This window comes from Athene noctua, chromosome Z (assembly GCF_965140245.1).
Source record: "Athene noctua chromosome Z, bAthNoc1.hap1.1, whole genome shotgun sequence".
Taxonomy (NCBI): Eukaryota; Metazoa; Chordata; class Aves; order Strigiformes; family Strigidae; genus Athene; species Athene noctua.
This window is the reverse complement of record NC_134077.1, coordinates 39043828-39101102: the sequence shown is the minus strand read 5'-3', so window position 1 is coordinate 39101102 and position 57275 is coordinate 39043828. Positions and strand designations below refer to the sequence as shown.

Sequence of the window (57275 nt, the reverse complement as noted above, 5' to 3'; positions counted from 1 at the left end):
GTGCACCCAGGTCCTTGGGCAAAACTAATCCCACGCATGGGTTTACATTTACCCAATGTAGGAGTAACCCAGATGGTCTTCCCCAACATATTCCTAATGTGCACTATGGGGGCTTTTCGCTCGGGGTTGGGCTTGCGCCATTTGCTTGTCGGGTCATGTTGCTGGGGGGGGGGGTGGTCGCCACGGTTGGTAAGCCACTGCTGTATTTTACCTGTTTCTTTTTGAACTCACTATTGTTACTGTTGTTCTCTTGTTAACATTCAGTAAATTCTTTCTTTTCATTCAACCTACAAATTCTCTTCCTTTTGTCCCTCCCCAATTTTACCAGAGGGGTAAGGGAGAGGTGAATGGCCAGCTATGTGGCATCTGGCTGCCGGCTGAGTTCAAACCTTCACAGTTCTCTATATAAATATATTAGCAAGTAATATTTGTTAAGAGAAAGCACATGTGCTTTGATCCAATATTGTAGGAAGCCATATAAACAAGCTTGGGCATACAAAAGAAATAATTATCATACACTGATTAATAACAAAAAACAGTTCAAAGGAAGATGGCAGAAGAGATCTATCAAAGACTTTTAGTAGCCATTTCAATGCAATGGACTATTCAGTTGGCATAATGTAGGGATTTAACACCTTTTTCTGTCATCTAACACAGGTGGAAGCATACTATTACTTCAATTTTCCTGCATTTTTTCTTTATCAGTTTATAGCAATTATATTGTTGATAGACCCATAAGTGACTTGTTAAAGATAAAAACTGCAAAAGCTTTTCCAAAAAGTTCTGGAAGAACTGGTGGAAGAAAAGAAGGGTACTTTCTAGTCATTGTTTATATTCTTTTATTTTTCTTTTTAAACAAGCATTTTAATTTTGCTTGGTTTTGTGGAGAGGACAAATTTGATTGAATATTTTTAAATACTGATTTATTTTCTGCCTCACTTAGCCCTTAAAAACAACCATCTTCTGCTCTGAAATATAAAAAACAGTATGATAACAAAGCAGTCCAGAGTGTATTATTGTAGAAAACAGATGCGGAATAAAAAAAATCAAACATCTATAAATAAATCAATAAACCCCAGCATACTCTAGACCACATGCTGTATTATCTCCATCACCTTTCTAACTATTCTTTTCTAAAAGTTACAGTCCTGTGGTCTAATCAAATACAGTTCCATTAAGAATAGCAAAGACTCAGTATTCCGTCTCTGAAGTCCCCTGCATAGTAGCTATCTGGAGGTTTGGCTGGGTCTTCAAAGCATGTGCATTTGTTTCTGATCCCTCTTTTTTCCTTCAATGAACAAGCTGAATTTTGATACAGTATGACAACCCTGCAAATCATCTGTACTTTGGAGACAAGTTCTATTTGCCATTCACACTGTAGAAAAATCTTAGAAAGATCTGAGTGTGTGTGAGTGGCATCAAATACCATTCTTTGAGGAGGAGGAGGATGCTCTAAATACAGAGAACTTCCATATATAAAAGAGGTAGAAGCTAGTGTTGGAAAGACCTTAGAAGAAGCTTAAAATCTTTGCACTGATACAAAAACAGTTTTAATGTGTACTTGCTAAAAAAAGAACAAAGACATCAGATGGATGGAAAACAGTTTGTTGCCACATGACGTAATGTATGAATGTAGTATGCAGAAATAGACTTCTAGTCCAGACTTCTAAGAATTATAAATTGTCATGTGATCTGCTACTAAGGGAAGAATCAGCTTTTTGAACATGACTAGAAATCTTTTTTTGTCTTCCAAGCTATACTGAAATCAATGTATATTTTTCTGTCATAAAGCTGCTGGAAAAGACAAACTTTTATGTGGAAATTACAATGTCTAGTGGTGCATGCTCTTTCAGAAAGAGCCTAATTTAGTGATAATTGCTCTGATCTAAACAGGATTATGTGGTTGAGAGGTTCTAGTGAGAAATTACTTGGTTTTAATCAAGTGAAAAATGAGAAGTACAGGAAAGGAAATTCTCATCTTTTACATGGGTATCTCAGGATTAGCTTAAAAGGGAGGTATATTAAACTATTTTTGCCTGGATACATCTTTTATTCAATGTGTTTGTTGAGAAATACACTTCTTGTTTAACATTCTTCATCTATATAACCTGATGTCCAAGTACCATCAAACCCATTTGCTGATTCACCACACTTACATATCTCTGTTCTGTTCAGTAAAAGGGACAGAAGTCACCAACAGGGAATAACAAGGTAATTGTGTGATGCACATTTTGTACCAGACCAAGAATTCTCCTAACGTAATAGCAATTATCTTTGCTTCCAACAAAGCCTATTTGGTCAGAGTTCACATCTCACTAAATGCCCTGTTTTAATACATCTTTTGAGTAGGAATAACTACTCCTTTCATAAAGTTATTTATTGTATACTAATATAAGTACTAAAACTCTTGTGAATCTTTTAAAATCTGAGTACAAGTCCATTTGGACCTCCTGTCTTATTTGTCTTCCTATTCTTGATAACTTTTTTATTACTCTCGGGTGAGGGCTGAGAATATATTTAGACTTAAAATATTGTATCTGAAGTCTCCATAACTTATTACAAAAGACTATTCTGGGAAATATTTTGAACCATTTGTGAAACTTAACTAAGAGTCTGTAGTAGTTTTTAAATAGTACTTGCACAGTAAATGTAGAATTACAAGCTACTGAGGTTTGCAAAGGAGAAAATGAAACCAAAAGAATTCAAAAGACTGAATTGACATTGTATTTGAAGTAGAATGGAGAAAAAAAAAAAAAAAAAAAAAAAGTAAAAGCTTGGAAATTCCTGCGTTTTCTATGTTATCGTATTAGATATGAACATGTGAACATTGACTCAAACTGTGCAATTCTAGGCCCCAAAATTTAAGGATATTCAGGTGGTTGAATGCTTCCGGGGGAGGCCAACAAAGCTGGCGGAAAGACTGGAAGGCTTGTATGTCCTGTGAAGAGCAGCAAAGGACTGCACTTGTCTAGTCTGGAGAAAAGGAGGCTGAGGGATGACCTCATTACTCTCTACAGCTTCCGGGGGGGGCGTGTCCTGGTTTCGACCAGGATGGAGTTAATTTTCATTGGAGTATTTCATACCATGTGATGCCATGCCCAGGGGCAGGGAGCTCTTGGCCTCTCTCGGTGTTTAGTTGGGGGTTTGCAGCACGCTGACTGTTGGTCAGGTCGTGTGTTGCTGTGGGGAGCGGTCGCCGCACTCGGTAAGCCACTGTTGCATTTTACCCGTTTTCTTTTCGAACTCACTATTGCTACTGTTGTTCTCTTGTTATATTAAGTAAATTCTTTTTTATTCAACCCACGAATTCTCTTCTTTTGTCCCTCCCCTATCTGACCAGAGCGGAGAGGGGCAGGTGAACGCCTGGCCATGTCGGGTCTGGCTGACGGTTCTGTTCAAACCTCCACAGGGGAGAAGTGGAGAGGGAGGTGTTGATCTCTTCTCCCTGGGATACAGTGACAGGACACATGGGAATGGTTCAAAGCTGTGCTAGAGGAGGTTCAGACTTGACATTAGGAAGCATTTCTTTACCAAGAGGGTGGTCAGACACTGGAACAGGCTTCCTAAAGAGGTGGTCAATGCCCCAAGCCAGTCAGTGTTTAAGGGGCATTTGGACAACGCCGTTAACATACTTTAAATTTTGGTCAGCCCTGAATTGGTCAGGCAGTTGCATGAGATGGTCATTGTAGGTCCTTTCCAACAGAAATATTTCATTCTGTCCTATCCTATTCCATTCTGTTCTAAATCATTATTAATTCCCACACACAATAATTCAGGCTGGAAAGGGCCTCAGGTCTCTAGTCCAACCTCTTGCTCAAATCAAGGTTATCTGTGAGGTCAGACCAGGTCACCTAGGACTTCATCCAGTTTGGTCTTGAGAACCTTGAAGGATGGAAACTGTACAACCTCTGTGAGCAATCTGGGCTGGTCATGAACATGTCTTCATGGCTTCTCTTGCTTATTTAATAGATTTACATATTGATATTGATAAACTTACTTAGGATCATTTAACAGCTTTAGAGCAATGTTAGCAAGTTCTTTCTGTTGCCTTCGCCTTCTCCTTTACATCTGTACATTAAATGCAACATTTGTCCAAGACTGATCCAAAACTTCACTTCCCTTTCCCAGTAACTTTTACAGTTTAGGACAGAGTGCATCTTTTCGTGTTGGTTGGTTCTGTTTGTTGCTTCAGCACGGTCTGAATCAGAGTTGGTACTAACTGAACATCTGCAAAACACACAAAGCTCTAAAACTACCACCTTTTTCACATTCTTTCTTGTGTCTACTATCTCCATCTGGACACAAATTCACCCTTGCTTAAGTAGCTGTAATTCCTCCTGAAATCAGCTTGATTAGGCAGAAAGTGAATTTGTCCCAAAAAGTAAACCAGGGGATACTTTTTGCACTTACTAAATTTTTTTAGTTTGGTATATAAAAAATAAAGGTGGGATTTTATTAAATGGTGTACTTAAGACCTTTTGTTTAGGTTTTAAGTAAATTTCACTATAGTTTCTTTTAAGTTAGCCAAATAGCCTTTTAAGAGATGTTAAAAAATGACCAAGCTTTTGGGTTTGGATGGCAAAAGTGGTTAAGTTGTAGGGCAATAGATATTTCTTGTTTGTCGTCTAATATAATAATATTCCAGTTGATTATTTTTTTTTTTCAGTGTAAAAGTCATGCTGCTACTACAGTCATACCCTGTTGGAACTGTTTTTCTCTTTCCTCCTTCCCCCAAATAAGTACTTTGTATTTTATCCAGAATGTGGTTATGGATTTCCAGTAAAATCAATTTTCAGAATGGCTACAATCTTTAATAAGGGGAAAGAAACTGAATATTTAATAAAAAAGGTCTGTCTTATTAGGTTTGGGAATTACATCCATGCACAAAAAAATAAAGAATTAAACACACTGTGTTTCAATTGCTCAGCTTTCAGCCCTTGTGATTTAATAGCTTCATTAATGCTCAAATCACCATAGCAGTTTCCAATGTACAAGCCTGGAATATACAAAAGCAAGGATAGAAAGTCTTTTGATAAAAGCTCTCTAAGGAGAATAAATAGGAATTTACAGAGAGGAAAGTAAATAAAGCCCTTTTTCTGTGTGTTTTACCTTTAATATTATGTTTACTTTTAAAAATTGAGTTATATTGTCATTGTAATTGACTGTCATTGATGCAGAAACCTACTGGTGAGCACAGCCACCATATGATGTAGGTACTTCATGTTCCAGTCAGGGTGATGATGCAAATAGTCTGTAATTGTCTGTGTTTTTCTCTGTGTTGAAGCAGCAACACTAAAAAGTGTTAACCAGATCTTAAGTGAGGAAAACAAAGCCCAAGCACTTCAAAGTATCCTTGTTCTGCATGTAAAATCTTAGATGACTTTAAAAGCACTGAAAAAAAAATTGTGAAATAGTAGTCATCTTGGAATACAGTAGTCAGTCTTAGAAAAAATTTAATGACTTGCCTGATGCATGGAAAATGCAGAACTTTTAAAATTATGCAGTTCTAGGAAGATCTAGGTTTATTTTCAAATATTTGGTGTGGAGTTCGGATCCTATATTTAGGAGAAGTTTTCAGGACCTGCCTTTTGATATCTAGAAATTTAAAAGACAATTTTGCACCACAGTAATTCTGTCAGTGTGATAATGTTATTTACATAATGCAGTTAATTAAATGCTAAAATAACCTGATTTGCTGGGGAAAACAGCTAATCAGTAAAGCATGTTTTATTTTAAATAGTTACTAATCTAGAACACTCTAGGATCACCCCCAAGCATCTGTTATCTCCTATCACCACTACTGCCCATCGACACCCTCCCCCTGACCATCAACCTTGGAAGTCCATCTCATAGACTGACTGACAACTCAGCTGACAGCAAACGGGGGAAGTTTGTTGGAGCAAAGTTCTGATATACTGACTCACATGGTTCTATAGCCTCATTTATACTGCAGGACAACATAGGAAGATGAGATTTCACTCAGGCTAAAACTAGTATTGCAAATGTCATCGTGAACGAAAGGAGTTCATGTACTGTAAGCAACACAGAGCATCATAATGACTCTGAATTACACTCCAGATTCCTTTTCATACACTGCTGGTTGACCAGATGTATTCTCTGTGTTCTGTACTAAATCTACTAATTTAGTTCTTAGAACACTTTTGGGAGTTTGCAAAACCATTGACTCTTAAGGACTTGCAGAGCTTCAAAACCATTGTTCTTTGTGTTTCTGTTGTTTGTTCTAGCTGAGAATTTGCAAGAAATGCAAATTCCAGGTGTATCTGGGTGCACAATGAGAACCTAGTCTGGCTAGTCAGGATGCGTGTCTTCTTTGCAATACAAAACCAGATGACCTGCAGCTTTCTTGATCATTGGGGCCAGAGCATGGGCTTTGTACAGAAGCCATCTAGGCATTCCCAAGGAGGGTAATAAATTTGAGCTATGTGTGTGGCAGGATTTTGGTAGCAGGGGAGGGGGTACAGAGGTGTCTCCTGTGACAAGCTCCTCAAAGCTCCCTGGCTTCAAGTCAGACCCACCTCTGACCACCGCTGAGCCAATTAGTGATGGTAGCTGCATCTTTGTGACAACATATTTAAGAAGGGAAACTTGAGAGGAGGAGGAAACACCAAGGTCTGTTGGAGAGTGGGGTGATGCACCAGAGCAGATTCCCCTGCAGTCTGTGGTGAGACAGCAGGCTGTTCCCTGGCAGCCCATGGAGGTTCACAGTGGAGCAGATGCCCACTTGTAGCCTGTGGAGGACCCACACCAGAGCAGGTGACTGCACCAGAAGAAAGCCATGACTCTGGGGGAAGCCTGCGCTGGAGTAGTCCATTGCTGGGAGCAGTTTGTGAAGAACTGCAGCCATGTGGGAAGGACTCACATTGAAAGAGTTCATGGAGGACTGAGTCCCATGACAGGGACCCCACAATGGAGTGTGAGGAGTCCTCCCCCAGAGGAGGAAGGAGCGTCAGAAACAACAGGTGATGAACTGACCACAACCCCCATCCCCTGCTGCCTGTGCTGCTGGGGTGAGGAGGAGAGGAATCAGATGTGAAGTTAAGCCTCAGAAGAAGGGAGGGGCGGTAGGAAGGTGTTTTTAAGATGCGGTTGTATTTCTCACTGTCCTACTCTGATTAGTAAATTAGTGTTGGTGGTGGCAATGTTCAAATAAAATTTATGTTCTTTTTTGTTCCATAATCGAGTCTGTCTTTTGTTCATGGCTGTGATTAGTGAGTTATCCCTCCCTGTCCTTATCTTGACTCTTGAGCTTTTATTTCTCCTTCCCATCCCTGAGTGGGAAGGAGTGGTATTCAGTTGCCTTCTGGCCTTAAACCAGGACACTATGTATTTAAGCATGTGCCTTTAAAGATCCAGTTTTAGGAACAAAATCTGTCTCAGTTCTGCCCCAGGGGTATTAGAAATACAGCTGTGTGGTTCAGTTTCCAACAAACTATTACTGAGAAGGGGGGCAGAGGGAAAGCTCTATGATGTCATACTTTATTTCCCTTCCCTTTTATTTTTACTTACAGGAGGGAAGTTAGGCAATTGTTTGCAAGGTTCAGTGCAGTAATAGCATCTTTGCTGAATCCTTGCGTAGCAAATTAAAATAGGGAAATAATCAGACTGGCTGTTGGCAAAGCCATTACCAAACGTTTCTATCTATTCAGTGTTCAGACATCATAGATGTGAAAATACCACAGAGGCTATAGACAGAGATTGGCGGTATTTTAGTGAAGAGAAAGTCACCAAGAGATGATTACTTGATCCTTTCTTGTAGTTTTGTACAAAGCAAAAAGATATGTGAGACTGAAGTTTATTGTTAGAGAGTATCAGAACAGGTGGAAGGGGTTGAGGGCAAGGCTTGTGCAAGAAGACTTAGCGCCCATCACTCCAGAGTCGCCTCTGCAGGAGGATCCTGACACTTGAACTCACGGCCCAGCTGATGATGTCCCCTGCCTCCTCCAGCGCAGCCCTGGCCTCAACCACAGGAAGCCGCAGAGCTGCATGGAGCCAGCAAGCCCCTGCCCCACTCCGGGTGCCGTGGGCCAGCCCAGGGCGGCCCTCCGAGGTGCTGCTCACCTCGGGGCCCAGCGCAGCCTGTCCCGTTGCAGCCTCTAGCGTAGCCTCGGCCTTCTCCTCACTGACACAAGCACGCGAGGGGCGGTTATACAGAGAGAAGGGAGCACGGGAGAGAAGGAGGCGAGACCGGGGGGGGGCACGGCGCCAACCAGACCCCGGTTGTGTCCATCCCACTGCGGGGTGCGCGGAGCCACCGTCCGCCTTTGGGCCGCGCCATCCCGCGGCTGGCTCAGACCGGAGCGCGCGGCGCCGCCCGGCACCGCCCACCGCCGCCACTAGCTGGCGGCCCGCCCGCCACCCCTGCGCCCCGCCCTTAGCCCTGCCGTGCGGAGCGCGCCGCGCTGGGTACCTCGCTGCTCCTTCCGCGCCGGGTCCCGCCGCCCTGGGCCGCAGGTAGGAGGCGGGGATGGCGCCGCTCCGCGTAGCCGTCGGGGCGGTGCCTGGGCCTCCGCGGCCTCGGGCCCTGTCCGCGCCTCGCGGAGCGGATACCAGAGCCGGGGTCGACAGGTGGGCCCCGGAAGGGGCCGTGGGGCGGGGGAAGTGGGGCCGACCCTGGCGCCTCGGCGGGAGAGGTGCCGTGCGGTGGGGTCGAGAGGCGGTGTGGGGCGACCGGCATTGTCGGAGGGGAAGCGGGCGAGGGCCGCAGCGGCACTCGCCTGGGATCCGCAGTGATGCCGCCTGCGGCCCCCCCCGGACCGGGGCGGGAGTCACGGGGAGCCGCTCGGCGGGGCGCGGCCCAGCCCTCCCGCGGGCGGCAGCTGCGGCTCCTCTGCCCCCTCCCAGCGGTGCTGGGCGCCGCGGTGGGGCCGCTCCCGGCTTGGGAGCCGCGTAGTCCCTGGGGTCGCGGGCGCGTAAGACGGGCTTTATCCGCGCAGCACGGACGTTCTGGCGCGTATCCACCGCCTGCCTCTTCCGTGAGCCGAGCGGCGGGCCCCGCGCTCTCCGCAGGTCCGCGCATCCTGCGCTCCCAGCCCACGGCTGCTTCGCTTTACTCAGTAGTAGCTGATGAATGCGGTGGAGGTAAGCAAGCAGGAAGAACTACCGCAGAGTGTTCATGGAGCTGTCCGGGCACATCTAGGAGGAAACGAGGGTGTTGGTCCCGCTGCCCGCGTGCGGAATCGTCATGTAGGGCCTGAAGCCCGCAGTGAGGTTGCTTAAGTGCGCTTTCTGTGCCAGCCGCTGGTAACTGTGTAAACGGTGAAAAAGCCAAGAGTTCACCTCTTAGTGCCTGTATCTTTTCATAACCAAGTTTAGCTCCCTCCAGGTACAACTTGGCAACCACCGGCAGTCGCCATACCATTTTTAATACTCTTCGGCCAGTGCTAAACCTGAATATGAACTTAATATTCAGTCTGATAGTAACATAGTGCACTAGTGCCCAGCTTTATGTGGGTAACTTTGTATTTCTCTGTAATAGAGATTGATTAGTGAAGGGTAAAGAGAGATTCAAAGCTCTGTTTAAACAATAATTGTACCATGATACTCATTGACAGCGCATTTGTGCACTCCACTGTGCGTTAAAGTGTTTCTACTTTGTTACAGAGTATGAAGCTTCTTAAGCTTTATTGACAGGCGTGTTTTGCCAGTTCTGTCTCTGCATTGGGGAACTGCTGAAGAGTTGAGGTGCTGTTTTGAGTGGTCTACAGATCTGTAGGAAAACAGTCTCAGGTCTTGATTTCTTAAGTTATTTATATGGTATTTTACATAAGGGTTTTAGCTGACGTGTGTGTATGTAACTACTATAAAGAAAATGGCAAATTATGTTTTCTATGAGCATATCATTGCTTGTTTGTGTGCTCTGTAGAGTGAGGCAGTACTGTACATATAGTGACTGAGCCACTGTACATACATACACACTTGCACTGATGTATGTCGAAATGAATTAATGGCAGAAGCCTGCAGTTACACAGAGCTCAGTGGGAGTGATGGAGAGGATCTGTGATGGGGAGGACTTGCTGCTTCTACCAGTAGTTGGCCAGCTTTTGACATGGCTCATTCTGAATACATTAAGAGACCTTGGAGTATTTCCAGGAAGGGTATAGTGAGGAATGCAGAACTGATGCTTTGTTTTGTCATGGGGAGTAGAAGTTGTGTAGCACTGATTCTTTTTCCTACTTTTTTCCAATCATCTCCCTTCTCCTCCCACCACCCTGCTGCTATTGGTGTATTTTGAACCATATTCTGTCTTATGTGGTGTGCTTGCCTTCTTTTTTTTTTTTTTTTTTTTTCCCCTTGGGGGAGAGTGCTTGTTAGTATAATGAAGATGGAGGAGGGTGGTTCTTACGGTGACTTTGAAGCAGAGGGAAGTGAGGCAATGGCAGTGTGATCACTGAAATTAAGTTCTTGCATAACAGTACCAACTTTGTACTTACACTGCTAGCTTGGCCATCATATGCAAATGCAGTAAAGTCAGGTGAACTGAGTATTCCAGGACAAAATTTTCTGTGTGCGCTACTTGTAAGTTTAATACAAGTTAATACAAGTACCTGCATGTGCTGCTGAGCTTTTTATTAATTTTTATTTCATACTTACGTTACACTTAAACACTTGGTTTTAGGTAGCATTTAAGTACGTAAAGGAGCATTTGAGGAGGCAGAGAACAAAACTTTAAAGCCATTATAAATGTAACTAGAAAGCTTGAGGAAGTGACCTTTAGCAATGTGGATAGTATTAAGTGAATGAGACATCTGTCCAACCTAAATATCTGCAGCAGATCACATCAAGGCAGAGAACTAGTTATTTAAAGTGCTTCAGTTAAAAAACAAAACCAAAACCAAATAAACTCAATTACATTAATTAAACATATTTTTCCTGAGATCTTTGGGTAGGTTGTATTTTTAACTACTATATTTCTTTGAATAGCTGTTCCTAGGCAAAGGCTGAATATAATATTGTTGTTGTTTAGGTTGATAGTTTCAAGATAATATCTGCAGAGCTGTATTTTCAGATGTGACAATATATGATACTACCGAACATGCATTTCTTGTTGGACACAAAAGCAATGGAGACCTTTATTCCCATTAGTGTTTTGTTTTTTAAAGACAAAAATCAGTATTTATTCTGTGAAATCTGTAATACTTTAAATATCTGCGCTTTTTTTTTTTCTATCTGTATTATTTTCAAAAGGGAATTTAATTTTTGTTGACAGGTCAGATTGTGGTATGTTTTTTTGTTGTTTTTTTTCCAAGTGGGGTAACCTGAAACTGGAGAGAACTTTGAAAATTAAACTTAGATCTTTTGATGATGGTAAGATGAAAATCAAAAATACAGAAATCCAAAATTTACTTATGAAGAAAATATTCCTTTAACTTACCAATGAACCAAGGAATAAAAATTGTTTTACAATATTCATCAGCTTCTTCATGTGTGTCTCACTTTTTCATCTTCTGATGAGTAACGTTAGTAAACAGCTACATTTATGCTGGCCAGGACCATCACTTTACTGATGGAGTGGAGGAGGGAAGTGTTAATCTGTGATTCCATCCAGCAAGGAATTTGCAGTGTTTATTTCAAAGACTCTAAATGTTTTACAAAGGTTACCCTCTGTTAAACACTTCTATCTAATGTTGCTTAGCAAAGAAAAGTTAGAAGTTAAATGGCCTTCTTTCCCACCATTTTCTTTTACTTTTCCTGCTTGCTAAGTCTGCTCATGCAAAATTCATTAGTCTGGACCAACTTTTGAAATTCCATCTGTCTCTTTTATGTGTAAATTGTATGCTCTGTCATGCTGATCTGGTCTGAGCTAGTCACTGGAATTGCCAGTTGTAGTTACTCAGTAATTAGTTTGTGATCCTCTTCATTTTTAAAAGGCAGTTTCGTGGATCATAATTGTTTTCTGTTTAAAGCTGCATTAATAACAAGATTAACTGGTTAAACAGTTCTTGCTTCTTGCAGTAGGAACATATTATTAGAAACCAATTTAATTTTCTTTTGCAATGTGTTTAATAATTCCGTATTCTTTATAAAATATATGGTATTTATTGTCCAGTATACTGGATTGCTGAAAGGCTTAATATTTCACCTGTTGACAAGAACACACACACACACACACACCCCCCCCCAACTATTCTGCAGTTATAATTTTTACTGGTGGACTGGTGTTTTGCGTCACATCCTGAAGTTATGTCACTGGCCTTATTAATTTAGTAATATCTATTAATTTGTTTTCTTAAGGTTTGAAAGATCATAACGTATGCTTTATGCATAATTTAATTTTCTTGCATGTAATTTTGAGAAAAAATCCATGCTAATTTTTTTTCGTATTCCATCTGAATTTTGTCTCATGCAGTGCAACAGTTTAATATTACCCCATTCTGTTTTTCTTTAGCTTATAGTAACTTTGGAATTTCTCCTAAAGAACAGCAAGAGTTGGTGAAGAACATGTGTAGTTTATTGGGACCTTTCATGAGCGTGTTCTCTGTGATTCTCCCCCCACACGCCCGCCTTTTCCTGTCTCTGCAAACACGGTATCAGTCTGTAAAACATAACACGACTATTAGAGGGGACCTTCAGGAGCCTGGTGAAGCAACATTAATCTAAGTTCCTTCAGCTGAATGTGAAGAGCATGGCTAAAAACTGTCTCTGGCAGTACATGCAGCAGAATCACCAGCTTGCACTAGAAGAATCTGCAAGCTGCATACATCTCAAAGTCTATGACCTGGCTGCCCTAGCTCTAGAAAAAAAATGTGGCACCTTTGGATACTCTTTCATAGTGGAATTTTAGCTTGTTTTTTTCCCTTTTAACTAAGTATTTAACTTGGTTTATTTGCAGATTGGAAATAATTATTTCCAGAAAACTTTGCTCTACAATTACAAAAATTCCATTAGGTTATTTCAGTGACAGAGAAATGTGATGGGATTTCGAAGACCACGTATTTCTTTTCAGATTGCAAGGGGAAAGATGTAGACTTCATTCTTCCCCTTCACAGAGACAAATGAAAGAATTAAAAATGTGTGCTGGCTTCACATGTGCTTCGCATGTGCTGGGTGACTTTACTTACTCCTGATATTTGATAGACAAACATATCTTTTAAGTTCATTGTAAATATTAAGTAATAGCAGCACAGAGAAGGGGAAGTGTCAGAACTTGGTTGATCTCTCTATCCAGTATGTTTAACACTTAAGAGTTGGTATCACTGAGTCTATTGCCATATTTCCATTCTGCCTTCTGCTTACTGCAGTTGTGACCATTTTATTCATGAGATAGATCTTTATGGTTCTTACTTAGCAAATGGTACTACCTGCAGGCTTGTCATCTAGGAAAAAAAAATCTGTTAAAAATAAAAAATAAAATCAGTGGTTGGATGGACAGAAATTTAATGCTTATCCTTAAAAAAGGCATCTTATTCTACTTGACAAGATAAGTAACAATGGAAATACCAATTTACAGAGAAGCAGTTCTTTTGCTGAGAGCAACTTATTGTGGTGCTTTCAAAATATTGCACTTTCTACAAAGCATAAGAGTGTCAAGGGAAAACCCTCCTCAGCTTTCTTTTTAAAATATTTTAAATCGAAGTATTTTAAATATTGAGTATTTAAAGTTGATATTTTTTTAAGTCACATTTCTTTCCTTAGAAAGACAATAAGTAATACGTGTAACAGAAAAAATAACAAATAACCAGGGAAAAATAAACAAGCAAAAGATGTCATTGGGTGCAGTGAGAGTACATGGTGAGAGATCATTCCAACAACAAATGATTTACAGTGCATATATTAGCATGGTCTGATAGTATGACACATTAGTGTGTCATACATGTATATTTTTCATTTGTTCCGTGCTAATCTGAGTGGTATCTGACACCTTTGTGAAAGATTCTATAATTTGAAAACCTTTATATTTGCAAAATATGGAAGTTTTGATGTTCTTACCCTTGAGCTATCCCAAGCACATTAATGTATTGTTTGAGAAAATACAGTGATTTATAGTAGTTAACCTAGATTTTCTATTCACTATTTCTCTTCTCTGTGTTTTAGACAATTTTCTCAATATTTAATGGATTGGGTCAGATTAATTTATATGCAGAGCCTGCTTTAAATAGTAAAGAGAATCAATAAAATCTTAATGAAGTGAATTGTATTCTGAAAGCACTTCTGGTGTGTGTTGGTTGAGTGAATCCTTGTGGATTTTCAGTTATTTTCCATACTACTTAAAATATGTGAAGCAGCAGCAAAGGATATGCCATGTTCTTCCTTTTTGCCTTGTTTTGATTTTGTATTAAATCTTTAATTATAAATTGTCTTGAATTGCTATCACTCTGTGTCATTCTTTTTTAAGAAGCAAGAAGCAGTTGTGATCTGAAGAAATAATATTTTAAAATTGAAGTACTGTTTTTTTCAGTATTATAAATTAATTGCCGTTTTCAACCTGTATGTTTGCAGTGGCATATCTCAGCTCAGAATAAAATTTATTAATCAAAATAAAACCCATTAGAATCAACACATTTTCGCCAATGAGAAACAAGCATGTTTATTCTGGTTGCGTAAAATTCTGGACTTCTGGAGGCAATCAAGTCATCGAAGGTAGTTTCAGCCTCCCCTTTGTTTCTGAAGTGTCTCCCGCACAGGAAGCTGTCGAGATGCTTGAAAAAGTGATAGTCGCTGGGCGAGAGGTGTGATGAGTACAGTGGATGAGGCAGAGTTTCGTAGCCCAGCTCGCTCAACCGTTGCAGCGTCGCAAGTGCAACGTGTGGCCATGCGTTATTGTGCAGAAGGATTGGACCCTTTCTGTTGACCAGTGCTGGGTGCAGCCGTTGAAGTTTCTGGTGCATTTCATTGATTTTCTGGGCGTACTTTTACGCCATGATCATTTCACCCGGATTCAGGAAGCTGTGATGGATTAAACCAGCAGCAGACCACCAGACAGTCAGCATGACCTTCTTTTGGTGCAGATTCGGCTTTGGGAAGTCCTGCGGAGCTTCATCGCAGTCCAACCACTGAACCGATAGTCGCCGGTTATCGTAGAGCATCCATTTCTCATTGCACGTCACAATACGGTCAAGAAACGGGTTGTTCTGGTTGTGAAAAAGAAGCGCTGACAACACTTCAAAACCGTGATTTCTGTGATTCTCATTCAATTCTTGCGGTACCCGTTTGTTGAGCTTCTTCAACTTTCCAATCTTCTTCAGATGTTCAGAAACAGTTGATATGCTTACCCCGAGTTCTTCTGCAAGTTCTCAAACAGTTGTGCGTGTATCTGCTTCCACCGGAGCCTTCAATTCATCATTCAATAGCAGAAGGACATCCGTGACCTTCTTGATCTTCAAGGTCAAAATCGCCACGTCAAAATTTTTGGAACCAAAGTCGCGCTGTCCGTTCGTTAACACTTCCCTGGCCATATACCTCATTGATGTTTCAAGCAGCTTGCGCTGCATTACGTCCAAGTTTGAACTCGTAGATCTGTTGAAATTGCTGTTTTGACATCGGAACTTCAAACCTCCAAAATTTGTCAAAAACGCAGTTTATATTATAATTTAATTATACAGCATGAAAGTTCATAACGTGAGCTTTTCAAAAATAAATAACAGTATGCCAGTCGAGAAGGTACTATTCCTGAAACATATACAATGAAAATCACATTACAAAATAGAAATTAATTTCCAAACAGCCTATTATTGATTCTGAGAATTACTGATAAGCTTACATCACTATATAGCAAAGAATACAATAGCAGTCATCTAATGCCTTATAACCATGGAAATGGCCTAAAAATGCAGTCTGAAAGTTTTGAATAAATATTTGTACATAATGATACCTACATTCACAGGAATGGTGAATCTCAAATTCTTTTCTCTCAAAGAAGTTTTCTAAGTAATGTTTATCTTTTTTCACCAGATAAGGGGGCAAAGCATGTTGAAGACATAAGGCAGTTTGAGTAACTCATATTAAAAGTCTTGGGAAAGAACAGCTGAGCACATACATACATACTGAGTTTTGGACCTCTGCCTGTGGAGCTGGCCTGTTATTCATCTCACCAGCTAACAGTGCTGTTCCCTTGTTCCCTTGAGCTTCTGACATTTATGGCACTAGCTTCTGACATTACTGTTGCTTTCAAGTGTCTGTTGGATTTATTGGTTTTAGGGGTGGACTATTCTTCACACTGGAGCACAGACAAGAAGTTCTGCAGTTTCAGACTGAACTACTAGCCTGGAGCTTGCTGACTTGAAGGCTTTTCTGCTCTGATTTTTCTTTATACTGTTTTTGACTCGTGAGGGGTATTTGTTTGGCAATGAATCCTGTCTCCTTCCCTCCTGTTTGTGGTTATTCTTCAAAGTTAATTACTTTTTGTTACCAGGACACACACCCATGTTTCAAACAGAAGTAAATTAATTTTTAAAAGCTGTGTTCTGAGAAGAGCTTTCACATTACTTTCAAGTTCTCAAGGCTTTTTAAACTCAAAAAGTGCATGAGGACATCTCTTCCTCCCTCCATTTCCTTAGGGCATGTATTGCTGTGGCAAGTGATTGTTGAGTTTGGGGTTTTTTGTTGTTGTTGTTGCTGTTTGTATGTGACTAGGCAATATGATTCGTTTCTAACCTTGCTGTCTGACTATTTTATTTATACTTTTTCTAGCATCATTTTACCTTTTTAACAGAATGGGTTGAGTCTTTCTAGAAGATTGCTGGAAAGATTTCTGAACTGCAGTGTAAAAATTGTGAATTAAATTAACAGGAATGTAAATATTTAGGTTTCTTGGCTAAAACCACAGGGTAGCCAGAAGTTTTAATGCAAAATTTTTGTGTGCTATGCCTTGAGTAACCATGGTTCCTGATGGTGCAGGAACTGTAATTCCTACTTAAGGAGTTGTTATGAATATCTTTAACTCAGTGGCTGAAACCTCACCATATTTATTGTCTCACTGCTAGATATGGTGCGGTGCTAAAGTAGGAAACAACAACTGCTTCTGCTATTCTGAATGTTTTAATTGACCCCATAAATATATTTCAAAGTCAGTTAAATATAATGGGCAACATTCTTTATGTGCATGTTTTTTCAGCAAGAAATTTTGGTGTTTGGTTTGCTTCAGTATTTTTTAAAAAAGCTTTGTTTACAGAGATTGTCAATAAAAAAATTTCATAGCTGAATATGGGAGAAGTTGTTGTGGATATGCCAATGGATGTAGATGGCCTCAGAGGCAAGGGGTTATAAGGAATCAAATGGACTAAAAAAAAACCCGAAAAAATGGACTGGAAAAATACTTCTTTTTTGTGTACAGTACTATGCAATAATGGTTTTAATGTTTAAGAATATCAGGAGTCTATTTATGGTATCTTTTACTAAAAAACCATCTAAGTTAATTTTAAAAGGCAGATGTTGGTGATAATTTTGTTATGCAACACCCTGCAGAGCATGCGACAAGGCTGACTAGAGAAGTAATGATCATGTGTTCTGGGTGATATAAAATCTCATTTCTGCTATCCTCTCTCAACTCTTCATGTTGCATAAAGGCTCTATTTCTGATCAAGCTCTGTTTTATTTTTAGGAGGATAACATTGTGTTTAAAATGGAAGTTGACATAAACGGAGAGTCTAGAACTACCCTATCCACTCTCCCTGTGCCTCTTGCAGAGGTGAGTCCTGTGGGCAGGATGGAAGCAGAGAAGCCCCGCTGTTCCAGTACTCCCTGCTCGCCGATGCGACGGATGGTTGCAGGATATCAGATCCTCCACATGGATTCTAACTACCTGGTTGGCTTCACGACTGGAGAGGAGCTGCTAAAATTAGCCCACAAGTGTACAGAAATTGAAATTGAAGAGAATAAAGGAGAATCTGGGTCGAACTTGTGCTCCAAGCAGCTTGATTCAGGACTTGCACGTTCCTCCCGTTTGTACAAAACTAGAAGTAGGTACTATCAGCCATATGAGATCCCAGCAGTAAATGGAAGGAGGAGGAGACGGATGCCCAGCTCAGGGGATAAATGCACTAAGGCTTTACCATATGAACCTTACAAGGCACTTCATGGTCCCCTGCCTCTTTGCCTTTTAAAAGGCAAAAGGGCTCATTCAAAATCACTGGACTACCTCAATTTAGACAAAATGAGCATTAAGGAACCTGCTGACACAGAAGTGCTACAATACCAGCTCCAGCACCTTACCCTTAGAGGGGACCGTATGTTTGCAAGAAATAACACATGAGCTATTATTTTGAACCAGTTTCTGATTAATTCTCTGTTGCTGCAAAAATCCACTATTGTAATGTGTACATGACTGTCTACATTGTAGGTGGTTGTATCAGCTAAATGTTATCAGAAAGCAATTTATTTGAATAGAATCTTGGCAATACAATATGTTACAAGTACTTGGAGGGAGAAATCTTTCCTGAGCAAGCAGCTTCTGATGCAAATTTGACTGCAACTGGTGAATATTTATTTGGATACCTTTTAACAAAAATCAAAAGCATTTGATTTTTTTGATAACTTTTTTTTGTACAGTCAGATCTAATACTTACAGTAACTGAAAAATTGGTAATGTCTACTCTGTTGTTGATAATTTTGGCTTGATGTTAGAAACTGCTCTTGAATAAGCACCCAAGTTTGGGAGGTTTCTCTGGTTTCATTTTTTGTTCCTGTATTCTACAGTAAAATGTATGTATTACCTTTTTTCTACATCATGGGGAGGAAAGTGATCGTGGCTAATGTGGATCACTTGCTATTTAAACAGTTCAAACATTTTCAAACTATGCTTGCAGTGGTGATGAGGGTGAGTCACTCATAAAACAAACCTTTGCTACTTGAATCAAATTATTTTTTAGTTTTGGCATGGAATTAATTGCTTTGCCTCCTCTGTTCTATAAAATCTGTTCAAGATGAGTATTTGTGTTATAAAAACAAATCCTTTGGGGAGTGAATTTTTTTTGTTAGTGGGATTTATTTTTTACATTGTCTTGACATACAAACAAGGATTCACTGCAGATTCCAGTAAGTACATTGGAACATCTGCAATGGTATGTCAGTACTGGTTTTTATTTTAATTCATTATTTATATCATGTATAGTAACAGAAGATGTCAAATAATTTCAGCATTGCTTTAGAAATTCAGTTGATATGAAGCAATGAACTCTTGAGATCTGTAAGGCTGATTTTTTTTCTCGTGGAGTGTGAGTGAAGTATTTCTGTATCAGCATTGAAGACATGATCCTGGATTATTTAACAGAGTAGATTGAATACACTGGTTTACTTTTGTTACTTAAGAATTTTTTATCCGAACATTGCATCAAATACAGTTTTGACAGCTGTGTTCCTAGATATATTTTAAACATTTTAGTAAGTTATGTTTAAAAATGAAAACTAATTTTTAGACTTTTTTTAGGTGCAATCTTTTATTGAAGCAGTGTGCAGCTGTTTTTTTAATTATGATCTCTGCAGAAGAAGTTAAAAATAAGATCACATTGTTTTGAAACATAAATTATTTTATCAGTTGTTCCTGGTAGAATTAATATTTTTTGTTTGTTTGTTCATCATGCAGAATGAACAGGAAGCACTAGTTAGTGTGTGTGCTCTGGAAAATGAAGGATTCTTCTCATTTTATCTTTTACTCCACAGTTGTAAATGAAGGCAACCCATAGTCTACATTTTGCTGGTTTGGTTATCTTTTTTTAGGTTTATTAGAGTCTTTGCAACAAACTGATACGTAATTTTGAAAGTTAACTACACCTGTGTAAATTTAATGTATTGAACAATGATCCTGAAAGTAAAATCTTCCTATATAGTCTGTAGTTTGAAAAACAGAATATGGTCAGATGCCAAAGAGATGGGGGTTTTGTTTAAGGAATAAACACCACTGTTTATTGAGATACCCTATGAAACTGTGTGTTTCTGGCTGAAAAATAAAAAGGGTCATAGAAACAACTGTTGTTGTGGAGTCTTTTGCTGTGTAGGAAAAAGATGACACTTGAAAAATACAACTTTAGACCAGAGATCATTTAAAAACAACTTGAAAGCAGGAATCTTGAACTTATGTGAAATAGACGCTTACGTTTGTTACTCTGTTTCAGGAAACAGGCCATGTAATTACTAATATTTTGTGCATGTTTCTAGTGTCATCCAGTGCCCTAATTGTATAGCTACAGTAGAGAGTTTGATGGCTGTCTGGACAAGTTAAAGCGTAAAAATGTGGTAATACATATGGTAATATTGTTTGTTTAATGTACACAATTGCAGATCTCATGGCATATCCTCATTCAGGAGCCCAATGTTTGCCAGTTTGGTTTGTAATGTTCTTTATCAGAACTTCTACATCCACAAGAAGTTCCTGTTTTTACCTCTACATTAAGCAAAATCTCAATCAAATGAAAGCTTTTGATCTTGTCTTATTTTTGCTGCTTATAATGTCTTCCATTAAACTAGTCTATTAAAATCAAAGATAGATAGTTCGACTACTAAAATGAAATTGAATGTGAACAATACTGACCTTTCAAAGTGAGTTCTTGCTGTTTCTGTAATAAGTTAAAAGGAAAAAAACTCAAAAAATAAGGTTTCCTTCTCAGTTTTAGGTATCTTTCAGAGGATTAAAAGAGTGAAGGTAGATATGATACAGAGTAGTAACACAAATATTCCATTTAACAGACCATTAATATCAAAGCAGATCTGGAATCAAGTGCAAATGTGTAAGCTTGGATGTTGAAGCAGATCTTAAATTCAGGCATGCTGCTGGCATTTAAAAAAAAAAAAAAAGGATTGGTATGAAATCCATTCTTTGTTTCAGTGTGGGGTTTTTTTTTTTCATTTCAGGTATAAACTTGTAACTACTACTCCTGTCCTGCTTTGTTATGGTTTGTATTTATAGCTGCACATGGAACCTAACTGACCTTATGGTTTCCTTTACTTTCTCTTTGTCCATCCATTGTGTTCTGATTTACCCTCGGTTCTCTATGTGATGATCTCTCTTGTTGAGCATTACTTTGGTGGGAATTGTTAATTGCAGACTAGGGCTACAAGACAATACTGTAAAATAAGTAACAGACAAGCTTTTTGAATTTTCTAAAACTTTTCCCCTGAATATGGGTTTTGTTGTTTGGTTTGGTTTTTTCCCTGCTGGGAAGAATAGAAGGATGCAGAAAGTTTATTTTTAAACTGCTGAAAATGCAGATTTTGCTATCTAGACATGCAGAAAGGTTCTCGGTAGTTCAAGGCTTGGAGCATAAGTAGTTCCATTATTTTGTGAGCTAATATAAGAGAAGAGGACAAGTGTAATTTTTAAGAAATACAAGAGAAGATCAGAAAGGCTATAAGCTGCCTAAAAAACTTCCAAAATCTACAGTATCTGCAGAAATATTAACTGATTAGTTTCTGTAAACCTGGGTGGTGTCAGGCCGTATAATTTCCTTTTGAAGAAATGAAAAAGCTATCCAGAACACAAAACTGTGGTCTGAAAAAGTCCAAGTGGGTTTCAAAGTATGTTTTAATTTGGGAAAACATGGGATTCAGTTAAAAAAAAAAAAAAAAAAGTCTTAAGGTGAATACTAAGCTAATGTCAAGTTTTCAAATGAAAGTTTGTCATAGTAGGAAGGGAAATACTACCTGTAATGTAGACTATAAGCAAGGAACTGTTAATGGATAACTTTTGTTTCTAACACTGTGTAATTGTTGTTTCTAACTCTTTCAATGGTAACAAAGAATCTGAAACAGAAATTATCCAACATAATAAAACTCATGTGTTTGGGAGGGTGGTCTGGCTAAAGTCAGTTATTCATGTTAAACTTAATTTTAAAGAGGAATGTGTGCTAAAAAAAAAAAAAATAGAAAAAAATTATCTTCAGCGGGAATATAAACAGTGATTTGATCTTTTAATTAGGACATAAGTTTCAGAATGGGTGATTACAGTGAACACTGTAAGACTGGCAAAAATGTGTCTGATAGACGGATCCTCAGAAGAACACAATAATGTTTGGATTATTGATTTTTATTTGTCTGTATCATACCACACTTTTTAGCCAGAGACTTTCCAAGTCCTTCAGACAGATTATGGGGGTTTTTGCCCCATAATAGTGAAATAATTTTTCATCTTTGCTCTTCATTCCAGCAGAAAAGCACTTGGAAGATCAAGCTGTATCTTCAGGCCTACAGAATATGGAAATCTTCCTTTTTTGGAAGGAGCAATATGTCTCCCTAGTTGTCTACAGTGCTTGCTTCTGATCTTGTAAAAGCTAGGTAACATTGTTAAATATTTGATACTTAAGCACAGAAATCTTTCTGGGATCTGCTTCTGTAGGTGTTTCCTTATGACTCTTAACAGTGTGCGCAGCTTGGAAGAGTATAGGCTGTTAGGAGATGCCAATAATTGACCTGCAAAGCATCACAGATTCGTAAAAAAAAAAAAAAAAAAAAAGTCTCTTGCATCTCAGGAATCATTATCAGACAGTTCTTCAGCCTTTTTTCCTTGCATCAAAGTGATGACTTCTGTCTATCAACAACCTCTTTACTTACCTCCTCTATAATGTAAGGATCATTCTTAATGATGCTACTCCCTCAGAAGTTGTCTTTTGTTGCTGCATTTGGCTGCTTCTGAGTGGTAGTAGTTAAGTAGTTAAGTGCTGCGGCTCTAGTGGTGTAAGCACTAAACCTAGTCTTGTGCATTTTAGTGGTATGGCTCAAGGGAGGGAACATTACCCTAACGTTTAAATAGCCAGTCTGTCTTACATCCTCAACTTACTCTTACCCTTAGTAGTGTGGTGCTAGAGAATGATATCAAGGCAAACCTAAAGAGGAGCCATCTAGGCCATATTGGGAGACCTGAGGAAAGAAGACTCTCAGTCTGGGGGGGAAAATCCAGAATCAGCTGACTTGCACTGAAAACAAAAGGGAAGGTAAGGATATTAACTGACTATATTCCATCCATTTTGAGGAGACAGTTGTTTAAACTTACCTATCAAAGTCTGAGCTGGAGTGAAAATAGGGGGAGAAAAAAGGAGAACTTTGCACAGTGCTTTTATTTTTGTGAAGTGTGGGAGAGCAGAAAGAATTCACCAGAATATATCAGGGGCAAGGCTGGAGAAAAATAAAAAACCTCAGGGGGTAGTGCTGCAAGAGTGAAATAGTGTATGGTTTCAGAATCAAAACAAGCAAAGACATGGAAGGAGGTGGTATGCTGGTGTCAATTCTCTCTAGAAAGCAATTGTCTGTATGGAAGATTGAGGGTGATGGGACATTTTAGCAAAATGCTGTGATCAGAGCTGGGCTGTAGTGAAGGTGGAAAGTAGGAGCTTGAGGCTGTCTGTGTATGCTTTCATACTCCTAAGCTTACATGAAATTTAGAAGAGAGTTCTGAGGGAATAAAATAAAAATCTTGATGCCATTTGAGTATGGTCTGAATTAAAATCCTGTGGTGTTCCTGTGATACTCTGCAGCTTTTTACTCAGTGACAATAGGTAGATGGTACAATTTCATAGTTCTTTGACAAAGCAAAGTGTAAGAAGCTATGGAAGCAAAAAGAAAGCTTTTGTCTGTTATGTTCCTTTATTATTATTTTCAGTAAAAAATAAAATGCTGATATAAATACCAACTATGATGTCTGGTGGTATTATTGCTCCATTTCATTTTGCCATTTTGCTAGACTTTTGCCTGCTGAAACTCCTGGTGACCTGTGCTTTCTGTGAAAATGAAGGAGAGACAGGTACTAAAATATGCAAGAACTTTGAGAACAGCAATAACAACTTGAACCCTTTGAAAAATGGAGCAAGTCATAATTTGATGTAGTGCTTTACATTAACCTATTTTTCAGAAACTCAGTGTTGAAAAAAGTGTTAGGTGCTGAGATGCTTTTAGAAATAGGCCAGTAATATTGCAGTATAGAGCTTCACAGTGAGAACTTTAGTCTGCACATGGATAAAACTACAGAGGGATCATTGAGTCCAACTGTAAACCTAACACTCTAAACCATGTCCGAAAACATATCTTTTAAATACCTCCAGGGATGGTGACTCAACCACTTTCCTGGGCAGCCTGTTGCAATGTTTGATAACCCTTTTCATGAAAAAATTTTTCTTATTATCTAACCTAAACCTCCCTGGTGAAACCTGAGGTCATTTCCTCTCTTTCCTATCACTTGTTACTTGGGAAAAGAGAGAAACACCCACCTGCCTACAATCTCCTTTCAGCTACTTGTAGAGAGCGATAAAGTCTGTTTAAACTGCCTTTTCTCCAGGATAAACAACCCCAGTTCCCTCAGCCTCTCTTCAGAAGACTTTCTCTAGACCATTCACCAGCTTTGTTGCTCTTCTTTGGACACAATTCAGCATCTTTATATCTTTCTTGTAGTGAAAGGCCCAAAACTTTAACATAGCATTTGAGGTGCGGCCTCACCAGTGCTGAGTACAGGGGGATGATCACTTCCCTAGTCCTGCTGGCCACACTATTTCTGATATGAGCCAGAATGCTGTTGGTTTTCTTGACCATGTGGCCACACTGCTGGCTCATAATCAGGTGGTTGTCAACCAACACACCCAGGTCTTTTTCTGTCAGGCAGCTTTCCAGCCACTCTTCCCCAAGCCTATGGTGTTGTGTGAGGTTCTACTGACCCAAGTGCAAGACCCAACACTTAGCCTTGTTGAACCTCATACATCCATCAGTCTGGCCTGTTCAGATATCTCTGTAGAGACTTTCTACCCTCAAGCAAGCCAACACTCCCACACAACTTGGTCTCGTCTGCAGACTTACTATGGGTGCACCTGATCCCCTCATCCAAATTATTGATAAAGATATTAAATAGAACTGGCCCCAGTACTGAGCCCTGGGGAACACCACTTGTGACTGGCAGCCAACTGGATTTAAATCCATTTACCACAACTCTTTGGACCCAGTCAGCCAGCCATTTTTCTACCCAGCAAAGAGTACACCTGTCTAAGCAATGAGCAGACAGTTTCTGCAGGAGAATGCTGTGAGACAGGATGCCAAAGGCTTTACTAAAGTCCAGGTAGACAACATCCATAACCTTTCCCTCATCCACTAAGTCGGTCACCTTGTCATAGAAGATCAGGTTTGTCAAGCAGGACCTGCCCTTTTATAAACCCATGCTGACTGGGCCTGATCACCTGCCATGTGATAGCACTCAGGATGATCTGATCCATAAACTTCCCTAGCACTGAGGTCAGGCTGCAGACCTGTAGGTCCCTGGATCCTCCTTCTGGCCCTTCATGTAAATGGTCGTCACATTTTCTAACTCCCAGTCAACTGGGACCTTGCTAGTTTGCCAGGAATGCTGATAAATGATGGAAAGTGTCTTGGTGAGCATTTCCATCAGCTCCCTCAGTACACTTGGGTGTACTGTATATGTTAAAGTGGTGTAGCATATCACTAACCATTTCCCCCTGGATTGTGGGGGCTTCATTCATCTCCCCATCCCTGTCTTTCAGCTTAGGGGGCTGGACACCCCAAGAACAACTGGTCTTACTATTAAAGAAAAGGCAAAGAATGCACTAAGTAACTCAGACTTTTCCTCAGTCTTTCTCACTATATTTCCCCATGCATTCAATAAAAGATGGAGATTCTCTTTAGCCCTCTTTTTGTTGTGAATGTATCTATAGAAATATTTGTCATTGTCTTTTTATGGCAGTAGCCAGATTAAGTTCTAGCTGGGCATTGGCACTTCTAATTTTCTCCTCGTATAACCTCACAACATTCTTGTAGTCCTCCTGAGTTGCCTGCCCCTTTTTCCAAGATCATAAACCTCTTTTTTTTTTCCTGAGTTCCAACCAAAGCTCTGTCTTCAGCCAGGCCAGTCTTCCTCCTCACCATCTCATCTTTTGACACATAGGGATGGCCAGCTTGTGCACCTTCAAAGTTTCCTTCTTAGAGAAAGGAATTTTCAACAAGATCATTTTCCACATGCTTTCATCTCAAGGTAGTCTGATGGTACCTGGGGTGTTTCAGCAGCCATAAGTGTGACGTAAAAACAGCCCTCTTTAAAACATCTTCAAAGGCTAAATGGCCAGCTGTGAAACGAAAGGAGCATAAAAAGTAAGGAATCTTTGTGGTCAGTTACGAGATTTGTAACAACAGCTCAGATGTATGTATTTTAGGATGCTTTATCTTGGAATATAACTTTGCAGAATGAATATTCAAAATTTTAATGGAATTAAAATAACTAAAGCCAAAGGCCTGAATGTATTCTTTCTTAAACTGATTTTACAATTTTCAGTCTGGGCTTCCAGAGAAGGCCCAAGTCTTGTAGGGAGTATTGTCAGTGGTGAAGCAAACAGCTGTTCCCACTGAGATTAGTTATGCCCTTGAATGGTGATATTGGCACCTAAACTGCCACTAGCAAATGAAAGAAAAATTTCACTGAGGTTTGCTGAGGTATTTTTCAAGGTGATGAATGTTGTACTTGATGATGTAGCTGTTAGATACTGTCTGAGAAAACCTGCATATCCAAATCAAAGCATTAAAAGATTAGTCTCATTTTTACAATATTTGAATGTTTTTATCTGTCTTCCAGTTTCGGAAGATCAGTGATGCACTTGATGTGACTCTTTTTCTGTCTTCTTAGATCAAGATTTAAAAAACTTAATGAGAAAAAAAAATCTTTCTTAGCCTAACATGTTCCTGAAATACAGTATATGCTTTGTATCACCAGTTGCAGACTAATCCAAATGTTAATCAGTATTGAAATCGCTGCTGCAGTCATTGGTAATTTTACTAACTGGCCTCAAAAAGATAATTTTTTAAAAATTCATTTAAATGGTATCATGTTCCTTACTTGTATGATTTAGCCTTCAAGTCAATGGGAAAATGGCCATTGGTTTTAATGGTAGAGGATCTGGACTTCAGAAGCACAAATTTTTAACGCTCTATTTTGACATCAAACCTTCAGTCAGCTGCCTGCTTCCTATCTCCTATTTTGTGGAGCTTTTATCGATTAATTTAGGAGGACTTTAGCCGGAAGGAGGTTGTCTTAAGTAGGCAATTTTCAAGAGGAAAAATCTTACTTGACTTATGTGTTTGAGAAATGTTCTCAGTTGAGTCTTGTCTATCTCAGGGGAAATCATTTGGGGGGGGCTGGTGCCTTTTTATTTTTATTTGATAATGAGCTGTGGGAAGGTGGCAGAAACCTTAGTCTGACAGAAGTTAATGCTTAATACTAACTTATAAAAATCTTGCCAGGAAAAAAAAGCAATAATTATATACGTGATTAACTAGAGGAGAGATGGCAATGACTTCAGACAGTAATTGGAACCACAGGAAATGCCCAAGGTATTTTTTAAAGACAACTTAGGAAAACAAAACAAAAAGCATAGGTATCTGCAGTATTCTACTTGCATAAATGAAAATTTTCTCTTATCTTTTATCCGGGGTGAAATTATAGTAAAATCCTGACTGATCAATTGACAGAAGCTTAAATTTCCTGTAGTGACAAGATCTGCAATGCTGTTCCCTGAGGCAATTTCAGCACAGCAAGTAATCCTTCCTATTAAAGCTCCCCTTGAGACAGAATGTTTTCTCTGATTGGAAGACTAAATCTGTCCTTAATCATGCAAATAAGATGACATCACCAGGATGCTATAAATTGTCTGAAAGATTAGATGTCCACTCTGAAGTGCAAACCTAATCCTGAAATTGGAAAACCAAAAGGCTGCCTTTTTCAGTTCCATAATCACCACTAGTTAACATGAACCATAATGAAAGGCTATAGCTGAAGAAAAAAAATCTGTATTAGAGTGTGGGCTAAATATAGTGAGATTTTTTTGGACTTAATAGATAATTGCCTTCTCAAATAACTGTTCTTGGACAATTTATGGAAAGATGCTCTTCTGCACTTGGTCCCAGGTGACACCAAGACATATTACTGGGATACCTCTGTAGTTAAAAATTACAATACAGTTAGGTTTATAACTCTAATAGAAGAAAGGAGGTCAAATAAATCACACGTGCAGAATTACTCCACATAAATTATGTAAAAATGAGGCAGTCCAAAAGCAAGAGAATGCTGGAGATGCCTCAGTCAGGCAACAGTCAGAAGCCAGTGTGTAATATAGACCTACCCTTCAAATGCGCTGGCTGCAGATAGGTATTTCTGCACCATCTAGTTGTGCTTTAACAGGTGCTGCTTGATCTGCATACTTAAATACATTTCAAATCAAGAGGACAAAGGGACACAGAAAGGATGTGGATGTCTGGCCATCATAGCTGAGGTGGTGCCAGGCTATGTTATCTTGCAGTGGCCTAAGTCAGCTGACAGTAGAGTCCAACTAGAGGCACAGTTAGAGCAAAAAGACAAAGGTTACTGAGAGCTTGGAAGGGGAAGCAGGGGCTTTCAGCAGCAGCAAGTTCTCAGGTCAGCCCAGCTGTCCACAACACGGCAACAGTAGTTACTGTCAGGAACCCCAAATTCTGAAAAACATGGCCAGACATTTGACTGCAGCATTGTCAAGCTGTAGTCCTGATGCCTCATTCATCATTTGACTTTTAGCTTTAATGTCCTTAAAAACTTTGTCTTTAATACATCATGATTTTATTACTACTTGCTATATGAGACTATCAGAGAGAAACAGGAATGCAATCCAGCTGGCCTAGTGTCAAAAATTGGTTTATTTTGCCATGTCATGCTATACTGCTTACTCCATGAGTGTCTCATTGTGTTGTCCAAACACCTCTTAGAGTGTCAGCAAGCGCACTGCAGGCTCCTACAGCAGCTAGCAAAACTGCAGGAGTAAGGGTCTCTTTTTCTGGCACACATCCCCCTCCAAGGGCTGCTGTGACTCCACTACTTGGTTTACACATTCAGATATTTTTCTCCATTATTGAAACACCGGAATGATCTGTTTATTTATTATGTGAAAAAGGAAATTATTTTGTTAAAAGGTCTTTCTTTGAAGGCATCTATATATTTTTAGAGTGAGAGATCATGACAGAATGTAGTAACGTTTTGCCAGGTGGTCTTTCTTCTGCTTTAGTGCTATTTTCATTTTGATATTTAATCACTGAAGAAAGATTTTGGAAACAGTTTATGAGACAAAGCCAGAAAAGCCAGAAAATCTTGTTATCCATGTAGCAAAGATACTAGTGGATTTTGGTTAGTGTTGGACTGCAAGTAAATGTACTTTACACTTTTTCCAGTATCATGAAATGAATTATGTTATCCTTAACATGCAGAGGAGAAAAAAATGCATTAATACCAAAGCATGTGATTGCACTGAATAAAAATTAAGTTGCAATATATTTTGTATTTATTCAAATCTATATTTAGATTAAGTATTCATTGTTTTGTGAGATTATTATAGGGCATGTCACCATTGTCACCCTTTCCTTTAATTTCAGTGTAGATTCTGGACATGCAGTATACCATATTAAACTGTTAGCAGATTTTATAAATGTTGCAAGTTTAGTGCCAACTGTAAATTAATTTTACAGGTTCATCACTTGCTCTGCTTTTCGTTTCACTAGCTTTTGCAATTAGGTTATATCTAGATGAGGGAAGAGACTGATAACTCATATTCATCAGCAATATATATGCTGTAAAAAGTTGGTGAGTGTATCTATGGAATATGATCTAATATAAATCAATGATGTCAAAGTACTTTCAATACATTTATCAAATGAAAGCTAAGACAACTGCAGAAATGGATGAAAGGAGATAAATAAAAGCAGTTTTTTCAAAGTTGTCTTGTTTAATGTAGTTAAATATCTTAAAAATTTTGCTTTATTGGGCAGCAGTGAAGGACAGACATAAAGTTATGTCTGTATGGTCTTAGGTGTTGCTGTTTAAGTCAAGAATCCTATATAGTAGGTTTAATAACAGCAACATTGTAAATAAAATGGAGTGCTTTTTAGAAGTTAGTGGGAAAACTGTTGCTGATTTTATACTATAAAATCTTTATTGCCCACAGTAATTAAATGTAACTATCAGGGGGAAAATGGATTTATGGATAAATTCTTTTGGACCAAGTGGCACACTCATATACTTGTGCCCTGGAACAGCCCTGTACATATTATGCCCATAGTTTATTTGGAATTCTTGCTTTCCCATTACCCTAATGGTCTCAATCAGTTCTGTTTTTCTCTGAATCAACACAGCGCTAGCTTAATCTCAAATTCAGAGTTAACAAATTATGCAATCAACTCTCAAATAGGATTTCAGAACTAAGTGGTAAAATTAGAAAGTACATAAAGTATTACTTATAAATATAAATGCACACCTTGCATGGGTATTAATCTTCTGGTGTGTATGTGTGTCTGTGAATGTAAGCTATTTCTCAAGATCAAAAGCCAATACATTTCTGTAATATGCTGTGGAGCCTGGAGGCAAACTGAGTCCCATGTGATGTGGCAGTTGTTAGGGTAACTAGCATTATTTGTGGATGCTGAACATAAGAATTTTTATTAAATTAGAGGTTTGGGGTTTTTTTCTTTCTTCCTTCCTTCTCTTTTTTTCTTGCTAAACAAAGGAATGATAAGCAGCAGTCCATTTCCACCCCATTGTATGTGGTGACAGGTGTTTGATCCTTTCTTTAACAAACAGAAAGAGAAAGGCCTTCACAGGTGTCGCTCCATTTATATGCAAATTATGCTGAATTTTAGAAGAGCATTATATGACTTTTCCATGCTTTTCTGTGTCAGTAAATTTTACTCATGCTGACAGCAGAAATGCTTTAAGTAGAATAAAATCAGCTGTAAAATGTTGAGCTCTGTCATCTTGCTTCTTACTATAATTCACAGTCTGATTTCACACAAATCCAAAGCAAAAAACAGCATTTGCAAAAAGAGAATAAAATGTAACAGTTTCATAGATTTTTACACATAGATTTAGCAGCTATGGAAATAATACAGTATTTCACCTATTCATAGCAAAAAAAAAGAGAGAGAACTATGATCAATGCAATGAGTTTGCTTTTAATTTCTTCCTTCTCTTTGACATCTGGTTACTATTCATTTTAAAACACATTTGCAAGAGACTTCTCCTTAAAAGTAGTATATCTATTTCTGATCCTGTTCATAAAAATTGTGCTCACTGAGGACAATTTTTCACAAAAACCGACAAAATATTTTTTACTGTGAAACTGGTAGAAATGTGCTCTTTGATATGATTTTATAGCCAAACCAGCTTTTTTTTTTTTTTTTTCTTTGATGAAAATAAATTTGGAGGGAACTTGAAAAGAGTCCATTATTTTCAGTGCAGCCTTAGCAACCAACCTTCCTGGTTTCAGAGGATATTGCAATTTGTTCCACTTATGTTAAAATTAAATGTCACAACAGTTTCTTTAAATAATTAGTAAAATAATTGCCTTGCTTTCACTCATCTTTCTCATATCCTATGAAAAACAATGCTCTTTGAATCTAAGCACCAGCATTTTAAATGTGTGTGAATTTAGCCATTACTCCTGAACATGAATGATCTTTCATTAGATATGAATATCTGCTGCTTTTGCTGGACACAGCAGGTTCAAATATAAAGCATGTGTGCAAATTAGGTGATTTTAGGTCTTCATGTCTGAAAACTGTAATTTACTTAAGCTGAAAATCTCTGCTTCTTTCAGAGCAGAGTTGGAGTCCTGCGTCCTTATGTTTTGGAACATACAGATGACCCTAATCCCACTCACCAGAGATATTATTTCTTTTGTTTTTAGGCATGGTAGCTGATGTTTTTAAAATAAAGAACATATTTCTGAAAAGAAATTAAAGACAGGAAAAAATTATTTGAAAGATCTGAATCAAAGTGATAATTGCCTTTAGACATTATCCAAACTATTTACAAGTTCCGTCTAAATTTACCAGTCAGTTTTATATAAAAACACTGCTGAAAGTGATATTTTGCAAAAATGAACAAGTGCTCCATTTTCACCCACTAACAAGTTCTTTAAGAGAGACAGAGTTTGCATGCATAGGTCACCTTGCAGGATCAGAGCCTGAATTTTAAACTCTTCATGATGGATCTTGATTCTCAGCGCTATATTTAAGAGACATTACTAATTCTATAAAATAGATAAATTGAAGAACTAGTGTTGTACTTCATGTAGTAGAACTAAAGCTTAACTAATGTAAAAAAGCACCTTAGCATTTTTGTATAAGAGACCTTATGAGAAGACACAGTTATGATAACATTTCCTATTTTAAAATTTGCGTTCATTTATTCCGGTGAATTTGTAAAGTAATTTGATATTTCTGCATTTGTCTCTAAAAAGCCAGTGTCTAAATGGCAGAATAAAATGCAATGGTAGGAATCTATTTTTAAAAACAACCCAGTCAGAAATGTCTCTTGTAGTTATATTCAGTTTTATTAACAATCCATGCATGCTGATTTTGACTGAGATAGAGTTAATTTTCTTCATAGTAGCTAGTGTGGGGCTATGTTTTGGATTTGTGCTGGAAACAGTTTTGGTAATACAGGGATATTTTAGTTCTTGCTGAGCAGTGCTCACACAGAGTCAAGGCCTTTTCTGTTTCTCACACCACCCCACCAGTGAGTAGGCTGGAAGTGCACAAGAAATTTGGAGGGGCCACAGGCAAGACAGCTGACCTCAAGTGACCAAAGGGTTATTCCATACCACATGACATCATGCCAGCATATAAAGGTGGGAGAAGAAGAAGGAAGTGGGGGACATTTGGAGTGATGGTGTTGTTCTTCCGAAGTAACCATTAGGCCCGATGGAACCCTGATTTCCTGGGGATGCCTGAGCACCTGCCTGCCAATGGGAAGTGATGAATTCATTCCATGGTTTGAATTGCTTGCCTGCGTGGCTTTTGCTTTACCTATTAAACTGTCTTTAACTTAACCAATGGGCTTTCTCACTTTTACTCTTCTGATACTCTCCCCCAGCCCGCTGTGGGGTGGAGTAAACAAGCAGCTGTGTAGTGCTCAGTTGTCAGCTGGGATTCAACCACAATACCATGCCAGCTCTCTTTGTGGAATGACCCACATAGGACACATGCTTCAAAAGAAAACAGAGCTATATATCAAAATCATATATTCAAATGTATGACTATTAACAGAGAAATCTAGTTATTTCTCAACTGAATCAAATATAATTAAAACAATGTAGTATAATCATGAAACTAAACCAATGTCTGTCTTGGATGTAGCATGCATCTAAACTTCATATATAAGGCAATGAAGAACTATGAGAGTTCTCAGAAAAAAAAAAAATGTTGAATTGTTGAACTGTTAACTTATGAAGGAAGATTATAGAGGCAAGATATGTTTCACTTATCTTAAACACGACTGGAACAGTATATTCCTCTTGCATTACTACTGCTCCAAAGTCATATGGTAATATAAACAATACTGTATAACAAATATCTGGATATCTGGTGCCAAGCTGCCACAAATGCTAAAGAACAGCATGTAATGGTACAAGAGCTTGTGACTTAGGACATCAGGGATTATAATGCCAACTAAACCCAATATAATAGCAACGAGTATTAAGTTTTTCTTTTGGCACTTTAATATAATGAAATAAACTGATACAAGTTGTCATTTGTCTCATGAAAATAAGCACCATGATTTTAGAAGGATGTTAACTGGAAATGACTCTGTAAGATAGAAAATTTATTTATTTAATCACATTATTTAATGTGATCTGTGTGATAGCATGAAGTATATGCTAAGTATTATTGTGAGTTGATTAGTAAGAGGAGAAATCAGAGATAAGACAAGGGGAAAGGAGGTGATACAGTGACAGGTATTAATTTTTAATAACCAAAAATGAATTTTCTGTGACTGGCCTGCATTTTCACATATGTAGCTAATTAATTTTAAGATTACTAAGAAACATTTTTAAAAATAACTGGAAAAAAAAGATGGCAAAAGGTCAACATTTCTGCCCTTAGATGTTTATTTTTGTCTGTATTTGGGAGCAGAAGTTGAAATGTATTTTTACAGAGAAGTTTTCAGACTCTCTCAGGTGAAATGAGTTCAAGTACTCCAGTCCAACACTTTCCGTCTTCACTTCCAGATTCTAAACATACACTCTCCAAGTGTTGCACAGCATGAAACAATAGTGGTGTTGATTTAGTTGCATGATTTCTGTGTGTGTGCACACAGCTGAACAGCTTGGTGATCCATAGCATCTGTAGCTGCATGGTAACGCAGATGAAAGCAGTTAAATTGAGTATATGTTACAGCAGTGTTTTGTGCCCGTGTTACCCCAGCATGAAACTCATGACACAATGCAGTTATTCCTCTCTCTTCTTTAAACATTTCTATCAGTTAAGTATGAGGCAGTTTAAAATCGCATCACTTGTGACTCAAGAATATCTAAAATACAGGGAAAATTCAGATAGAACTTGTGACAAAAAAAAAGTGGAGGTACTGTTAGACTGACTGTTGGTCATGAGCTGAAATGTTTTTCCTGGGAACTAGGGTTAAATATGACATATGCAGTGAAGGCTGCAGAATTCCTGCAACAGATTTTTTTCTGTTCTCAAAAATATGAAGGATGGGGAGCCTGAATGTTGTGGCCTGGCTGGGCAGTAGGAAATTGACTCTCTGATTCAGGATCAGAGGTGGATGCTCAACTTTCTCTTCCACCTGTTCAATCTAGAAATCAGGAGCATAAAGGAAACATACAAGTAAGATCAATTTTATTTAGATTGAAGAAAAGTTGTCACCCTGGAAGGGCCTAAAGTATTTTGGCCTGGATATTAGAAATGAGAATTTTTGTTTTCAACAGCTTCCTAATAATTTTCTCATTTCAGTTGTGACACATCTGTTTTGATCTCATTTTTAATGAACAGAAAATACATGCATGAACAGAACTAAAATCCTCAGTGTGGTAAAAATTAAGTCAGTTAGAATAAAAAAAGCCAAAAAGAATTATTTTGTTTTGTCATAGATGCCACTCTTATTCCCACTGCACACTGACTTTTTAGATTATTTCCTTGATCAATTATTGCTTAAGACTGCTGTGTAATTATTCATTCACAGTGTTACAGTGCCTTTACATTGCATAAAATGCTATACTCAAGTTTACTCCTTCTCTCACAACTAATCATCTGTAAGACCACAACTAAATTGGCTACTTCAGTTTAGTATTTTTTCCAGCTAAAATATCACCATTATTTTTAGGCCAATTATGTCTCCCAAGTTGTAATTACTAAACTTCTCTGTATATATATATTATAACCTGAGTTTCCTGTTAAATTATTAATAATTGCATCTTCCCTGGATAATAAAAACCTCAGGGTTGAGCCTGAAAGTTGGGATTTTTTTGGTCAGGATATAGTTGTCCTGATAATCAGGAAAAAGGTCACATTGAAAAATTGGTTTACTTCAGGCCACTGACATAACAAGAAAGCACCTTATTATTATTCAATTACAATCTTTGAATTAGTTCCCCTACCAGCTGAGTATATCTCCTAATGCATAAGATATCAGTTGCCACATTCTACTTTGTGGTCAAGGGCTGAGGACCTACAATGTGTGGTCAGTCTGATGTGTTTTGGCTGTTTATATGTGTGTAATGTGGTAGCGGCCTGGATGATCCTGTTGATTTTGGCAGGAATCATAAAACAGGAATGGGGTGATGCACTGTGCCTGATCGACCCACCTTCTCCCAATCCCAGTTGTCCTCTGTAGCCCAGAAGAGCTTTGACACCATGTAATGTTGTTACCATGAAGGCTTTTGTTGATCTCGCCCTAGTAGAAAGGTATAAAATAGGAAGAGTGAAATCTGTCACAGGGAAGGAAGCATGTTGTCCTGTGCCCAGAGTATCCTTGCTCAAGCAGGAACCAAACTAGTGGCTCCTTCCTGAGCTGGTGGAAAGGAGAGATGTGGGAGAAAATGGTACCTCTGGCATGGGACCAAATATGTAAAGCAAGCTCATAGAGAACTTATATGTGAACAAAACATAGAAAAGTTAGAAAGAGAAGGGCAAATACAGTCCTGGCAACAGAAAAAAAGTGAGCAGGGTAAGAGTAAGTAAAGATTAAAGGAAAGAGGAAGCAAATAGAGCCCATGACATGGGAGTGAGCAACAAGTAGGGGACAGTGGTTTTGAAGAAAGTGGGCCAACAGAGCACTTTGAGCCCCAACTCTGAACCCTGGCAGGCTCATCCTAAGGGAATTGCAGGGGATTTCCGAAGTGTGGGTCTGCAAGCAGAACCATGTCAACATAAATAGTAACAAATTCCATGTGTATAGCTAGGGTGAGACATGCAGTGGCTCTAGGCAGAAAGCCAGGAGCTGCTTAAAATCATATTTTCAGAAAGTTTCTGTGGTTCTGAACATTTATTATGATCTGTGGTAAGCTGTTAAACTAATGTGAAGCTTTTTGCTAGGTACTCTTTTATGCCTGTAGATGTTTCCATTAGGATTCCCAAAACAGAGGTTTTTCTATCGGATTTAAATCAAAGTCCAGTGGAGCAGTTAATCAAGTGAAGAGTTGAAATACAATCTTAAGGACTTATTCACAGATTTTAATGAACAGAAAGCTGAGTGTGAGATTCATAGAGTGCTGAATGCTCTGGATCTAAATCAATAAATGTAGCATTCAAGTAGAGGACTTTCTTCTACTTTCTTTACCATTGTACTGGGTCTGGCTGACCTAGAATTGGTTTTCCCCTGCAGCAGCCCTCACGGTGCTGTGTTTTATGCTGGGATCTGGCAGGGTGTTGACAGCACCCTGGTGTTGTGGCTGCTGCTGAGCAGTGCTCACACAGCACCAAGGCTCTTTCCGACATTTCCCCCAGTGGGACAGGGGGGGCAAGATCTTGGAGGGGGCACAACCAGGACAGCTGACCCGAACTGACCAAAGGGATATTCCAGACCATATAACGTCTGCTCAGTATAAAGCTGGGAAAAATGAGGAAGGGGGTGGGGTCACCCTTGGTCCTCCGAGGCAACTACTACGCATATTGGAGCCCGCTGCTTCCTGAGAAGGCCCGACATCGCCTGTCCATGGGAACTGTTTTCTTTTTGCTTCCACGCATGGACCTTTGCTTCGTTTTACTTATATTCAAACTGCTTTTGTTTTACCCACAAGGGTTGTTTTTTCCTATCTTACTTTCTTTCCGCTCTTTGCCCTGTTGAGAAAAAAAGGGGAAATTGGGAGGAAGTGATAGAGTGACTTGGTGGGTACTTGGCTTTTAGCCAAGGTTAAACCACCACAACCACTCACAGACTAGACAAAAAAAGTGTTGACTGAATTAAATGTTAACCTCAGATAATTTTGATTAAAATTTTAAAATAGCATTTAAATGTTTTATGAATTAAATACTGAGCATTCAAACTGAAAAAAGAAAATTTAAAGATTTTTTTCTTCTTTTTAATGTTATTTTTGTATTAAAACAATGGAAATCCAAATTAATTTTAAAAGTAATTTTTCCAGTTAAATCCACATATTTTAGAGATCAGAAGTTTGGCTGAAAAATCTTTTTCCAAGTCAACTGAAGAAAATCATAAACGATAAGACTCTCTTCACTAATCTGTTAATAAGCTGATCTGTGATCATGCCATATACCTTTCTGTGTTCAGATTATCATTGTTTCCTGTGTTTTTTTCTGTTACATATATTAAGAATTAAAAAAACCACCCCACCCCCCCACCCCCCACCCCCAAAACAGAAAGCCAAAATAGACAACTAAATGTGTTTGCTTTGGACTTAAATAAGTTTGGTTTTCCTGTTCATGCAGGTATGTACTCAAAACCCTTTGGACAGGTTGAAATGACTGGGATATGTCTATATGAGGAGCCTAGAAGAGTGTGGAGCCCACAGAATGTTGTATGCTTTCTTTTATGACTCTTATGCACACTGTTGCAGATGAAAGTATTAACACGATAATGATTTAGCAGTAAATCAGGATTTATTAATGACTAGTAGAACTTAATCATTAACCAGTTTAATGATTTACAAAACAATTCAGTAAAATATGTTAAAATTAAAATAGTGACTTAACTACAGATTTGAAGATTACAAGATTCACACTAACTTACTATATGGTACCTTAAATCAATACATATATACATGTGCATTCACAAACACAAGATGGACAAACAGACAGACAAACAAAAGTATTTGGATCCAGTGAATTATGTACCCACAGTCATGAAAATAACTGTGTATACCTCAGCACACTGGTAGGTAGAGAGAGTAGATGAAATAGAAGCTAGCTCAAAGTTAAAATTTCCCTCTTCCTGAGTTTAGAGTAGATACAGAGCATCAACATTCCCCAGTGGGTGATAACTGAGACTCAGGAGGTGTTATAAATGCAGAGGTAAAACCAGAAAATAACTTTTATGAATTTACTGGAATGAGAACAAGCAAAACAAGAAAAGGTTCATGTACTGGTTTAGGCCCTTCCAGGACCAGAGACCATGTTGCTGTTGTCCCTCCCCCACCATCGGACCAAGTATGGCACGAACCCCGGGGTTGAAATAAGGAGAAATTTAATACAACAGTGTAATAAACAATCTGAACAACAACAATAGCAATAATAACAACAATAAACAGTAATAACAGTAAACAAGACAAAAGATATACAGAGAAATACCGCAGTGAACACAGCCAGCCCTCTGCGCGTACTTCCCAAGACAAAAGCCACAAAGGAAAGATTCCCGTGCTGCCACCTGGACCTAACAGCATGGTATGAATAACCCAGCTGGAGATCCCTTCCCCCTGCTGGGGACACTTAACCCTATCCTAGCTGAACCAGGACAGTTTGGTATGCCAGGGAGCAGGGGGGGGTTTCTGCTCTGCACCAACGGACCAAACACACCACATGGATGGATGCACGACGACAATGAGTAAACAAATCCACCACTCTTTATAGTCTTTCTAATACGTATTCATAAAATGGATGTGTTTTAGTTCGCACAAGTGCAGTGGAGTTTCTCGAATCTTCTCAGCTTTTCTGGTGTTGTTGGGGGGGCCTTTATGTTGTTTTTCCACTCCTTTTTTTGCCAAAATGAGAGTCCTTGTGACAGGGTTTTTTTCAGTGCTTTTCCACATTTGCAATAATTGTCCATTTGAGTCTGTATTTACTTGATAAAAAACCTCCAAACCACTTTAACAATAAAACTACACTAAATCTCTTTCAACTATAATAAATTATTGTAACTAATTTGCTAAGTTAAGCAAGGCAGGTACTGTAATAAACTATTATAACTAATTTGCTAGGTTGGGCAGGGTGGGTAAGATACACTTGAATGATCTGTAAATGTTAAACCATAAAAAAGTAAAGTGTGCCATACGGATTGGAACAATGTAACCGTGTCTCAGAAACCCCACCTAGAGCTGACATGTAACTGCTGTTTGAAGAAAAGCCCGCCAAAAGGATGAGATCATGAGGCTTTTAAAAGATCCAATAGGAGAAAAGCGCGCCAGGAGACCAAGGCTTCGAGACTTTCAAAAGACCCAATAGGAGCAGGACATGCACCCCAGCAACCCAAATGACCCAATGGAAAAGAGCAGGACAACTATCTGACGGGAGGAGATTGGTTAAAGACGATGGCACAAGAGTATAAAAAACGCTGCTTTTTGGAACTCGGGGTGCGTGTGGCAGAGTTGCGGCTCTCCATGCACCCAACGCTGCTTTGCCTATTGATTCCCACCCTAAACTGATTGAACCCAAATAAAAATATATATTTTTATAAAAATTGGCTTTGTCTGATTTTAACAATTTGGTGACCCCGAAATGATCTCAGTGTGCTTTCCTGGACTGTGGCTTCTCGAGGGGACCCCACAGATTGTGGCTCGAAAGTAGCAGTCTGGGTCAGTCTCCAGAGATCAACGTGTTACTGATTTTATTATCAACTGATCAAATTGTGTTTGATTGTGTTTTGATTTTAGTATAAGTGTGGAACTAAAAGAAATTTTAGTAAAAACCATTTTACATATATTGTATTTTGAACCTAACAACCAGCTGCTACTCTAAATGTTCCCTGTACAGCCCCGTACCAAGGCCGAAGGGATTGGCCACAATTATCTAGTAGAAACAGTTAAAACATACGTAACGAAAACACAAGATGATTTGTAATCTGATTTATAATACATGTATAGGACTAGAAGAATGCAAGTAGTTGTCAAGGTCCAGGATTAATGGGAACTGAGGGAAGTGACCGTAACAGCTTGCAAGTACCTGCCAAGAAAACTGTGTCCTTAAGCAAAAGGTAATTCTGGCAGGGAGAGATCGCGACCACCGACTCATGGACCACCTACTCACATTACACCCCAGACCCATTTCTGGACATTTCTAACCTCTACTGCGCAGAATCGGAAGTGGGAGGAGAATATGTTAATGATTACTTGGAAATTGTATGATTATGTATGTGTACTTAATGAATATGCATAAGTTCTATATAAGATGTATGATCTTGGTGCCTGGTACGTGTTGTTTTTGGGGATACTCCCCTACAAGTCCAGCCATCAATAAAGGAGTGTCTGCTTATCTGCACCAAATTGGTGTCGATAAGTTATTTTATCCCGGATTTCGGTGACAGTTTTTGGCGACCCAGATGGGACCTCGCTGAGAGAGACCGGAGGAGTCGGGGACCTGATCAGTTCCAGCCGGCACCGAGGATTTCTCAGGGACACCCATCGATCCCCGATCCATAAGGCTCTTCGCAACTTCCCCTGGATTTTGGTAAGACACTTCTCTTTGGTATTGGGAAAGTGGGTTAAAGTCCCACTGGTGTAAGTCTGCCTGTCAGACGTGGCGAAAGCTGCGCAGGGTTGGACCAAAGGATCCTAACGTAAAGTGTAAGCCTAGGTGTCTGCCCGTAAGACATAAGCGAAAGCTATTGCAGGGTTGGACAACAGCGTAGACGAGGGAACCTATATGATACAGTGTTCTCAAAGGTAGTGCCTCTAATGAAAATTTAGAAGTTTTTATGCACTTTATTGTGGTATTGTTTATTTCCTTGATTGAGTATCGGGTGGTGATTAAGAACTGTGTTATACTGTGTGACATACCTTTATTTATGGTAATAATTGTGGAAAGGTGTGAGTGTGAGTGTGTTTGTAAGCGTGGGACATGCAATTGAGCACAAAACGAGTGCGGAGTTCGGATCCGCGGTTCTGTTATCCCGCGAGGGGTGCAGCCGGAGAAGGACGAAGCGATAGACTTGAGCGAGTGATTGATTGTATATTGTGTTAACAAAATAACTGAACCATGGCATCTAAGCTGACTCATTTGTTTAAAAACAAAAGTATGGGTAATCTTGCTGCAAATGATAAATTTCCGAAAACCTCTCCGTTAGGATGTTTGTTAGCACATTGGGGAGATTTGCAGGATGATTTGCGGAAGAGTCAGATGATTGAATACTGTAATTGGTGGCCTCTGTGTACTTTGGATGATCAGGAAAAATGGCCCATGAACGGGACATTAAATTATAATACCATTTTTCAGTTAATGCTGTTTTGCAGAAGGGAAGGAAAATGGAGTGAGGTGCCATATGTTGATTTATTCTTTTATTTAAGGCAAAGGAAGTATTGGCAGAAGGAATGTAAGTTACTCAGTAGAGATAATTTAGTGATGACTATGACTACGGACGGTAGAACGGTGAAAAAGTGTTGTTCAACATGTGAGCTTGGAAAAGATTGTTTAAAGAAAAGAATTTTTTCTGCTGAAAAGGATGAAGGGCCTGAATTAGATATATCCCCTCCACAGAGAAAACGGCATTGGAGGCGGGAACATAGAGAGCAGGTAGAGGAACCTGAGATTAGTGGAATAGAGGATGTGGAGGAAGGGCCATCTGAGGTTGTAATTCATACCCCTGTTTCTCGAAGAACTCGGCAGCAGGTACAAACAATAGCTCCCCTGCAGCAGGGAGCTGGCAATGATGGGCCAGTGTATGTGAAAGTGCCTTTTTCAGTGACGGATTTGATGTCTTGGAAGCAGGTAGCAGGAGTGTATGGAGAGGATCCTGAGAGAGTAAGCAGGGTGGTAGATACCATAATTAGAACACAGAATCCAGATTGGAGTGATTTACAGATAATTCTAGATGATTGGTTGGAGGATACAGAAAAGCAGATGGTATTAAAAACTAGCAAAGCACAGGCAGAGGTGGCTGTATTGAATGGGACGACAGGTAGAACAATAGAGCAGAATTTTCCATCTGGGGATCTGCAGTGGGATCCAAATAATGTGGAACACAGAGAAAGATTGAGTCGGTAACAAAAATGGATTTTATATGGAGTTAGACATGCCATGCCTAAATCGTTGAATTGGTCTAAGTTATATGAGGTGAGACAAGATAAGAATGAATCTCCCTCAGCGTTTCTGGAGAGGTTGAAAGAAGCTGCCAGAAAATACACTGATTTAAGAGTAGAAACAGAGGCGGCTCAGATACAATTGGCTTTGATTTTTATGGGACAATCAGCACCAGATATAAGAAAGAAACTCCAGAAACTTGAAGGAGAGGACTCAAGGAGTCTGAATAAAATGCTAGAAGCAGCATGGAAAGTATATAATAATAGGGAAAAAGAGGAAAGGAAGACCAGAGAAAGTAGATTGTTGGCTGTAATGACAGGGACAGCAAGCAGAGGAATAAGCAGAGGAAGAGGACGAGGAATCCGCAGAAGGGAAGGATTTATGAACTGTGGCAATCAGAATTTTAGCAGCCCCTTAGGAATAAATCAGTGTGCCTTGTGCAGGGAGGAAGGACATTGGAAAAAGGATTGTCCTAGAAATAGAAATGCTCAGCAGGAAATAACCAAATCGATGGTTTTAGATGACTGAAGGGGACCGGAGAGGAACCCAGCTGAGCCTCTGGTTGTAATTAAGCTGGGAGAAAAAGAAGTTAAATTTTTAGTAGATACAGGAGCGACATTTTCAGTATTGAATACTTGTAAAGGAAGAATTGGAACAAAACCAGCAAACACAACAGGAGCAACAGGGAAGGAGGAGAATAGGCCATTCCTGCAACCTCTGGATTTAAAATTTGGAAACAAAATAATTACACATGAAGTTTTGTATGTACCAGAATGTCCGATACCCTTGTTAGGAAGAGATTTGTTATCTAAACTAAACGCACAAATTGTTTTTGAAGAAGGGGAACTCTTCTTGAAAATACCTGAGTCAAAAACAGGAGAAATCCTGATGATACAAGAAAAAGTAAAGGAGCAATAAATTCCACCAGAAGTGGATTCTGCAGTGATCCCTACAGTATGGGAAACAGACATTGCTGGCAAACCAAAATTAGCAGAGCCTGTAAAAATAGATTTGAAGGAAGGTGCAGGGACAGTAAAAATTAAACAATATCCAATTAAACCAGAAGTAAGACAAGAATTGAAGAAACTAATCGATAAATTTCTAAAACACAAAATTTTAGAAGAATATGAATCTGAATATAATACTCCTATTTTACCAGTCAGAAAACCCTCGGGTGAATACAGGTTAGTGCAAGACTTGAGAGCGGTGAATCAAATAGTCAAGGACATATATCCTGTGGTGGCGAATCCTTATATATTGTTGACAGCTTTAAAGGAGACTTATCAGTGGTTTACAGTGCTTGATTTAAAAGATGCTTCTTTTGTATACCTTTGGAGAAGGAAAGCAGAAAATTGTTTGCTTTCGAGTGGGAAAATCCACAGACATGACGAAAGATGCAGCTGACGTGGACAAGACTACCCCAAGGGTTTAAAAATAGCCCGACAATTTTCGGAAACCAGTTAGCAAAAGAACTTGAAATTTGGAAGCAGAACCAACCAAGGCCTGGACATTTACTTTTGCAGTATGTGGATGACATACTAATTGCTACAGAAGAAAGATTTACCTGCATACAGGTAACAATAAACCTTTTGAATTTTCTGGGACTGAATGGGTATGAAGTGTCTCGGAAGAAAGCCCAAATAGCCTGCCAGACTGTGATTTACCTGGGCTTTGAGATTTCAAAAGGACAGCGACAATTAGGAAAAGATTGTAAAGAAACTATTTGCAATACACCTGAGCCAAAAAACATTCATGAGCTCAGAGCATTCTTGGGAATGACAGGGTGGTGTTGTCTTTGGATTATGAATTATGGTCTAATAGCTAAACCATTGTATGAGGCCCAAAAGAATTCTCCTTTTGTATGGGGCCCCCAACAACAGAAGGCTTTTATAGAGTTAAAACGCGCCTTAATGTCTGCACCTGCTTTAGGACTTCCTGATTTAACTAAAGATTTTCAGCTGTTTGTTCATGAAAGACAATGCCTGGCACTAGGTGTGCTGACTCAGAAGATGGGAAGCTGGTAACGACCTGTCGGATACTTCTCTAAACAACTGGACACAGTGAGTAAAGGGTGGCCAAACTGCCTCCGAGCTGTGGCTGCAACAGTGATGCTCATACAGGAAGCTCGGAAATTAACTTTGGGAAGAACAATAACAGTCTGTGTCCCACACATGGTGATAACTGTTTTAGAACAAAAGGGGGGACATTGGCTGTCTCCGAGCCGAATGATGAAGTACCAAGTAATACTAACAGAACAGGATGATGTGATTTTAAAAACAACTAACCTGGTAAACTCTGCAGTCTTTCTAAGCTCTACACTGTCACGTCCCGCTCCGACAAGGGGGACAAGTGACTCAGATTCGCAAATCCCCAATTGGAGCGGACAACAAGTCTCCAAGTTCAAGCATTTATTAACTACCTACAATGTACTAATTGAACACATGATAATTGGCCAAGTACAGAGCAAGCTGTGGTGAGCAATATAATATGCTTTGCATTTCTTAATAGAAAAAGGAAAAGAGGGAGATAGAGGGAATGGGGGGATACAGATCACCGGTCTGGGTTCCTGCGCTGATCCCGCCGGCGAGGGTTCCAGGAGGCGGCTGTCTTCTTCGCTGGCATTCGTCTTCTTCCCTTCACTGCTTTCTCCAGACGGTCGGGGGGGGGGGGGGGGCAGAGAGAGAGAGAGCCCTTTCTTCCCCCCTTTGATTTATACCCATTTTCCTTGGGTCCGTCCCCTAGGTCGACCCACATAGCTACGTATCCCATGTACAGGGAGGGGTAAGGTGTTTCATGGGATGATGTCATTAGCATGATCATGACAGCCCTCGTTAGCATATTGAGGGGTGTCAACTTTAATATGCATTTTGTGGATAATGAAGCAAAGTTCATTCACCGGACACATGGCCCTTGAAATTTGCCCTGGTGCCCCAGAGGAGAGCCGTCCTGTCTCCACAGGGCTCTCTCCCCCAGCTACATCGGGCAGCGTTATCAGCTTTGGCCTCCACAGCATGCACCCTGTGACTCAGAGTTTTGTCTTGCGAGTGTTTGAGGCATTTCTTCAATCAGCCTCAACTTTTGCTTTCCCAGGTTGTTTGTCTTAGTTTCTCACAGGCCTGGTTTCTCGTCTCTCACATACACAGGAAGAAGGACAACTGGAACATGACTGTTTGGCTACTATTGAGTATGTTTATTCCAGTCGAGAAGATCTGAAGGATGTACCATTGGAGCAACCAGACTGGGAATTGTATACAGATGGCAGCAGCTTTATGGAGCAAGGAATTCGATACACTAGATATGCGGTAACAACGGACACGACAGTTATAGAAGCAAAGGCACTGACGAGTACCGCATCAGCTCAAAAGGCAGAACTCATTGCCTTGATTCGAGCCTTAGAATTAAGTGAAAAGAAAAAAGTAAATATTTGGACAGACTCAAAGTATGCTTTTGGGGTGGTACGTGTCCATGGAGCTTTGTGGAAAGAAAGGGGATTATTATCCTCTCAGGGATCAAATATTAAACATCAAAAGGAAATTTTACAATTATTACAGGCAGTTCAAAAACCAGATCAGGTAGCAATCATGCACTATAAATCACACCAAATTGGAAATACAAAAGAAATTATTGGAAACAATTTGGCTGACCGAACAGCAAGGAAAATAGCAAAGGAACAAGCATTCCAAATGGCATTAATTCCCTCCAAAACAGTAACTCTTCTGAGGGAAAGGCCAAAATATTCAATAGAAGATGAAAAATTAGGTCAATTTTTGAATGCTAAGAAAAATTTAGCGGGATGGTGGATAACTCCTCATGGACAAGTAGTAGTTCCACCTTTATTAATGAGAGAAATAATGCAGACCAAACATCAAGGATGTCATTGAGGAGCAGAAGCTTTAGTAACTTCATTACAAAAACAAGTTATACCTGTCAAGATGATAGACATGGCTAAATTAATAACTGCAAAATGTGAAGTATGTTTGAAAAACAATCCAGTAACCAAGAAAAGAGTTCAAATGGGTAGATTAAAATCTGGTACAGAGCCTGGACATTATTGACAAGTAGATTTTTCAGAATTACCTAGACAAAATGGGTACCGATACATTCTGGTGGGGGTTGACACTTTTACAGGATGGCCAGAAGCTTTTCCCTTTTGCACCACACAAGCCAATGAAATAGTAGAGTGGTTACTGAGAGAAATAATTCCGAGATTTGGAGTTCCTATTGGAATTTCATCTGACAGAGGTCCACACTTTGTTGCAGAAATAGTCCAAAATGTTAGTAAAACTTTTGGCATCGATTGGGATTTGCATACTCCATGGAGGCCACAATCCAGTGGAAAAGTAGAAAGAATGAACCAATCTTTAAAAAGGCAAATAAGTAAGATTTGTCAAGAGACCAATTTAAAATGGCCTCAAGCACTTCCATTGGCATTATTACGAATCAGAGTACAACCAAAGAGTGGAACCTCAGTCAGTCCTTATGAATTACTGTATGGAAAACCTTATGAGTCCCCAGAACCAAATCCAAGCATGCCTGTAAAAGGAAAACAGGATGTGTATAACTACTTGCTTTCTTTAGGAAAAACATTGACTGAAATTCGGAGTGCAGTGCTGTGGAATAGACCATTATCCCTGGAAACTCCAGTGCATGACTTTCAACCAGGAGATTATGTCTATGTGAAAACATGGACTTCTGAACCTTTATAGGAGCATTGGAAAGGACCTTTTCAGATACTGTTAACAACCTCTACGGCTATCAAGATTGCAGAATCAGATGCTTGGATACACTATACCCGAGTGAAGAAAGCACCTACTCCATGGAAGATTATAAGCCGTAACCCAGAGACTTTAAAACTGACTTTAAAACATGTTTAATATATCATGTCAGCTTGTGATTGTTCTCCTTATATTGGCTTGGAAGGTGACGCTAGTGGAATCATGTGTTGATCTGGTGGCAAGGAACAGAAGGCAATCAGATACAGAACAATTAATCCAAATTCCCAAAGAAATGCCTGAAGAAAATTTGATGTTAGGATTGATTAAGGGATTTGCCAACTTACAAAATGTCACCCAGATCACAGCTTGTTTACCAATTCCAAGAGCAGCAGGTGAATCTATTCCTTGGGGAATCTTGACTATGAATTTGACCTATCTAGAACACAAAAACGAGACCACTTATTGCAAACAAAAGCCAGTGATTCAATGGTATAAACAAGTGAAAGTTATTAGAAAACAATGGAAATCACCGGGAAAAAAATCAGACTGCGAAAAACTACTAAATTATGACTTTGTAACAGGGTTTCAACCTAGTGCTTTGGCTCGAGTTCTCCTTCCAGGAGGCCCAAACCCTTATCTAGGATGGTGTTCATATGATGAACAAATTAAAAACAATGTGAGCAGGAGCATCATGGAATGGCAGTGTGACAAAACTGGGCAAGGTACCCAAAACCAAGCGCAGTGGGACTCTGTATGGTCTATGTCCATATTCTCACGATTTCAGTACATGGCCAGAACCCCTTGGTGTTTTACTTGGGATGGTACTTGGATTAAAGGTGTGTTTACAATCCTTCCCTCAATAGTAGATAAGGGCACTACCCGACTGGAAAAGGAGCATGTAGTGCCATGGTGGAAATGTGAAAAAGTATATGATTGCAGCAATGCAGACTTAATAATTCAAAGAATTCCTCATTAGCAGCTGCTTTGAAGTTTGGTTGTTATTGTCGAGGTTTTCATAATAACCTCACCATGACTAGCATCTTTACACCAAGAAGAGGATACATTTTTGGTTGTAAAAAATCTACCATTCAGAGTCCAGGGCATTTAGTTTGGGCATTAAGTGATGGCACCCGGACAACACACTTACCAGTAGATGGTAAGGTGAAACAAATTACTTTAGGCCTGCCAACATTGTGTTTGATTTGGAAGAAATCACCATTAAAGAGATCCCTGGAAAATTTAAAATTACAACGAATTAAAATGTCTGAAACCGATGACGACACCTGGAATGAACCATCAACGGGAGTAAAAATTGGCTGGGCTTTAGAGTCTCTTTTGAACCCAATAGCATCCTATAGGAATAGAGAATGGCTTTATCACTTAACAGGACAAGTAGAAAAATTGGCCAATGTGACAAGAAAAGGATTTAAAGAATTAAACATACAGTTACAGGCAACTTCCCAAATGACACTTCAAAACCGGATGGCTTTAGACATGCTTCTGTTAAAGGAGCATGGAGTATGTGGACATCTCAAAGATAGATTGGATCATTGCTGCATTCATATCCCGAATGTTACACAGGATGTAGAACGCGATCTAGATCTGTTAGGCAAAATCAAAAAAGAAACAGAAACCATTCAAGAAGACATATCAGAAGATTGGCTAGGAAAAATTTTTAGTGGATTAGGTGGAACTTGAGCTCTTGGCTGAAATCCCTAATTAAGACTCTGGTTTTGTTACTGATCGTCTTTTTAATGATTATGCTAGTGTATGTGTGGCTTAAAAGACAATATACTAATAAACTTGCAATACATCATAGAATTATAAGAGAAGTACCCACTATGCCACCAGAGTATAACCCGCCACCACCATCATCTGGCAAGATAAACTTTGCCTTTGAAGATAAAAACGAATAAAAGGATAAAAGTATTGAAATGATTTTCAACACTTTCAAAGGGGGGAAATGTTACTGATTTTGTTATCAACTGATCAAATTGTGTTTGATTGTGTTTTGATTTTAGTATAAGTGTGGAACTAAAAGATATTTTAGTAAAAACCATTTTACATATATTGTATTTTGAACCTATCAACCAGCTACTACTCTGAGCGTTCCCTGTACAGCCCCGTACCAAGGCCGAAGGGATTGGCCACAATTATCTAGTAGAAACAGTTAAAACATAGGTAACGAAAACACAAGATGATTTGTAATCTGATTTATAATACATGTATAGGACTAGAAGAATGCAAGTAGTTGTCAAGGTCCAGGATTAATGGGAACTGAGGGCAGTAACCATAACAGCTTGCAGGTACCTGCCAAGAAAGCTGTGTCCTTAAGCAAAAGGTAATTCCGGCAGGGGGAGATTGCGACCACCGACTCATGAGCCACCCACTCACATTACACCCCAGACCCATTTCTGGACATTTCTAACCTTTACTGCGCAGAATCGGAAGTGGGAGGAGAATATGTTAATGATTACTTGGAAATTGTATGATTATGTATGTGTACTTAATGAATATGTATGAGTAAGTTCTATATAAGGAGTATGATTCTGGTGCCTGGCACGTGTTGTTGGTGAGAGCACTCCCCTACAAGTCCAGCCGTCAATAAAGGAGTGTCTGCTTATCTGCATCAAATTGGTGTCGATAAGTTATTTTATCCCGGATTTCGGTGACAAAAGGATAAAAGAGAAGCAATAGTCAAAGGAATTGGAGCTCCAAAGGAAAGACTGCAGTATAAAATACCCGTAATTCTGGTGCACGAAGATCCGAACGAAGATGATGGAGTCATGAGTATAAGGCATACCGTTCGGTTGGGTGGGATTCGGTTGCTTGTGTGATTGAGACGGAACCTCATTCTGGAAACGAAAGTAGTTTCAGAGCCAGGATTTGAGTTCTGAATCGAGTGTGGAGGTCTTCTAACTGTAGTTCCAAACTCCCGCGAGGGATTTGGCCGGTGAAGGACTGAAGTGGATCCTATAGGACTCATGGGTGGGAGCACAGGTTCTAGGGGTTCTAGGTGGGTAGAGGGTTCAGCCCCCCTGCAAAACACTCTTACCAGTAACCAAGGGCGAGAAGAATTGCCGTAGAAAATTCCCAGGCGAGAAGAATTGCTGTAGAAAATTCCCAAGGTGAGAGGAATTGCCTTGGAAAATTCCTAAGGGATACGTGGGTGGGTAAGAGATTCAACTTAGTGGATCTAACCCCCTACAAGGGTGAGAGGAATTGCTGTACAAAATTCCCAAGGGATACATGGGTGGGTAAAAGATCCAACTCCCTGGATCTGACCCCCTACAAGGGCTGTAGGAGTTGCCACAGTAAAACCCCTAGATGGGTCAAAAGGAATCAAAAACCCAGGATGAGAAAAAAAAAAAAAAAAAAAGAGTAAATTACCGGATATATCACCAGATAGTCCATTAGGCATAATGATTAGAAACTGGAATGAAAGCTGTCCTAGAAAAGGAAAAAGTAAATTGAAATTAGTCCAATATGGTATGGTTGAATGGCCAAAGAAACCTTTAAAACCACATGTCTTCTGGCCTACTTTTGGATCTTTTAAAGACTGGATTTGCCAGGCTTTCAGTACGTATGTTACTCAAAAAACCCCAAAAAACCTTTTAGTCAAGAAGAAAGTGATTACGTGAAATTGTGGATCAGGACTTCACGTCCTTATCCAGCTTCAATACTTACACTAAAAAAGGATGAAAAATTTGAAGAAAAAGGGAATAAGAACAAGGAAGGGATAGAGAAAGATGATGAATGGGAACCACTAGATAACTGGCCTCCTCCATACTTTAATTATCCGGCCCCGGCGGCTTTGAAGGCCCCAGAACTTTTAATAGCCCCAGCGGCTTTAATGATCCTAGCGGTTCCCCTTCTATCTCCGGCTGCATGTACAAGAAGTAAAACTGCCTTAACTGACGGAGCTTCCTTGTATCCCTTACGGGAGGTACCCCTCGGAGGCAATCAAGGAGGCATCGGATTTGTGGCAGTCCAGTAAAACACCTCCGATGTATGAAATTTTAAGAAAGAGATGGGGACTCTATTAGATGATCCTCTCGGAGTAGCTGAGAGGTTAGATCAATTTTTAGGTCCAAATACTTACACTTGTGAAGAAGTACAGTCCATTTTAAGCATCTTATTTACGACCGAGGAAGGCAAATGATTGGACAAGTCAGAATGAGTTTGTGGGAACTGCAAAATCAAGCAGGGCCGCCGGCAGATCAGAAATGGCCCAGTGTCAGCCCTAATTGGGGTCATCAAGAACAGGGTTGACAGAATATGAGGGACCTTAGAAATTTAACAGTGGCCGGCATCAGAGAAGCAGTTCCTCAGGGGCAAAACATTAATAAAGTCTTTAGCGAACATCAAGGGAGAGATGAATCACCCACTGATTGGCTGGAAAGATTAAGAAAGAATTTACAAATGTATTCGGGGGTAGACACGACACGCCCCGTGGGAGAGGCTTTATTAAAAAACAAAACAAAACAAAACAAAACAAAACAAAACTCAATTCGTAACCAATTCGTAAGGTGCCATCAGGAAAAAGTTAGAAAAAGTACACAATTGGCAAGACCGGAGTCTGCAGGAGATATTAAAAGAAGCACAGGAAGTGTATGTTAGGAGAGACGAAGAAAAACAGGAAGCAAAGGTGAAAATATTTGTTGCAGCAGTCAGAGAAACCTCCGAGATCTCATTCTAATGGATTTACCTGCAGCTTTGGGTGGTGAAAAGAAAGGAGCAGTAATTAGAGAAAACGAATTAGCATGCTATTATTGTGGAAAGAAGGGACATTTACAGCAGAATTGTAGAAAGCAGGAGCAGGATAAAAGGATGTTTAAAGAAGAATAAGGGAGTCGGGAGCTCGTTTTCTGGGGACAAAAACCTCAAAGGAGTGCTTGATAAAAATAAAATGAAGCCCCAGAGAGAAGAGTTTGGATTTTTAGCAAATAGGGGTGCGGGAAAAAATCAACTGTAAAAAATGTTCCGAGGGGATTTATTATTGCTACCAGAAGCTGAAATTTAAAAAAAAAAAAAAAAAAAAAAAAAAAAATAGTACGAGAACAATAATAATTAAAAAAATGCAGTAATGGAAAAAGAAGAGCAACAGATAAATCCTAAAGTCTGATATACAAAAGGAGAGATTGGAAAGCTTAAAATAAAGCCTATTAAAATTGATATAATTGACCCAGAAACACCAATTCAGATAAAACAATACCCCATTCCCCTAAAGGGTCGAGAGGGGCTGAAACCAATTATAGATGAATTATTAAGTAAAGGCACATTGGAACCTTGTATGTCTCCACATTATACACCTATTTTACTGGTTTTAAAATCAGACAGATCTTACAGATTGGTGCAAGATTTAAGAGCTGTAAATCGGCAAACTGTGGCTCGTTTGTGGTAGCAAACCCCTACATGCTGCTTAACCACCCACCCTAACTCTATTTGGTACAGTGTAATTGACTTAAAGGATGCATTTTGGTCCTGCCCCCCCTGGACAAGGGGAACAGAGACCATTTTGCATTTAAATGGGAAGATCCATCTAATAATAGAAAACAACAACTCAGATGGACAGTGCTTCCCCAAGGGTTTACAGAATTACAGGCATTAAAAAAGTTACTGCAGACATTCAAGCCATCCTCAAAAATAAAGCTTTTACAATATGTAGGTGATTTATTAATAGCTGGACAAACTGAAAATGATGTCAGGATGGGGACTATAGAACTGCTGAACTTTGTAAAAAAAAAAAAAAAAAAAAGGATTGAAGGTTTCAAAATCTAAATTACAAATTGTAGAAAATTAAGTCCTTGGGGCACTAAGGCTTTGAGTGATCATTTCTTGAGATATTTTGGCTGCATTGGAATATATGAAATTGCAAAACAAACTACATATGGTTTTTAACATGTCAAAGGATTAATAAAAGAACTATGAGACAGACCGCAGCTGGTGGAAGGAAAACAGCTTATCAACCTTTTGAGAGGGTCCAGATAGATTTCACAGAACCACCAAAAGTTGGGAGATATAAATATTTGCTGGTAATGGTAGATCAATTAACTCACTGAGTAGAAGCCTTTCCTACCACCAGAGCGACTGCTCAATCAGTAACTAAAATAGTACTGGAACAAATTATACCACGATTTGGAATTATAAGAGCATTTAATTCGGATCATATTAGCCCAGACAACTCCTTTAGGATTTGCAGTACACAAAATACAACCTGGAGGTGAAGTTATGATTAAAACCTGGAAGGAGGAAAGCTTATCTCATAGATAAGAAGGACCATTCCTAGTACTATTAACCACAAAAACTGCTATAAGAACTGCTGAGAGAGGGTGGACCCAAGTTTCCAGGGTAAAAGGACCTGTTACAGAAAAGCCTCAGTGGAAGATTGAATCAACGCCGGGAGACCTCAAGCTTCAAATGCAGCAGAATCAACAAAGGGATGGACTCATTAAGACTAACTGAATAATTAGAAGGACTCTTTATTGGTAACAAGAAAAATTTAAGGTATTTGTTATGAAGTTTTGTAAAATCCTGAATGTTTGTTATAATAAGTTGTGGTGTCTGCTTTATAAATAAGTGTATAAGCCGTTGTATATAGTTGAATAAGAAGTTGAATAAGAGTAACAAAAAGGAGAAGATGACTAAAAATAAATTCAAGGTGAGGGCAAGACCGGGTTGGCCTCCATTTTTGCTGTTAAGAAGATAAACACGTGACCGTTGGCAGCAACCCAATGGGTCTAGGGACAAACAGAAAAATGTGCCATACCGGACCTCACTATAGTTTCCTTTTTCTCCTAATTATATGTATCAGCCCTGTAATGAATACAGATAGTTGAAATGTTCCATATGATCCACTTGAAGATAATAAGTTTGGTTTATTAGCCAAGACAATAAGCAGAACTTTCAATCTAAGCCACTGCTGGGTCTGTGGAGGACCTGTAGGACTGTCCAGCTGGCTGTGGGTCTCTGTACGCCTTACTCCATTGCAGATTGTGAGTAATTACAGTGATATTAACAATACTGCCTGGGAAGAAAACGGAACATGGCCAATCCAGTTTCCAAATCAGGGCAGATTTTGTGTGAACCGAACTCAGAAAGGAGGAATTGATGTAGGGGAGAGTAAATGCCAGTGGACACTTACACATAAATTGATCAACAAAGAGAGAGGTATTTATATATGGTTATGACTTAATGAACAGGGACATAGCAAAGGATTCAAGGGATTTTGGTCAGATAAAAATGAAACTGAATATGCTAAATTAGATGGAAATAGCTTTTATAATCGAACCTGTGTATGGAGAAATGATACAGGATCCTGGTATTGCAATATACAGATAAATGATAATTTAATTGAAGTTTTCAGTTCTTTAGGAGATAAAACCAAAACCTTAATTGGATCCCTGATTATTTTGTTATTAATTCTCACTTTCGGACCTTGTATCTTGAACAAATTAATTAACCTTGTTAAGAACAGGATTGAAGCTGTCCAACTCGGGATGTTAAAGCAACAATATACAGATTTAACCCAACAAGGAGAACATGGATTAGAGACTGATTTAGAAAAGACCACCTTTTTAGGGGCTGCTAGATGTAATAAACTATTGTAACTAATTTGCTAGGTTGGGCAGGGCGGGTAGGTACACTTGAATGATCTGTAAATGTTAAACAATCAAGTGTAAAGTGTGCCATTCAGATTGGAACAATGTAACCGTGTCTCAGAAACCCCACCTAGAGCTGACATGTAACTGCTGTTTGAAGAAAAGCCCGCCAAAAGGATGAGATCATGAGGCTTTTAAAAGATCCAATAGGAGAAAAGCGCACCAAGAGACCAAGGCTTCGAGACTTTCGAAAGACCCAACAGGAGGAGGACATGCACCCCAGCAACCCAAATGATCCAATGGAAAAGAGCAGGACAACTATCTGACGTGAGGAGATTGGTTAAAGATGATGGCACAAGAGTATAAAAAACGCTGCTTTTTTGGAACCCGGGGTGCGTGTGGCAGAGTTGCGGCTCTCCATGCACCCAACGCTGCTTTGCCTATTGATTCCCACCCTAAACTGATTGAACCCAAATAAAAATATATATTTTTATAAAAATTGGCTTTGTCTGATTTTAACATAGAGAAGCTATTTTTAAGCTTAACCAGCAAATCAAGGTATAAAAAGGGGGGACTGTAATCAACTATTGTAACTAAGTATTATAACTATTGAACCCAAATAAAACTATATATTTTATAAAAATTGGCTTTGTCTGATCATAGCAAAACATCAGCAGCACCATGCTCCTCATATTAAAGTCATTATATTTTTAACATGAATCACCAACATATTCTTCACAGAGGGTCGACTTCACCCTGGCTTCCCATCAGCTCTAACGGCAGACAGTACCTTCAGGTTTTTTTGGTACCTGAGAGGCATCCCAGCTCAGGGAAGATGCTGGTCACAGGCCCGCTGCGATCCAGGAGAGCTCAGAGGGTCTCACTTGGGGTTGCTATTTATAGAGTCCAAGATAATTGACTTTCATCAGGTACTTTTCCACTCCAGCCCAACTCAGCTGATGAAATATTCTGGTGTTTTCCACCAGTTGTGAAGGCTCAGACTTTCTAGATGTGCAGTTCTGTTATTGCCCTCATATGGCCACATCCCAGGTACAGACGTACCAGCTGTGAGGAGGCAATGGACTGTTATTACCACTCCTAAGTGATAGGCGTAGCAGGAGCCAGGCATGTCAAGGGGTTGCCTTAATGCTCTGGTCCACCACCATTTGCAATCCATACTGTCCTATGTTTGTATGTGGCCCAGGAGGGGGGTTGGACTCACACCAAGCACTGAGCAGTCTAGTAAGGAGAGGCAGGGAGGAATTGCATCACCAAACACACAGAGAATGACTGAGGATTAGGGCTATTGTCTTGTGCCCAGCATTTGGAATCATAGAATCATTTAGGTTGGAAAAGACCCTTAAGATCTTCAAGCCCAATGATACAGAGAAATGACCACTTTCCTTGCAAATTATTTACTTATAGCAACATAAGATGGTTTATGAATGTTGTCTAAGAATCCTGCTTGTCCAGACTTGTTTTGTGAATTCAGTGTAGCTTAGCAGATAGCTTGGGGATTGGCTATGATAAGAAAGTAGCAGGTAGCCCAGGGGTATGAATTAAAAGGGTAACTCACCAATAACAGAAGCAAAGCCCTGAATGGGCACTTAGGCAAATTTAAACTTGAACAAAAGGACTCAGAGATGCTATCTAGAGAGGATGATCTTGCCGATTTAGGAAGAAGACACATGGACTTTGCTTAACAGCACGCATGCCCTGGTAAGAGTGGACACTGTGAAGAAGACCACATACTTCTCCCCTTGAAAAACTATAATAATCACACCTATTCCCCAAACTAATTGTAATAATCTGGCCCTTCCTAATGAATATGTATGCTTTGGTGTAATATATATTTGGCTACTTGCCAGAGACAGTGTGCAAGCTTTGTGAAGAAATCCTCTTGCACCCCAGCTGGAATAAACATACCTGCTTTATAACTCTCTCTGAGTTGTAGAGTTTATTTCTGTGTGTCACCAACCATAAACCTAACACTTCCAAGCTCATCCTTAAACCATGTCCCTAAGTGTCACTGTCCCGATCCACTGTTGGGGGAGGTTTTGATATGATCCCAAGAGCAAGATTAAGACACAAATGAGGTCAAATGGCATACACCCAAAACGGTTTTTTATTATTAAAAAAGTGAAGAGGGGTAGCGACAGGTCAAAATGGGAGGAAAAGACAGAAATAAAGCAAGATGCAGGATAGGGCTGCAAGAATAGTCACCACCATGGATCCAGCGGCGTCCTGTTGGTTCTCAGTCTTCAGTTCTTTGGTGGTGGGTGCACACGGATCTGGCCTCGATGGTGGATGCACACCGAGCAAAGATTTCTGTTCTCTTTTTAAGTTCATCATATCCACTGATTAACATATCTGCCAACCTTTAGCTTTTTCTTCTCTGATCCCACAGGTTTTGTTGCATCAGGCTTTTGGGCAGAAAACTTTGCCTCTTGTCAGTTCATTAGCAATGCATGCATGGGGTCTGGCGTACACAATAGAGCCACAAACGGCAACAGGATGGGGCCAGCTCAGTACACTCTGCCCCTTTGAGACTTATCTAAAGAGTCCAACAACACAACTGCAAAGAAGTGTGGGGTGCATCCTTCAATACACTCCCACTTCCTTGGGCAACATTCCCCAGACCAATCCACAGGCAGCAGCAGCAGCTTGTCTTTGAGGTTTGTACAGACATGAGCAAGCTTTGAGACTGTCATATGACAGTTCAGTCTCTCACAGCCACATGTATATGTCTTTCAAGTATCTCCAAGGATGGTGACTCAACCACTGTCACCTTTTCAGTGAAGAAATTTCTAAT

General features: G+C 39.4%; 1 protein-coding gene across 2 annotated transcripts; it reads left to right on the top strand.

Moving 5' to 3' along the window:
* The first annotated feature begins 8315 nt into the window (after positions 1-8315).
* Positions 8316-18217, top strand: MACIR (macrophage immunometabolism regulator). Of its 2 annotated transcripts, none has more exons than XM_074932005.1 (2): positions 8316-8472; positions 17558-18217. In XM_074932005.1, the coding sequence occupies exon 2, from the start codon at positions 17579-17581 to the stop codon at positions 18206-18208; it is 630 nt and encodes a 209-aa protein (XP_074788106.1). In that variant the 5' UTR covers positions 8316-8472; positions 17558-17578; the 3' UTR covers positions 18209-18217. The 2 variants fall into 2 exon arrangements, with proteins under 2 accessions (XP_074788106.1, XP_074788107.1); XM_074932006.1 differs by lacking the exon at positions 8316-8472 and adding an exon at positions 8541-8586.
* The last annotated feature ends 39058 nt before the right edge of the window (positions 18218-57275 follow it).

What these genes read in the sequence shown, in the direction of transcription:
- MACIR (XM_074932005.1), top strand. Translation starts at nt 17,579, where the DNA reads ATGGAAGTTGACATAAACGGAGAGTCTAGAACTACCCTATCCACTCTC.